Consider the following 72,089-nt stretch of genomic DNA (forward strand, 5'->3'; position numbering starts at 1 on the left):
CGTCTGTGTCACTGTTCGGGTTCAGCACTCCGAACATCGGGTGTTTACCACATCTGCATGGCAGTGCGAGAAACACTGGTGGATTTGACCTTGAGTGAAAAGTTTACCACTGGTCAGAGAGGTGTGGGCTGATGGGAGTGCTACTCCTGACCTGTGGCACCTGCTGCCACTAATAACAGTGAGATCACTCACAAAATATAAAGTTTGATATTGTTTTATTAGACAAAAAATTATTTAAAAACATGAAGCATACAATAAATGATGCATATATGAGTATTCAAAAAGAGAATAAATTAAGTGTAGACAAAGGAGGTTGTGAGTCAGGTTTGGCCCCGGTATACAAATAGTTGTTGTACAATGCCAAATGTATAATGCTAACCAGATTCCCAATATGTATTAAGTCCATTTAAGCAAAATTAAATTCATTGCTTACCCAAGATGAGACCGTAAATGCTGCCACGGAGGTAAACCTTTTACCTCCGGTCACAGCTGTTAGCTCACGCTGTCATCTGACAGCGTGGGAGCAGCAGCTCTCTGACTGGAAGTACTAATATTACAGCTTATCAGAGCCACTGTTTGCTGCGTTGTCATGCAGATGACAGCATGGTGAACAATAGATGTTCAGGCCCCCCATTCATCTGAATGAGTTCCAGGTTCGATTACTGTTCTGGTACCCTAACCAAACTTTTTTAACTGTTCAGCTGAACCCACCGGACACGAACATCCAAGGGTTCACTAGCAGTGACGTCAGTACCTGGTGACTTTGAATAGCACATATACATACAGTTGCCACACAAGTATTTCACATGGACATGCAACCCAGATAACACCGCTACTGTGAAAAGGGCCTAAAGCACAGTAGCCGGTCTGCATCTCCTATGGTACCTAGCTTGGCCTATTGGTCCCTCTCAAGACACGCTATATACAGCACTGGCAAAAACTAAGGGACCACTGCAAAATTTGCAGTTTGTTTAATCTTTCTCTTTATAGGTATATTTTTGAGTAAAATGTAAATAGTTTTTTTTTTCTATAAACTACTGACAACATGTCTCCGAAGTTCCAAGCAATAAATTTTGTATTTTTTTCTGAAAATGAGAAATGGTCAAAATAACAAAAAAATGCATTGCTTGCAGACCTCAAATAATGCAAAAAACAAGTTTGTAATCATTTAGAAACAACAATACTAATGTTTTAACTCAGGAAGTATTCAGATATCAATATTTTGTGGAATAACCATGATTTTTAATCACAGCTTTCATGCGTCTTGGCATACTTTCCACTAGTCTTTCACACTGCTTTTGGGTGACCTTATGCCACTCCTGGTACAAAAATTTAAGCAGTTCTTCTTTGTTTGATGGCTTTTGACTATACATCTTCCTCTTGATTACATTCCAGAGGTTTTCAATTGAGTTCAGGTATGGAGATTGGGCTGGCCATGACAGGGATTTGATGTGGTGGTCCTTCATCCACACCTTAATTGACCTATCTGTGTGGCATGGCACATTGTCCTGCTGGAAAAACCAGTCCTCAGAGTTGGGAAACATTGCTTGAGCAGAAGAAATCAACTGTTTCTCCAGGATAACCTTGTATGCAACTTGATTCATACGTCCTTTGCAAAGAACAACCTGCCCAATTCCAGCCTTGCTGAAGCATCCCCAGATCATCACCGATCCTCCACCAAATTTCACAGTGGGTGCAAGACACTGTGACTTGTATGCCTCTCCAGGTCTCCGTCTGACCATTAGATGACCAGGTGTTGGGCAAAGCTGAAAATTAGGCTCAACAGAGAAGATTACCTTACTCCAGTCCTCTATGGTCCAGTCCTTATGGTCTTTTGCAAACTTCAACCTGGCTCTCCTTTGCTTCTCATTGATAAAAGGCTTTTTTCTAGTTTTACATGACTTGAGTCATGCCTCTAAGAGCCTGTTATGAACTGTTCTTGCCATGCACTTCACCCCAGCTGCCATTTGCCACTTGATGGCATCCTGCAGTTGCTGAGTGACATTCAAATAAGATGATGGTCATCCCGGTGAGTGGAGAGTCATTTTCGCCCTCTGCCAGTCTGTAACTTCGTTGTTCTCAATGTCTGCTGCTTGACCTTGTTGTAATGGACTGCAATCTTAGAAATTTTAAGGATGGAGGCAGCATGATGCTGTGTCCCTCTGTTAGTAAAGCCAGAATTGTGCCCTTATTTTTCTCACTCAAGACTTTTCTTTTCAACTCCTTTGGCATGGTTCAAAGTAATTTTTTATTCCTATTGCTTTTGGGATATTACTAGCACTTGTTTTGCCATCCAGTTTGTCCTATTGCAAGAGGATTGTGAACACCACAGCAGTGTTTTATACTTTCCTTTGTTAAATAATATTTGGTTCAGGTGATCACCTAATCAGAAGCACATTAAGTAGAATGAGGTGTACTCTGGTTGGAATTCAACTGACACTGGAATGGAATGGCTGTCAGATATGTAGAGAATCAGATTTTTGTAAAACTCTGCAGTGGTCTCTAAATTTTTGCCAGAGCTGTATATAGATTTACAGACCTTCATACAGTCAGGATATGGTTACATACATGCTCTAAATGTTAAGTCACTGTATTGTACCACTGTACGTTTTTAATATACAAATATATTTATAAAGGTGTGCTTGATTAATGTGTCTGCATATACCATCAGTGATTTTCTCATTTGCAAAAAAAAAAAATGCAATGCTGCTCCTATACCCATTATAGTCTACGTTTGCTGTCCATGGAAAAAACAGACAGCGTTCGGAACCAAAGCTGTTGAGTTTGATTGTTCAGATTGTTATTTTTTTTTTACACAGACCGAATTAAAAAAACTTGCAGATTGCACTAATTTTGGTCTTGTAAACTTTATTCACTGGTAATGTATAGAAACAGATATCATATGGAAAACAGTAAAAGTGAAAAAGCAATAAGTTACTTACCGGTAACGGCATTTTTTGGAGGCCCATGCCAGCACCACGAGAGAGGGGATCCACCCTTCAGGAACAGGAAACCTACAGATACAAAAAGCACCTCTCCCATGTATCAGTTGTATTTCAGAGCATGAGAGGACTACCGCGGTTAGTGGCACACAGATATACATTATATACAGTTATATACAAAACATCTCGTTTCAATTGTAACTGGTTACCACACGTGAAAAAAACACTTTTTTTATTAGGAAGTGCAACCCCCATGTGAATAGGGAGGGAACTAAGGGTGCTGTCATGGGCCTCCGAAAAATGCCATTACCGGTAAGTAACTTAATGCTTTATTTGGACTCCCATGACAGCACCATGAGAGATTTACAGAGATGTAAGCTACATTAGGGAGGGACTATAGCTTGTAGCACTCTTAACCCGAAGGTGAGGTCAGAGGAGAACCCCAAGTCCAACCGATAGTGCTTAAAAAAGGTGGAAGGGGATGACCATGTGGCCGCCTTACATATTTGTTCGATTGACACTCCAGATCTTTCCGCCCAGCATGATGCCATGGCCCAGGTGGAATGCACCCTCAGATTCTGTGGAGCTGGACCCCCACCTGTAGCATAAGCTAGAGAGATAGCCTCCCTAATCCACTTTGCTAGTGTGCGTTTCAATACTCTAAGCCCTTTCCTAGGACCTTGGAAGGATAAAAATAACGCATTATCTTTCTTCCAAGCATCAGTGACTGAGATATATTCTAGCAGGCATCTTCTAAAGTCTAATGTATGGAGTCTTTCTTCCTTAGGGTTAGAAGGATTAGGGAGAAATGATGGTAGAACTATCTCCTGTGATCTGTGGAAATGGGATGCTACTTTTGGCAAGTAGGCCGGGTCCAGCTTGAGGACTACTCTATCCTGTAAGAACTCTGTATAAGGGGAAAGTCTGGAAAGCGCCCGGATGTCTCCTACTCTACGAGCAGATGTTATTGCTACCAGGAAAGCTGTTTTAAGGGACAACATCTTAATTGAGGCTGAATGTAAGGGTTCAAACGTTTCCTTAGTCAAGGCTGAAAGGAGTAGGTTGAGATCCCATGGTACAGTTTTATTTTTGTGTATGGGTCTAGCTCTACCAGCTCTCTTAATAAACCTCGAAACCCAATAGTTATTGGCTAGCATGACTTTTAGCATACTTGTGGAAAGATTTAACTCCAAACTTTTCTGCAGAAATTCTAAAATCTGGCATATCGGCACCCCTTCATCAATACTAAAATCTGAAGAGGACAGGAACTTTTTCCAGGTTCTATAATAGATTTTGTTGTGATTTGTTTTGTTTTCTACTCTTCAGAAGGGTATCTGGGGAGAAGCCTCTGTCTTTTAGCAATGACCTCTCAAACTCCATGCCATTAAATGGAGTCCCTTCACTTGTGGATGGCTGACCGGTCCCTGGTAGAGCAAGTCCAGAATGTCTGGAAGCACCCAGGGTTCGTCTACCAACATAGTCCTGAGCCAAGCGAACCAGGCCCTCCTGGGCCAGAACGGGGCAATTAGTATGACTCTTGCCTGATCCTCCCTGATCTTTCTCACCACTAGAGGCATCAGGGTCAATGGTGGGAATGCGTAAGCCAAAGAAAAAACTCATTTTATCAGGAAGGCATCCACTGCCAGAGGATTCTCCCTGTGATTTAAGGAACAAAATTTTCTCACTTTTCTGTTGTCTCTGGTGGCAAAGAGGTCCACCTCTGGTTGACCTAATTTGCGGATGTGATTGAAGATGTCTCTGTTCAGAGACCATTCTCCTTGTCTTAAGATATTGCGGCTCAGAAAGTCTGCCTTTACGTTTTCCTTTCCTCTGATATGAAGTGCAGGTAAAGATTGAAAATGCTTTTCTGCTGTTTGGAATAGGCGATCCACCACTTGCATCAGTCTCGGAATGCGTTCCACCTTGGTGATTTACATAAGCCACTGCCACCTGGTTGTCAGAGAGGATCTTGACATGGTGACCCTGTAGATATACGAGGAGTTTTTTAACTGAGAGTTCTATTGCCATTAACTCCCTCTGATTGGAAGAAACTCCTGTTTGGGAATCCCATTGCCCCTGAACCACAATGTCACCCATATGGGCCCCCCACCCTGAGGGATTAGCATCTGTGGTTATTACATGAGTCACTTATGTCACCCAGGGAACACCTGCAGATAAGTTGGCTTTATTTAGCCACCATCTAAGAGATGTAAGGGTTAACGGACTCAATATTATCTGACCCTGCAAGGACAATTGCCAGGCCCTGTCATTAACCAATACCTCTGACTGTAAAGGTCTGGTATGAATTTGAGCCCAACGGACAGCTGGGATATATGAAGTCAGGGATCCTAACAGGGACATAGCCTGTCTAAGGGTCATGGAGGGTCTATCAATTGCCTTAACACCTGTTGTTGAATATGTAATAATTTATCTGGCGGAAGACGACATTGCTGGGCCTCCGAATCTAACAGTAGACCAAGGAATCTCTAAATTTTTAGGGGCTGTAACCGGGATTTCTCATAATTTATTATCCAGCCTAAGTGTTCTAGTCTGGTCCTAGCCGTTCCTACTTGTGATAGGCAATGTTCTGCTGAATTCCCCACTATGAGGAAATCATCTAAATAGGGGATAATAAAAATATTGGATTCTCGTAAGTGCACCATGACCTCAGCAACTATACCCAATCACTATTCGTGATCTCTGACCATGCTGAAAAGAAGGCTGACAATCTCCCTCCCACAGGGATTGCTAGTCATTGGTCAGGCTTCTTACGCTCTCTTGAGGAACGGCGGAACATAAAGCCCGTACCTCTTCTGCATTTATCCTCCCATCTAAAATTGTCTCTAGGGTGTGAAGATACGTGCTTCCTTCCCCGACCAAATCTCTTTCTGTTGAAAGGACGATGGTAGGTCACGGATGATAAATTAGGGAATTTTTTCTTGTCATCCCCTGCTGTCTCCAGCAATTCATCCAAGGTTGGATCGAAGAGATACTCCCCTTTGCATGGGATAGCGCAGAGTTTTGATCATGATTGAATGTCTTCTGACCAGCACTTCAACCACAAGGCTCTACGAGCCGCATTAGAGAGTCCCGCTGCTCTGGCCACCATTTTAACTGAATCGACTGAAGCATCCGATAGGACGGCAGTGGCCTCTTGAATCACTGGTAGAGCATTCAGCATTATATCTCTGGGAGCGCCCTCTTTCAGCTGGGACTCCAACTGATCCTGCCACACCATTAAGGATCTGGCTGCACAATTTGCAGCTACTGCCGTTCTTACAGAACCGGCTGCCATTTCCCAGGTACCCTTAAGGAAGGTTGACCGAATCGGCCAGAGTCTTCTTCTGATGAAGAGGATGAGGGAACTGAATCAAAGGAACCCAATTTTCTTTCTCCTTCTGAAGAATCAGAGTCCAAAGGGGTCTTGTATTTTGAACTTCCCGCTTGGGACAGGGACATTAGGGATTCCCTCACTTCCGCTCTGACCATCTCTTTTAAGCTTGCTGCATTCAGAGACACCCATCCTGTAGACCTCACGTCTGCTGGATACAGGGGGTGCATAATTTTTGGGGACATGAATCTGGCAAGGGGACTCCACAGAGGGCGCATTCCTTATGTTTCGCCTTGCCCACACATTTTTTCCCCTAAAATGACAAAGTATAAGTGGGCTTGTGTCACTGAGTGAACTTTAGATCAATTACCAGTGCCCGCAGAGGAAAAGGTACTGGAATATGAGGGGGTTCTTTCCCAGTCAATGCTCTCGATCCCTGCCTGGAAGAGTTCTTACGACTAGACTGGTCACTCCTGACACGCTGCTTCTCCTTGAGCTTCAGTCGCACTTCATCCAGCAGCTGAGGCTGCTGATCACAATCGCTCTCCATGATGAAAAAGAGGCAAAAGCATGGTTCTGAATCCAGAACCTGCTTAAATCCCCCTAATTCCAGTCAGCAGAATGCCTTGTGCTCTCCCTATTGGCTCTCCTGCTCTGGAATGCAGCTGGGAGGTCAGAGGGCCCACGTTGAACCTGACGTCCAGGATCCGGTGGGCGCCGCCATCTTGGAATTACTGCGCATGCACAGCAACCCGGAAGCGCTCACCGGCTCCGCCCCCGACTTCACCTGGAAATGCTCCAGCTCGTTCTGAGAGCGGAGCAGGACGCCAGGCCCAGCCATCAGCGCTCCGGATGGCACCCACCTCCTGACACTGGCACTCCGCCACCCTGCTGCACCACACACCTGCCGGAACAGCGAGAGAATGGGAATACTTAACTGGCGCTGGCTTCCCTGGAGATAGGAATCCTCTGGACTCTGCTCCTTGCTGTTAACGCCTCTGACGTGCAGCCCAGCCAGGATCACCGTGGCATCTCCAGGAACCCCCACACCGGCCGAGGTAGGAGACCCCCCCCCTCTACCTAATTCGGCCGGCCTGGGATCCATAGGATTCTTCTGTAGGAACAGGAAACCAACTGATACATGGGAGAGGTGCCGCCCTTTTTGTATCTGTAGATTTCCCGTTCCTGAAGGATGGATCCCTTCTCTCGTGGTGCTGTCATGGGAATCTGAATAAATCATCCATTATTTCTGGATTAAAATAGAACAATTTGTTATATGCTTAACTTAGACTCTTAGCGCACAATATAAAAACATAAAATGTTAAAAATAATACACAATAGATCAAGTTTTTGATTTTGTTTTTCTATGTATATTACAATATGAATTAAGTTAAATTCCCATAATGAGTCTTTGGTGAGTTTTGAACACTGAGTATTTTCATGGCTCAAAAAAGTAGCATCCTACAGTTCCAGCAAACTGCATGTGATTTATAGAAATCTCATGCCCTATGTGCTTTATTCAAACAGTGTAAACTGAACTGTGGCAAGTTTTTGGTGCAGATTTTCCCCATAGAACTACATTAGAAGAGGAAAAGCTGCAGGTAAAAATGCTTACACATTTTTAGTACATTTTAGCTGCAGGAACACATAAAAATGAAAGTTTTATCAAAGCCAAATACCGTACTAGAAAGCATTAAAAATAAAGCAGCTTAATTTAAAACATGAGTTACCTAAAAGGGACAAAAACAGCAGCATCAAGAACGCAAAAAATGTGCATGTAAAAAAGAATGCACTAAAAACTCAAAGAAAAAAATGCAAGTTACTTAGTTTACATAATAGGTGCAGAGAATCTGCAACATAAAAAAAACTCACTAAAGACAAAGACATAGCGTGGGAATATAGCCTTAGAATTGTTCCTACATCTGTATGACTAAAATAAACTGCGGCCTTATGAATAAAATATACCGTACATGGAATAATTTGCATATAAAACTTTTTTCGAAGAAAACAATCATGTACAAGGCATGCTGCCCTAGAAAAAAAAAATTATACTCAAAAATATATAGTGCACTGCCCGAAATTGTGGATGAGGTGTGATAAATTCTTTGCTCTGGTATTTTATAAGTAAAACAATGAACCTGGAAGGCCCTGCACAAGCCTTCAATGAGACCATGGATTTTAATGGTCGCCTTACTATTTATGTAAAGCAATAAATAAAAGACACAAACAATATAAAACACATATAATAGAAACTTTAATTCCCAGTGCAGGCGCACAAACCGTAAGCCTAAAACAACTTAGTATAATGAATTAGTAACACATAAGCCCCCAGAGTATCACAATGTAAGCATGGTGCATCTGTTGTCAGCATGTAATATATACAGGCGACAGCGCTGGGAGTGCATTTTATTCTGAGAAATTGAAATTTTGAAGAAGAACGGTTGGAGTTAGGCTCACAGATCATTTATTTACGCAATTTTTTTTTCAGTTTTAAGCTTTTTTTTTTTTTTACAGTAGATTGGTTTTTCAGGCATTTTACAGTTTCTGACATTTTAACCCTTCCAATACCTGACAATTTTTCATTTTTCCTCATTTCTTTTGTTTCTTCCGCTTCTTTTAAGAACTCTAACTTTTATTTTCCGTTGGTACATAATGTACTTAAAATCAGAAATAAAAAAAGTTACAGTAGGGCAAAATTGTGAAAGAAAAATGCCTTTCTGTCATTTTTTTTTCTGTTTTTTTACCACGATCACAATATTGTTTTCCAGGTCAGTACAATAACGACAGTACCAATTGTTTAGGCTATGTGCACACATTCAGGATTCTTTGCAGAATTTTCCTGAACAAAATTGTACTTTTTCTGCAAGAAATCTGCTCGCGTTTTATTCGCGTTTTTTATGCAGATTTTTCCGGAGCTTTCACTACTATATTATGTAGTGGCAAATCCAGAGATTTTCTGCAAAATTAATGAACATGCTATGTTTTTTTCCGCGATGCGTTTTTCTTGCAGAAAAAAATGCAACATGTGCACAAAAATTGCGGATTGCATTCTCATAATAGGATGCTTAATGTAAGCTTTTTTAGCATTTTTGCAGCAGAAAACCGCCGAAAAAACGTGAAACAAACGCGAAAAATCCTGAACATGTGCACATAGCCTTAATGTTGTAAAGCACTTATATGCTTACATATAGAGTTGAGCGACTTTTACTTTTTTAGGATCGAGTCGGGTTTTGCGAAACCCGACTTTGTCAAAAGTCGGGTCGGGTGAAATCGGCCGATTATTTCGAAAAGTCGGGGGCCGACCGAAACACGAAACCCAATGCAAGTCAATGGGGAATCAAAGTCGGCAGTGAGTGGAGGACAGGAAAACACCTACAGTGTCCATTTTAATGCCCAAAACATCAATTCTTATTTCTTAAGCTTGTCAATCTTAATTTACTTTATAATAATAGTTAGGCATTGAAAACAGGGGGTCATTTGGCTAAAGTTGTCGGTGGTAGGGCTGGCTCAAGATTTTCGTGGGCCCAGGAAACACGGAATACGTCACGGCAGTGAAGCAGGGAGAGGTACTGTAAGTATTTCAACTTTGCAAGTGCTGTTATCCTGAGCAAGCAGGGGGGGGCCCACTCATTGGCACTTGGCACTGGCACAGGGCCCCTCATAGTACGGCGGTGTGTTTGATGGCAGGTAGCGCCTCCCACTGCCAGAGACACTTTTACATACTATGAGGGGCACTGTGCCAGTGACGTCGCCAATGAGTATGCGCCCCCCACCTGATGAAGGAACCTGCACTTTCCTCTTTGTCCCCGTGTAAGTTGGTATAGTATGCAAGAAGGGGAACCTGGCTTTCAGCAGGGTCAGATTCTGGCTGTGTAGAGTGCAAGGGGAATGTATGGGTCTGGGTGACTGTACCAGCAGACTCATCTAGCAGTGGCTGGGCAATGGGCAGGATGAGGAGGAAACACAGATATAGGCCCAAATAATAAAGTAGGCTAAATGCAGTTCAAAATTGGTAACAGGACTAAACAGGCGGCATAGCTTTGTTCAGTGGAGGACAACTGTAATGAGTGGCGCAGACACAGTTAGTAGGCCCAAAATAAAAAAAGTAGGCTAAAAGCAGTTCAAAATTGGTAACAGGACTAAACAGGCGGCCTAGCTTTGCTCAGAGGAGGACAACTGTAATGAGTGGCGCAGACACAGTTAGTAGGCCCAAATACAAAATTAGTCTAAATGCAGTTCAAAATTGGTAACAGGACTAAACAGGCGGCATTGCTTTGTTCAGTGGAGGACAACTGTAATGAGTGGAGCAGACACGGTTAGTAGGCCCAAATACAAAAGTAGGCTAAAAGCAGTTCAAAATTGGTAACAGGACTAAACAGGCGGCCTAGCTTTGTTCAGTGAAGGACAACTGTAATGAGTGGCGCAGACACAGTTAGTAGGCCCAAATACAGAAGTAGGCTAAATGCTGTTCAAAATTGGTAACAGGACTAAATAGGCGGCCTAGCTTTGTTCAGTGGAGGACAACTGTAATGAGTGGCGCAGACACAGTTAGTAGGCCCAAATACAAAAGTAGGCTAAATGCTGTTCAAAATTGGTAACAGGACTAAACAGGCGGCATTGCTTTGTTCAGTGGAGGACAACTGTAATGAGTGGCGCAGATACAGTTTGTAGGCCACAATAAAAAAGTAGGCTAAATGCAGTTCAAAATTGGTAACAGGACTAAACAGGCGGCCTAGCTTTGGTCAGTGGAGGACAACTGTAATGAGTGGAGCAGACACGGTTAGTAGGCCCAAATACAAAAGTAGGCTAAAAGCAGTTCAAAATTGGTTACAAGACTAAACAGGTGGCATAGCTAGGTACTGAGGTGGGCTCCTCTGCTGAGTAGCAGACAGTGGTAGTAGGTACAAAGTATTAACTAATCTAAATGGAGGTCAGGGCCCCTGCATATTTTAACTATCATCTATCATTTCAACAAATTTCTGGTGGGCCCATATTCAATAGTGGACCATCACTGTTGTGAATTCTGTGGCTGAGTTCACTTCTGTGGTCACAAGTGGTATTGCAGTAACTGGGCTTCCTCCCTCAGGTGTTTTGGTGAGCTCGTTGGCTGCCTTGCTATTTAGCTCCACCTGAGTCTGTCTTCCTTGCTCCTTGTCAATGTTCCAGTGTTGGATCTGAGCTACTGCATCTTTCCTTGGGCCTGCTGCTCTGCTAGATAAGTGCTTCTAGTTTGTTTTCTGTTTTTTCTGTCCAGCTTGCTATTAACTTTTGCTGGAAGCTCTGAGAAGCAAAGGGGTGCACCGCCGTGCTGTTAGTTCGGCACGGTGGGTCTTTTTGCCCCTTTGCGTGGTTTTCGTTTTAGGGTTTTTTGTAGACTGCATAGTTCTCTTTGCTATCCTCGCTCTGTCTAGAATATCGGGCCTCACTTTGCTGAATCTATTTCATTTCTACGTTTGTCTTTTCATCTTGCTAACAGTCATTATATGTGGGGGGCTGCCTATTCCTTTGGGGTATTTCTCTGAGGCAAGTCAGGCTTGTATTTCTATCTTCAGGCTAGTCAGCTCCTCAGGCAGTGCCGAGTTGCATAGGTAGTGATAGGCGCAATCCACTGCTGCTTATAGTTGTGTGAGGATAGATCAGGTACTGCAGTCTACAGAGATTCCACGTCTCAGAGCTCGTCCTATTGTTTTTGGTTATTGCCAGATCTCTGTATGTGCGCTGATTACTGCACGCTGTGTTGCCTGATTGCCAGCCATAACAGTACAAGGAGCCACACCAATGATTCCCAATAGAGGGAAAAAAGAAATCCTGACATCATTTTTTTTTCTTAGCTCTGTCTTCAGTCTTTTTTTTCCCCTAGACATTAGAGTGCTTCAGGACACAGCTGTGGACATGGATATTCAGGCTCTGTGCTCCTCAATGGATAATCTCGTTGTAAATGTACAAAAGATTCAAGATACTATTGATCAGAAATCGATGCTAGAACCAAGAATTCCGATTCCTGATTTGTTTTTTGGTGACAGAACTAAGTTCCTGAGCTTCAGAAATAATTGTAAGCTATTTTTGGCCTTGAAACCTCATTCTTCTGGTAATCCTATTCAACAGGTTTTGATTATTATTTCTTTTTTGCGCGGCGACCCACAGGACTGGGCGTTTTCTCTTGCACCAGGAGATTCTGCATTGAGTAATGTTGATGCATTTTTCCAGGCGCTGGGATTGCTTTACGATGAGCCTAATTCAGTGGATCAGGCTGAGAAAAATCTGCTGGCTTTATGCCAGGGTCAGGATGATGTAGAAGTATATTGTCAGAAATTTAGGAAGTGGTCAGTACTCACTCTGTGGAATGAATCTGCACTAGCGGCTTTGTTCAGAAAGGGTCTCTCTGAAGCTCTTAAGGATGTAATGGTGGGATTTCCTATGCCTGCTGGTTTGAATGAGTCTATGTCCTTGGCCATTCAGATCGGTCGTCGCTTGCGCGAGCGTAAATCTGTGCACCATCTGGCGGTATTGTCTGAGAGTAAACCTGAGCCTATGCAGTGCGACAGGACTATGACTAAAGTAGAACGGCAAGAACACAGACGTCTGAACAGACTGTGTTTCTATTGTGGTGATTCTACTCATGCTATTTCTAATTGTCCTAAACGCACTAGGCGGTTCGATAGCTCTGCCGTTATTGGTACTGTACAGTCCAAATTCCTTTTGTCCATTACCTTAATGTGCTCTTTGTCATCGTATTCTGTCATGGCGTTTGTGGATTCAGGCGCTGCCCTGAATCTGATGGATTTGGATTATGCTAAGCGTTGTGGATTTTTCTTGGAGCCTTTGCGGTGTCCTATTCCGTTGAGAGGAATTGATGCTACACCTTTGGCCAAGAATAAGCCTCAGTACTGGGCCCAGCTGACCATGTGCATGGCTCCTGCACATCAGGAAGTTATTCGCTTTCTGGTACTGCATAATTTGCATGATGTGGTCGTGTTGGGGTTGCCATGGCTACAAACCCATAATCCTGTATTGGATTGGAACTCTATGTCGGTAACCAGCTGGGGTTGTCAGGGAGTACATGGTGATGTTCCATTTTTGTCTATTTCGTCATCCATTCCTTCTGACATCCCAGAGTTCTTGTCGGACTTTCAGGATGTATTTGAAGAGTCCAAGTCTGATGCCCTACCTCCGCATAGGAATTGTGATTGTGCTATCGATTTGATTCCTGGTAGTAAATTCCCTAAGGGTCGTTTATTTAATTTGTCCGTACCTGAACACACCGCTATGCGCAGTTATGTGAAGGAGTCCCTGGAGAAGGGACATATTCGCCCATCGTCGTCACCATTGGGAGCAGGGTTCTTTTTTGTAGCCAAGAAGGATGGTTCGCTAAGACCGTGTATTGATTACCGCCTTCTTAATAAGATCACTGTTAAGTTTCAGTATCCCTTGCCATTGATTTCTGACTTGTTTGCTCGGATTAAGGGGGCTAGTTGGTTTACTAAGATTGATCTTCGTGGTGCGTATAATCTGGTGAGAATCAGGCAGGGAGATGAATGGAAAACGGCATTTAATACGCCCGAGGGTCATTTTGAGTATCTGGTGATGCCGTTCGGACTTGCCAATGCTCCATCTGTTTTTCAGTCTTTTATGCATGACATTTTCCGTGAGTATCTGGATAAATTCTTGATTGTTTACTTGGATGACATTTTGATCTTCTCAGATGATTGGGAGTCTCATGTGAAGCAAGTCAGAATGGTTTTCCAGGTACTGCGTGCTAATTCCTTGTTCGTGAAGGGATCAAAGTGTCTCTTCGGTGTGCAGAAAGTTTCATTTTTGGGGTTCATCTTTTCCCATTCTACTATCGAGATGGATCCGGTTAAGGTTCAGGCCATCCAGGATTGGACTCAGCCGACATCTCTAAAAAGTCTGCAGAAATTCCTGGGCTTTGCTAATTTTTATCGTCGCTTCATCTGTAATTTTTCTAGCATTGCCAGACCATTGACCGATTTGACCAAGATGGGTGCTGATTTGGTTAATTGGTCTTCTGCTGCCGTGGAAGCTTTTCAGGAGTTGAGGCATCGTTTTTGCTGTGCCCCTGTGTTGTGTCAACCTGATGTTTCTCTTCCGTTCCAGGTCGAGGTTGATGCTTCTGAGATTGGTACAGGGGCGGTTTTGTCACAGAGAGGTTCTGGTTGCTCAGTGTTCAAACCATGTGCTTTCTTTTCCAGGAAATTTTCTGCTGCTGAGCGTAATTATGATGTGGGCAACCGAGAGTTGCTGGCCATGAAGTGGGCATTCGAGGAGTGGCGTCATTGGCTTGAGGGTGCTAAGCATCGCGTGGTGGTTTTGACTGATCATAAGAACCTTACTTATCTTGAGTCTGCCAAGCGCTTGAATCCTAGACAGGCCCGTTGGTCGTTATTTTTTGCTCGTTTTGATTTTGTGATTTCATACCTTCCGGGCTCTAAAAATGTGAAGGCGGATGCTCTGTCTAGGAGTTTTGTGCCCGACTCTCCGGGGTTATCTGAGCCGGCGAGTATCCTCAAGGAAGGAGTCATTGTGTCTGCCATCTCCCCTGATTTGCGGAGAGTGTTGCAGAAATTTCAGGCTAATAAACCTGATCGTTGTCCGGCCGAGAAACTGTTCGTCCCTGATAGGTGGACTAGTAAAGTTATCTCTGAACTTCATTGTTCGGTGCTGGCCGGTCATCCAGGAATCTTTGGTACCAGGGAGTTGGTTGCTAGATCCTTCTGGTGGCCATCTCTGTCACGGGATGTGCGTGCTTTTGTGCAGTCCTGTGGAATTTGTGCTAGGGCTAAGCCCTGCTGTTCACGTGCCAGTGCGTTGCTTTTGCCCTTGCTGGTCCCGAAGAGGCCTTGGACACATATTTCGATGGATTTCATTTCTGACCTTCCCGTTTCTCAAAAAATGTCGGTCATTTGGGTGGTCTGTGATCGCTTTTCTAAGATGGTCCATCTGGTGCCCTTGGTTAAATTGCCTTCCTCCTCTGATTTGGTGCCTTTGTTCTTCCAGCATGTGGTTAGTTTACATGGCATTCCTGAGAATATTGTTTCTGACAGAGGTTCCCAGTTTGTCTCGAGGTTCTGGCGAGCCTTTTGTGGTAGGATGGGCATTGACCTATCTTTCTCCTCGGCCTTCCATCCTCAGACTAATGGCCAGACCGAACGAACCAATCAGACCTTGGAAACATATCTGAGATGTTTTGTTTCCGCTGACCAGGATGATTGGGTGTCATTTTTGCCGTTGGCTGAGTTCGCCCTTAATAATCGGGCCAGCTCGGCTACCTTGGTCTCTCCATTTTTCTGCAATTCTGGGTTCCATCCTCGTTTCTCTTCAGGACAGGTTGAGTCTTCGGACTGTCCTGGTGTGGATTCTGTGGTGGACAGGTTGCAGCAGATCTGGACTCAGGTAGTGGACAATTTGACCTTGTCCCAGGAGAAGGCTCAGCTTTTCGCTAATCGCAGACGCCATGTGGGACCCCGACTTCGTGTTGGGGATCTGGTTTGGTTATCTTCTCGTCATATTCCTATGAAGGTTTCCTCTCCTAAATTTAAACCTCGTTTTATTGGTCCGTATAGGATTTCTGAGATTCTCAATCCGGTGTCTTTTCGTCTGACCCTCCCAGACTCCTTTTCCATACATAATGTATTCCATAGGTCGTTGTTGAGGAGATACGTGGCACCTATGGTTCCATCTGTGGAGCCTCCTGCCCCTGTTTTGGTGGAGGGGGAATTGGAGTATATTGTGGAGAAGATTTTGGATTCTCGTGTCTCTAGACGGAAACTCCAGTATCTGGTCAAATGGAAGGGTTATGCTCAGGAAGATAATTCCTGGGTTTTTGCCTCTGATGTCCATGCCCCAGATCTTGTTCGTGCCTTTCATGTGGCTCATCCTGGTCGGCCTGGGGGTTCTGGTGAGGGTTCGGTGACCCCTCCTCAAGGGGGGGTACTGTTGTGAATTCTGTGGCTGAGTTCACTTCTGTGGTCACAAGTGGTATTGCAGTCTCTGGGCTTCCTCCCTCAGGTGTTTTGGTGAGCTCGTTGGCTGCCTTGCTATTTAGCTCCACCTGAGTCTGTCTTCCTTGCTCCTTGTCAATGTTCCAGTGTTGGATCTGAGCTACTGCATCTTTCCTTGGGCCTGCTGCTCTGCTAGATAAGTGCTTCTAGTTTGTTTTCTGTTTTTTCTGTCCAGCTTGCTATTAACTTTTGCTGGAAGCTCTGAGAAGCAAAGGGGTGCACCGCCGTGCTGTTAGTTCGGCACGGTGGGTCTTTTTGCCCCTTTGCGTGGTTTTCGTTTTAGGGTTTTTTGTAGACTGCATAGTTCTCTTTGCTATCCTCGCTCTGTCTAGAATATCGGGCCTCACTTTGCTGAATCTATTTCATTTCTACGTTTGTCTTTTCATCTTGCTAACAGTCATTATATGTGGGGGGCTGCCTATTCCTTTGGGGTATTTCTCTGAGGCAAGTCAGGCTTGTATTTCTATCTTCAGGCTAGTCAGCTCCTCAGGCAGTGCCGAGTTGCATAGGTAGTGATAGGCGCAATCCACTGCTGCTTATAGTTGTGTGAGGATAGATCAGGTACTGCAGTCTACAGAGATTCCACGTCTCAGAGCTCGTCCTATTGTTTTTGGTTATTGCCAGATCTCTGTATGTGCGCTGATTACTGCACGCTGTGTTGCCTGATTGCCAGCCATAACACATCACACTCTGATATGAGCAGTTCTTGGCAGAAAAAAACTTGAATCACTATGACAAAGGTAACATTTCTCCTTATGGAGAGTGACATACCAGCTCTGGCTTGACAAGGTAAGGAGGCTTATTCGCCATGCAATGCTCCTCTGGGCAATATAATATGCAAATTGCCTCTTCAGAGAAAAAGAGGACTTAAACTCTGTAGCGCCACCTGTTGGAAGATCCTACAAGTCACAATCAACCCTTTAACGAGTCGTGCAATTGCCTTGCGCAGGCGTGTACTACGGAGGACATAGAATTAACTTCAATCCAATATTGTTGCCAGCATGCTGCCAGCGGCTAAGGAAAGGGTGAATCAAACACCCGAAAACTCCGCCCATATGACCGAAAACCGGTCCCGCCAAATTCAGGTGACAGGTTCCCTTTAAGTCCTCTTTTTCTCTGAAGAGGCAATTTACATATGATAAAGGCAGCATCTTATTAGTTTAACAATTTACCCAGTTTATTGTTATATAAATTTGTGATTGAAGATAATGTCACATTTGCATGTATCTGAAAGGTGGGGCCCTGGAGATGGTTACTGGTGGGCCCTTGGCACCCCACTCGAACACTGACTGTAAGATATCAGAAATGGGTCCTGCCTGATTTTATTTTTTCCATTAACATTAAATCAATTTAAACTTACAGATAGATCAAGATCATACATGCAATATCTGAATGTGTCATTACCAACATGGAGTATTGATCTATGCCCCATCTGCTGCTGTCTGCCCTCTCTCCATGCACGGTATGACCCTGAGCAGTGATTCAGCTACTGTGTGTGGACAGTGTTGTGAATTCTGTGGCAGAGCTCCCTCCTGTGGTCACAAGTGGTACTTCGGCTGGTTCTCTCTGTGAGCTTCCGTTGGTGGAGGAAAGTGGTACTGCGGCTTCTGAGTTTCCTTCCTCAGGTGATGTGGTGAAGTTGTTAGGTGCTGCTCTATTTAACTCCACCTAGTGCTTTGATCCTGGCCTCCAGTCAATGTTCTAGTTTTGGACCTGTTTCCTCCTGGATCGTACCTGTGGCCTGCTGCTCTGCATAGCTAAGTTCCTCTTTGCTATTTGTTTGCTGTTTTTTTCTGTCCAGCTTGTCAATTTGTTTTTTACTGCTTGCTGGAAGCTCTGGGACGCAGAGGGTGTACCTCCGTGCCGTTAGTTCGGTACGGAGGGTCTTTTTGCCCCCTTTGCGTGGTTTTTGTAGGGTTTTGTGTTGACCGCAAAGTTACCTTTCCTATCCTCGCTCTGTTCAGAAAGTTGGGCCTCACTTTGCTAAATCTATTTCATCTCTACGTTTGTCTTTTCATCTTAACTCACAGTCATTATATGTGGGGGCTGCCTTTTCCTTTGGGGTATTTCTCTGAGGCAAGGTAGGCTTATTTTCTATCTTCAGGCTAGCTAGTTTCTCAGGCCGTGCCGAGTTGCATAGGGAGCGTTAGGCGCAATCCACGGCTGCCTTTAGTGTGGTTGGAGAGGATTAGGGATTGCGGTCAACAGAGTTCCCACGTCTCAGAGCTCATTATTGTTTTTTGGGTTATTGCCAGGTCACTGTATGTGCGCTGACCTCTATGTCCATTGTGGTACTGAATTACCTTTCATAACAGTACTGGAGGACTCAAAGTACTAATGATTCTCAATAGAGGGAAAAAAGAAGTTCTGAGACCATTTTTTTTTCTTTGCACTGTGTTTTGCCTTTTTTTTCCCCTAGACATTTGGGTGGTTCAGGACACAGGTGTAGCAATGGACATTAAAGGTCTGTCTTCATGTGTGGATCAGCTCACGGCAAGAGTACAAAGTATTCAAGACTTTGTGGTTCAGAATTCTATGTTAGAACCAAGAATTCCTATTCCTGATTTGTTTTTTGGAGATAGATCTAAATTTCTGAGTTTCAAAAATAATTGTAAACTATTTCTGGCTTTGAAACCTCGCTCCTCTGGTGACCCAGTTCAACAAGTTAGGATCATTATTTCTTTTTTGCGTGGCGACCCTCAGGACTGGGCATTTTCTCTTGCGTCAGGAGATCCTGCATTAAGTAATATTGATGCATTTTTCCTGGCGCTCGGATTGCTGTACGATGAGCCTAATTCTGTGGATCAGGCAGAGAAGAATTTGCTGGCTCTGTGTCAGGGTCAGGATGAAATAGAGGTATATTGTCAGAAATTTAGAAAGTGGTCCGTGCTCACTCAGTGGAATGAAGGTGCGCTCGCAGCTATTTTCAGAAAAGGTCTCTCTGAAGCCCTTAAGGATGTCATGGTGGGATTTCCTATGCCTGCTGGTCTGAATGAGTCTATGTCTTTGGCCATTCAGATCGGTCGACGCTTGCGCGAGCGTAAATCTGTGCACCATTTGGCGGTATTACCTGAGCTTGAACCTGAGCCTATGCAGTGCGATAGGACTTTGACCAGAGTTGAACGGCAGGAACACAGACGTCTGAATGGGCTGTGTTTCTACTGTGGTGATTCCACTCATGCTATCTCTGATTGTCCTAAGCGCACTAAGCGGTTCGCTAGGTCTGCCACCATTGGTATGGTACAGTCAAAATTTCTTCTGTCTGTTACCTTGATCTGCTCTTTGTCATCGTATTCTGTCATGGCATTTGTGGACTCAGGCGCTGCTCTGAATTTGATGGACTTGGAGTATGCTAGGCGTTGTGGGTTTTTCTTGGAGCCCTTGCAGTGTCCTATTCCATTGAGAGGAATTGATGCTACGCCTTTGGCCAAGAATAAGCCTCAGTACTGGACCCAGCTGACCATGTGCATGGCTCCTGCACATCAGGAGGTTATTCGCTTTCTGGTGTTGCATAATCTGCATGATGTGGTCGTGTTGGGGTTGCCATGGCTACAAGTCCATAATCCAGTATTAGATTGGAAATCCATGTCTGTGTCCAGCTGGGGTTGTCAGGGGGTACATGGTGATGTCCCATTTCTGACTATTTCGTCATCCACCCCTTCTGAGGTTCCTGAGTTCTTGTCTGATTACCGGGATTTATTTGATGAGCCCAAGTCCGATACCCTACCTCCGCATAGGGATTGTGATTGTGCTATCGATTTGATTCCTGGTAGTAAATTCCCAAAAGGTCGACTGTTTAATTTATCTGTGCCTGAGCACGCCGCTATGCGGAGTTATGTGAAGGAGTCTTTGGAGAAGGGGCATATTCGCCCGTCATCGTCACCATTAGGAGCAGGGTTCTTTTTTGTAGCCAAGAAGGATGGTTCACTGAGACCTTGTATAGATTACCGCCTTCTAAATAAGATCACGGTTAAATTTCAGTACCCCTTGCCATTGTTATCTGATTTGTTTGCTCGGATTAAGGGGGCTAGTTGGTTCACCAAGATAGATCTTCGTGGTACGTATAATCTTGTGCGTATTAAGCGAGGCGATGAGTGGAAAACTGCATTTAATACGCCCGAGGGCCATTTTGAGTATCTAGTAATGCCATTCGGACTTGCCAATGCTCCATAAGTGTTTCAGTCCTTTATGCATGACATCTTCCGAGAGTACCTGGATAAATTCCTGATTGTGTACTTAGATGACATTTTGATCTTCTCGGATGATTGGGAGTCTCATGTGAAGCAGGTCAGAACGGTGTTTCAGGTCCTGCGTGCTAATTCTTTGTTTGTGAAGGGATCAAAGTGTCTCTTTGGTGTTCAGAAGGTTTCATTTTTGGGGTTCATCTTTTCCCCTTCTACTATCGAGATGGACCCTGTTAAGGTCCAAGCCATCCATAATTGGACTCAGCCGACATCTCTGAAAAGTCTGCAAAAGTTCCTGGGCTTTGCTAATTTTTATCGTCGCTTCATCTGCAATTTTTCTAGTATTGCTAAACCATTGACCGATTTGACCAAGAAAGGTGCTGATTTGGTCAATTGGTCTTCTGCTGCGGTGGAAGCTTTTCAAGAGTTCAAGCGTCGTTTTTCTTTTGCCCCTGTGTTGTGTCAACCAGATGTTTCGCTTCCATTCCAGGTCGAGGTTGATGCTTCTGAGATTGGAGCAGGGGCTGTTTTGTCGCAGAGAAGTTCTGATTGCTCGGTGATGAAACCATGCGCCTTCTTTTCCAGGAAGTTTTCGCCTGCTGAGCAAAATTATGATGAGGGCAATCGAGAGTTGCTGGCCATGAAGTGGGCATTCGAGGAGTGGCGTCATTGGCTTGAAGGAGCTAAGCATCGCGTGGTGGTCTTGACTGATCATAAGAACGTGACTTATCTCGAGTCCGCCAAGCGGTTGAATCCTAGACAAGCTCGTTGGTCATTGTTTTTTTGCCCGTTTTGACTTTGTGATTTCATACCTTCCGGGCTCTAAAAATGTGAAGGCGGATGATTTGTCTAGGAGTTTTGTGCCCGACTCTCCGGGTGTATCTGAGCCGGTGGGTATCCTCAAAGAGGGAGTAATTGTGTCTGCCATCTCCCCTGATTTGCGGCGGGTGCTGCAAAAATTTCAGGCTAATAAACCTGATCGTTGCCCAGCGGAAACTGTTTGTCCCTGATAGGTGGACGAATAAAGTTATCTCTGAGGTTCATTGTTCGGTGTTGGCTGGTCATCCTGGAATCTTTGGTACCAGAGAGTTAGTGGCTAGATCCTTTTTGTGGCCATCTCTGTCGCGGGATGTGCGTACTTTTGTGCAGTCCTGTGGGATTTGTGCTCGGGCTAAGCCCTGCTGTTCTCGTGCCAGTGGGTTGCTTTTGCCCTTGCCGGTCCCGAAGAGGCCTTGGACACATATCTCTATGGATTTTATTTCAGATCTTCCCGTCTTTTAAAAGATGTCAGTCATTTGGGTGGTCTGTGATCGCTTCTCTAAGATGGTCCATTTGGTACCCTTGTCTAAATTGCCTTCCTCCTCTGATTTGGTGCCATTGTTTTTCCAGCATGTGGTTCGTTTACATGGCATTCCAGAGAATATCGTTTCTGACAGAGGTTCCCAGTTTGTTTCTAGGTTTTGGCGAGCCTTTTGTGGTAGGATGGGCATTGACTTGTCTTTTTCCTCGGCTTTCCATCCTCAGACTAATGGCCAGACCGAACGAACCAATCAGACCTTGGAAACATATCTGAGATGCTTTGTTTCTGCTGATCAGGATGACTGGGTGTCCTTTTTGCCTTTGGCTGAGTTCGCCCTTAATAATCGGGCCAGCTCGGCTACCTTGGTTTCACCGTTTTTCTGCAACTCTGGATTCCATCCTCGTTTCTCTTCAGGGCAGGTTGAGTCTTCGGACTGTCCTGGTGTGGATACTGTGGTGGACAGGTTGCAGCAGATTTAGACTCATGTAGTGGACAATTTGACTTTGTCCCAGGAGAAGGCTCAACGTTTCGCTAATCGCAGATGCTGTGTGGGTCCCCGACTTCGGGTTGGGGACTTGGTTAGGTTATCTTCTCGTCATATTCCTATGAAGGTTTCCTCTCCTAAGTTTAAACCTCGTTTTATTGGTCCGTATAGGACTTCTGAGGTTCTTAATCCTGTGTCTTTTGGTCTGACCTTTCCAGATTCTTTTTCCATACATAACGTATTCCATAGGTCATTGTTGCGGAGATACGTGGCACCTATGGTTCCATCTGTTGATCCTCCTGCCCCGGTTTTGGTGGAGGGGGAGTTGGAGTATATTGTTGAGAAGATTTTGGATTCTCGTGTTTCAAGGCGGAAACTCCAGTATCTGGTTAAGTGGAAGGGTTATGCTCAGGAAGATAATTCCTGGGTCTTTGCCTCTGATGTCCATGCTCCCGATCTTGTTCGTGCCTTTCATATGGCTCATCCTGGTCGTCCTGGGAGCTCTGGTGAGGGTTCGGTGACCCCTCCTCAGGGGGGGGGTACTGTTGTGAATTCTGTGGCAGAGCTCCCTCCTGTGGTCACAAGTGGTACTTCGGCTGGTTCTCTCTGTGAGCTTCCGTTGGTGGAGGAAAGTGGTACTGCAGCTTCTGAGTTTCCTTCCTCAGGTGATGTGGTGAAGTTGTTAGGTGCTGCTCTATTTAACTCCACCTAGTGGTTTGATCCTGGCCTCCAGTCAATGTTCTAGTTTTGGACCTGTTTCCTCCTGGATCGTTCCTGTGGCCTGCTGCTCTGCATAGCTAAGTTCCTCTTTGCTATTTGTTTGCTGTTTTTTTCTGTCCAGCTTGTCAATTTGTTTTTTACTGCTTGCTGGAAACTCTGGGACGCAGAGGGTGTACCTCCGTGCCGTTAGTTCGGTACGGAGGGTCTTTTTGCCCCCTTTGCGTGGTTTTTGTAGGGTTTTGTGTTACCTTTCCTATCCTCGCTCTGTTCAGAAAGTTGGGCCTCACTTTGCTAAATCTATTTCATCTCTACGTTTGTCTTTTCATCTTAACTCACAGTCATTATATGTGGGGGCTGCCTTTTCCTTTGGGGTATTTCTCTGAGGCAAGGTAGGCTTATTTTCTATCTTCAGGCTAGCTAGTTTCTCAGGCCGTGCCGAGTTGCATAGGGAGCGTTAGGCGCAATCCACGGCTGCCTTTAGTGTGGTTGGAGAGGATTAGGGATTGCGGTCAACAGAGTTCCCACGTCTCAGAGCTCGTTCTTGTTTTTTGGGTTATTGCCAGGTCACTGTATGTGCGTTGACCTCTATGTCCATTGTGGTACTGAATTACCTTTCATAACAGGACAGGCAGGAACAGCTGTCTAGGAATTCACTGATTACTACAATGACACTTTTTCAGGCCAAATAAAAGTAGCTTACTTCCATCTAATGCTCCATGGCTAAACTGTTGATGTAACTAATCTATATGATTAAGCAAACTTGTCACAGTAAAGTGTTTATGCACTGCATACATGAAGTTGACAGGTAAACTGAGTTGTGCCAGGCTCACACTGAGCAGATTGGTCCAATTTTTTCTGATTAATTTAGCCAAAGCCAAAAGTGGATCATAAAGTGAAGAAGAGTATACAGAAAAGACTTTTATTTTTCTCTTTTTTAAAAAAAAATCCATTCTATGGTTGTCTGCACAAATACATAAACTGTGAATCTGGTCTAAAATGGACATTTTTATTAGCCAAAGTGCTAGCATACAAGTGGAATCTGATAGATAGGATTATAAATACCACCTACGGGGGACCTAACCTGAGCGGGATGTGAGCAGACATCTGAGGCAGGAGTCGAGCGCCCGCTAGGACTATGGGGTACTCGGTACCAGGTCCGGTGGTCACAGTGGCAGTGACCCGGTCCGTGGCCCTGGGAGTCCAGTTAAAGGGGATGTATATGAAAGTGGAAATAAAGTCTTTAACAGATGATATGTGACGCCACCTGTGGTGTTCGGCCGGGATGGCCGACGCTGCTTAAAGGGACCTCTGGGGCTGATGTTAATGCAGCTTGGATGGTTCTGCTCTCCACAGGTAGAGCGGGCCACAGGGCTACCTGGTACAGTTGGTAGGGGATGGTAAACGATGGGGTGCAGGACTGAGGGTGCAGGTAATGATTGAGAAACACACGGGTAGCAGTTTCCTTTACATTTTACTGATGAAATACAGGTACAATCCATCGTACAGGTAGCAGGTGGTGTTGTGTTTCGGGCAGCCTGGAAACAGCTTGGGATCCACTTAGCCAGGTGGGTTCAGAGGCCTTCCTTCTGTGCTTTGTACTCTGACACTTGCTGCCTGAAGCTATGCACAAGTCCTCTCAGTGTCTGTACTCCCAACCCATATGGCTGACAGCCTGAGCCTGTCATGGGCACTGCCTTCTCACTAGTAGCCCCAGTCTCCTGACCTGCTGTGTTGCTTCCGGGTGTCAGTTGGGGTCAGGAGACTTGGAATCTCCTGCCCTCTGGTTGCAGTGGCTGGGTATGCAATCCTCTCACCAACACGGACTCCGGTGTCCAGTCTCTTTGCACTTTATCTTGGGGTGATCCCAATCGCAGCTCCAGACCCCAGTCTCCTCTCCTCACTTCCTTCCTTTCCCTTCAGTGTCTCACACTCAACTCTATACCCCACCTCCAGACCAGAACTTATAGGGAAGCTACCCTAAAACTGGGTTTAAAGCTCTGCCTACTGGTCTGGAGTTAGGAAGGTGTTGCATGTTTGTATTACCTGCCGAGTGGATCCCTTTTTACCTCCAGGCATGACATCACCTCTCCCGTGAGGAAAGCAATGCCATTGTGGCAACTGGACTCCTGGGGTGCCACAGGAGCTCCCACTCACCATCAGCTATTATATTTATTGCAGCCATTAAAATTGGGGTCAAATACCTATATCTATCGGGGGAATGCGCAGCTAGTGCGGTGCATACAAAATCTCATACCTGCGGAGCAATGGCAGGTCGAAGGAGCTCTAGAAAGGTGGCGGGGGAACCAGAGAGAAGGATCCAAGATGGTGCCAGCTGGGAAGAAACACTGTCAGCGGAGCTGGAGGAGGTGGGGAGATGCAGCGTCTTATTTGGGCCAAACAGAAGATAAATGGCTCCAGGATATCCATATTTCCTGACTTTTCCATAGAAGTGCAGAAACAAAGGGCCAAATTTGTGAATATTAAGAGAATTCTGAGGGAGCTGGGCATCACCTACTTGATGTTGTACCCGGCCAAATTGAAAGTGGTTGCCGAGGGGGCAGTACAATTTTTTTACAGAGGCTAAGGAGGCACTTAGTTGGCTGGACAGCAATGAGCAATACTTGCGCCAGGCAAGATCAAAGGACTCAGCGGGTTGACGGGGTCGCTCTCCTTTTCTACTGCTGTATTTTTTTGAGTGATCCGTTGGCTCTTTTTTCCTCCTTGGTATTGGTATTTTTATTTTCAGGCTTTTGGGATCGCGTTTATGGATCTCTGTTGGTCATGAGTCTTTATTGGAAGAATTGGAAACTGGTGATTCACCTAGCTGCAATCTACAAGGCATGTGGAAGTCCCAATAGATTGGGATAAGTGGCGGGACTGTTGGAAGGGGTTAACATAACAGTTTTGAATAAAGTGTGCTCTCTCCTCCATGTTAGGAGGAGATGGAAAGATGGGATTGAGTTTTGCTGGGGGAAGTTTTTTGCTGTTTGGAGGGGGGAAAACATTTATACAATGTAAGTCACTCTGATTACTGTTGTGATGGCTTCAGCTGTACTTGGATGAAAAAATGCAGGGCAATATGTTCTGAGGAGGGAAAATGTCTGGAAGAATGAGAGTGCTGAGTTGAATGTCAGGGGCTTGGCATCTGGTGTCAAACAGCAAGCTGTGTTTAAGTTTTTGTTTGATGCCAAGCCATCAGTGATTTGCTTGCAGGAAACTCACATGGTGAAAGAGAGAACACACTTTCTAGCCAAAAGATGGGTAAAGGCAGGATATCTTGCCACATATTCAACATAATCCAGGGGGAGGGGCAGTATTTTCATATGTGCTGAGGTAACTTTTGAGTATCACAAAGTCATTACAGACCAGACGGGTAGATTTGCATGCCTTCTTTGTAAATTGCCTGGATACTTGATGTGACTGGTCTCATTATATATTCCACCACCATATTGTGGGAGACTGCTCTACATAGTTCTGGAGATAATGGAATAAACCCCGGGTACCATTTCTGATTATGGGTGATTTTAATAACATTCCAGATGCACATTGGGACAAGGGTAGACGGGAGTGGTTGAGACCGGGAGGTAATTGTACACCATTTGGAGCGGTCCTGAAGGAAACTGATTGCATGATTTATGGAAGATTTCTCATCCTGGTGTGTATAAGTATTCCTATTTCTCGTCCTCCTTTGAATCTTTGTTGAGTATTGACCTAGCATTGGGCAATACTCAGATGTTGAGACTTGTTGGGGAAGTAAAATATATGGCTAGAATGATATTGGATCATTCCCCATGAGTGTGATACTTGAGGGAGTGGGCTCTGCACCTGCTAGAGGGTGCATGTGGAGGCTGAATCCATTCTGGTTACAACCTATCGACCTGGACGGGCATATGGGGGTGATATTAGCGAATACTTTAGAATTAATGCTGGGACGGAAGCGGTTTTGATGGTTTGGGAAGCTATGAAGACTTATTTCAGAGAGCTCTGCATTAAAGAGATATCCCGGGTAAAGGCAGAAACTGGCAGGAAGGATCAGATGCTGAATTGAAGGAAGCAGAGGAGGCATTAATCAACGATCAGTCTCCGGAGTCACAGGGGAGGTTGAAAGAAGCGCAGACTAAAGTGTGTCAGATGACAATGAAAGTGGCGGAATACAAGAAAATGTTTCAAAATATTAAATATTTTGAAAAGGGGGACAGGGCGGGCCATCTCCTATCAAGGATAGTGGCAGCACAGAGAGATTCTACCCATATAGCTGCTCTCAGGGGAAAGGATGGGCGTCAACATACTGGTAGCAAGGCAGTTTTGGAGGTAATGACGGAGTATTATTCGGATCTTTACAAATCACAGGTGTAGCCAATAAAGGAGGAGATGGATGGCTATTTGATGGAGATACAGCTCCCCAGACTCTTGGTGGATGACCAGTGACTACTTGAGGAACTATTTAATTTGGAGGAACTTAATGCTGCTCTAGCCTCTATGCCTAATGATAAAGCACCAGGGGTGGATGGGATCCCGGGGGAGGTTTATAAAAAATACAAAGAGACGCTTCTTCCTGCTTTGCTGGAGATGTATGGTGTTGGTTTGGTGGAGGGGGATTAATAAGATGATAATGACAATAATACATAGGGATCAATCTGGGTTTATGCCCAATAGTTCTGCAGCACATAACCTCAGGTGAATGTTTCTCAATATGCAGGCAAAAGCGGAAAATGTGGGCTGGAGGGTTGTGGTGCCTCTGGACGCTGCTAAGGCGTTTGATAGTGTGAAGTGGAGGTATTTGTGGGCAGTCCTGAGGGCTATGAGTTTTGGAGAGAAATTTATAAGTTGGGTGCAGCTGTTATAGGCATCTCCAAGAGCTAGGGTACGGGTGAATGGCCTTTTGTTTGGGGATTTCCCTTGTATAGGAGAACTCGGCAGGGGTGCCATTTGTCTCCTCTGCTGTTTGCAATTGCTCTAGAGCCTCTGTCAGCGGCGATAGGATGGGATAGGGGTATAAAGGGATATATATATGGAAGTCATGAAGAGAAGATAGCCCTGTACGCGGACGATGTATTATTGTTTCTGAAAGATGCGCAGGACTCTTTGAGGGTGGCCATGCATAGCATTACTAAATTTGGGGCTCTTTCGAGACTATCTATTAACTGGGACAAGTCTGTGTTGCTGCCCTTGGACATGGCGGCTCCTCTGACAGTGGATCCTGTGATTCCCTTCCGGGTGGTTCGTGAGTTTAAATATTTGGGTTGCAATCTTGGCTGAGAGAGAGGATTATGTGCACCTCAACCTGACTCTGACCTGATTTTTCTTGGGAAATTTCATCAGAAGATTGGGGCCTGGAAGAAGCTATTTCTGTCGGTAGCAGGTAGATTCAATCTGATCAAAATAATACTTATGCCTCAGTTCCTCTATATATTGCATAATGCTCCAGTATGGTTGGCACAGAGAAAATTCTATAGAATTAATACCCTATTTAGGAATTTGATTTGGAAGGGTAAACTGGCACGTATCAAATTAGAGCGTCTGCAGAGATTAAAGGACGAGGGTGGTTTGGCAGTCCCTAACCCATGGATATATTATATAGCATCTCAATGTCAGCATATGGTGGGCTGGGGAGAATCTATCCAAAATACATGAGCTGGGATAATCACTGAATATATAGTGGGAAAGGGACCATTGTTAGCTAGTTTGGAAGCGGGTAGATTTAGAATGAACCCAGAAAAATTCCCAACCATAGTTATGATGGGGAAAGTTTAGCAGAAAATTAAACATTGGAGGGGCTGACACAATTTACATGATATGCGTCAATCTGGTTTGACCCTAGAATGGCAGAGCTCATGAGATTGTGGGGGTTTGGTCAATGGAGGCGTATTGGCATTTGGTTCGTGTCTCAGTTGTATGATGGTGGTGTTATCAAAACATTTGAAATGCTCAGGAATGAGTTTCCTCTGAGCAAGAAGATGTTTTTCAGGTATATGCAGCTGAGAAATGCCCTAAATAAACAAAACAAATTGTCACGTGTGGTTCTGCAGTCAGATAGTTTGTTGAATCTCATAAGACATCAGAGGAATTCGAGGGGGTTCATTACTTTGATGTACAGAAACTGGCTATTGCAAGATTGCTACATGCTGCTACGAAGCTTATTGCGATGCATTGGTTAGATGAAAAGCCACCAGTCAAAAAAGAGTTTGGGAACAAAATAAACTTTATTGTCCTCATGGAAAGGAATGTATACATTAAGAGAGGTCAACATACAAAATTTGAATATGTGTGGGGCGGATGGATGGATTATCCGGGTGTGGCGTCTTTTGAGCTATTGCAGAGTAGGTGGGACGTCGGTAAATTGCTTCTATAGGAATTCTACTTGTACAGCTGAACTTTGTAAAGCTGTGTTTAAATTTATCAAGAGGAGATGTATTAGTTTGATAATAAAGGATATTGGGTTGGGGTTTGGTTGGGGGGTGGGGAGGGATACCTTTTAAGGGTGTTAGTTTATTTTAAAGGAAAATGTATTAATCTGCTTTGAAATTTTTATATCTGTCTGGAGTTTGTGTCAGATTGTGATGCATTTTGGATATATGTCTTAATAATAATTACTTGATTAAAAAAAATACCACCTAGAGGTGCTTCTCACAAAATTAGAATATCATCAAAAAGGTAATTTATTTCAGTTCTTCAATACAAAAAGTGAAACTCATAAACAGTCACTGCAACCAGAGTGATGTATTTCAAGTTTTTATTTCAGTTAATGTTGATGATTATGACTTACAGCCAATGTAAACTCAAAAGTCATTATCTCAGTAAATTAGAATAATTTGGAAAAAACACCTACAAAGGCTTCTTAAGCATCTAAAAAGGTCCCTTAGTCTGTTTCACTAGGCTCCACAATCATGGGGAAGACTGCTGACTTGACAGATGTCCAGAAGGCAGTCATTGACACACTCTGCAAGGAGGGTAAGCCAAAAAAAGGTAATTGCTAAAGAAGCTGGCTTTTCACCGAGTGCTGTATCCAAGCATGTTAATATAAAGTTGAGTGGAAGTAAAAAGTGTGGTAGAAAAAGATGCACAAGCTACCGGGATAACCGCAGCCTTGGAAGGATTGTTAAGAAAAGGCCATTCAAAAATTTGGGGGAGATTCACAATGAGTGGACTGCTGCTGGAGTCATTGCTTCAAGAGCCACCACACAGACGTTTTCAGGACATGGGTTACAAGTGTCACATTCCTTGTGTCAAGCCACTCATGACGAAAAGACAATGCCAGAAGCATCTTATCTGGGCCAAGGAGAAAAAGAACTGAACTGTTGCTCAGTGGTCCAGGGTGTTGCTTTCAGATGAAAGAAAAGTTTGCTATTTGAAATCAAGGTCCCAGAGTCTGGAGGAAGAGTGGAGAGGCACACAATCCAAGCTGCTGGAGGACTAGTGTGAAATTTCCACAATCAGTGATGGTTTGGGTAGCCATGCCATCTGTAGGTCCACTGTGAGTCAGTGCAGTCATCTACCAGGAAATTTTAGAGCACTTCATGCTTCCCTCTGCTGACAAACTTTTCTAGATGAAAATTTAATTCTTCAGCAGGACTTGGCACCTGTCCACAATGCCAAAAGTGCCATACCAGGTTTAAAAACAACAGTATCACTGTGCTTGATTGGCCAGCAAATTCGCCTGACCTTAATCCCATAGAGAATCTATGGGTTATTTTCATGAGGAAGATGAGACATCAGACCCAACAATGCAGATGAGTTGAAGGCTGCTATCAAAGCAACCTGGGCTTCCATAACACCTCAGCAGTGCCACAGGCTGATCGCATCCATGCCACACAGCATTAACAGTAATGCAGTAATTAATGCAGTAATGCAGTAATGCAGTAATTAATGCAAAAGGAGCTCTGACCAAGTATTAAGCGTATTTACAGAACATATGTTTAAGTAGGCTGACATTTCAGATTTTAAAGTCATTTTTCAAGCTGGTGTTATAAAGTATTCTAATTTACTGAGATAATGAATTTTGGGGTTTCATTAGCTGTAAGCCATAATCATCAGCATTAACAGAAATAAACACTTGAAATAGATCACTCTGTTTTTAATGACTCTATATAATATGTGAGTTTCACTTTTTTTATTGAAGTACTGAAATAAATTAACTTTTTGATATTCTAATGTTGTGAGAAACACCTGTATATCTCCTATAAGGGTTTGCACACACGAGCTTATAAATTGGACGAGCGCAATTTTATAAAAAAAGGGGAATGCACGCAGATCAATGTTGTTCAATGAGGCAGTGCAGATCTGTGTATTTGTTCTCAGCTGTATTCGGCATGAAAAAAAATTGCAGAATGCGGTGATTTGACTTCACAATCCAATGGGTGCGAAAAAAAATTGCATGTTATATGTATTACCAGAGGGACATCCTATTCATATATTACAATTCTGTAACCTAGGAAACTGTAACTAGTCCTGTAAATGATTAATTGCTGCTGAGTAAAAAAACGGATTGTACACGGATACCACACGGATGACAAGTTGGAAAAAATCTTCTCACTCTCCTGGAGGAAAATGGGTCCAGTATTTTATATGTTCGTGTGACTCCAGCTTTAAGGGGTTTGTGTTTGGGACCCCACGCCATTTTTTAAAAATTAGCTATTCAAATAATTAAAAGAACAGTGTGGGGACCCCTTTATTCTTGATAACAAGCCTTGCTGAAGCTGACAGCTGAGGGTTGCAGCCCCCAGCTGTGACTTTTGCCTAGCTGGTTATAGAAAACTAGATTGTGGCCCGATTCTAACGCATCGGGTATTCTAGAATATGCATGTTCCCGTAGTATATGGACAATGATGATTTCAGAATTTGCGGCAGACTGTGCCCGTCGCTGATTGGTCGAGGCAACCTTTATGACATCATCGTCGCCATGGCAACCATTATGACATCTACGTCGATACTGTGCCCGTCGACCAATCAGAGACGCGGGATGTCTACGTCCTTTATGACATCATCGTCGCTGTGCCCGTCGCTGATTGGTCGAGGCCTGGTGGCCTCGACCAATCAGAGACGTGGGATTTCTACGTCGATACTGTGCCCGTCGCTGATTGGTCGAGGCCTGGCGGCCTCGACCAATCAGAGACGTGGGATTTCCAGGACAGACAGACAGACAGACAGACAGACGGAAAAACCCTTAGACAATTATATATATAGATAGGGGGAACCCACGCCAGGTTTTCATTAATTTATTTATAGTGCAGGCGGTGGATGATGAATACTCCCATCAGCAGCTCCTGCTGTCACTGTTATTAGCGGCAGCTGGTGTAGGCTGATGGGAGTAATAGTCCCATCAGCCGCTGCCTGCTGTCATTCTTATCAATTGAATATAACTCTCATCCTTCTCCCTTGCTTGCGATGATCACCAGCAGAGCAGGAGAGAATGATGAGAACCGACTTCAGCACCCAGCACAGGGGAACAGTGCTTACTATAGCACTTTTTGCCTGGCACCTGTGTGTCACACGGATGACATTCAAGTATGTCAGCGTGTTTTGCCCACGGAAAAACGGTCCCTAGAAACTTATCACAAACCCATTCACTTGAATGGGTCTATGTGTGTTAGTGTCTCTGGTACGTATGAAAACTGTCACCACATGTACCGGAGACACGGATGTGTGAAAGAGCACTTAGGCTGTGTGCCCATAATAAGTCTTTGATGAGTTTTTGACGCTGTGTATTTTCAATGCATCAAAAATGCAGTATCTTACAGTTCCAGCAAATTGGATGAGCTTTACACAAATCTCATGACCACTTTGTTTTTTGACTGTGTAAACTGACTCATGGCGCAAGTTTGAAAACCACAACATGTCAGTTTCTTTTGTGAGTATGTCTTTTCCCACATCTTTTCTCTTCTCTCTACACTGAGTTTCATATGTGATTTTTTTCCTTAGACTTGCATTATATGCTGAAAACCTGCAGGTAAGAAATCCATATGTGTTTTGTGAGGACCTCGCCATGGACTAAAGACTATTGGACCCATGGACATAGAGCAAAGTCCATGCTCTAAGGGATGCAGACTTTTTCCAGCACAGGCCACTGGTTATGTCAGTCTTATTGTTGTGTTTTATTAGACATTTGCTTGCTCGTCAGCTTAAAGTGCACAAATCAATCCTGGAAGATGTTCAGCCTCAGGAATCAATATTTTCATTCAGTGACAGTAAGCAGAGGAGGACATGTGGGTTGGATCATATGTATACCATAAGGCCAGACACAAGATTGGTAATCAGGAAAGGTAAAGCAATCATTCCATTACGGTCATCAGTGTCTAAGGGTGCCGTCTCACAGTGGCACTTTGGTCGCTACGACAGCACGATCCGTGAAACTCCAGCATCGCTCCAATATCGCTCCAGCGTCGTAGACTGCGGTCACACTTTGCAATGCACGACGCTGGAGCGATAACTTCACAACGTATTTGCGATGTAGAAGCTGTTGGTTGCTATGCGCACATCGTATACAATATCGTGCACACCTTTGTTACACCATGCGATCATGCCGCCACAGCGGGACACTAGACGACGAAAGAAAGTTTCAAACGATCTGCTACGACATACGATTTTCAGCGGGGTCCCTGATCGCAGTAGCGTGTCAGACACAGCGAGATCGTAAGGATATCGCTGGAACGTAACGAATCGTGCCGTCGTAGCGATCAAAATGCCACTGTGTGACGGTACCCTAAGAGGCATCAATTAAGCCATTGTTCACCCAGTCACTAGTCCCAATGTGGGGATAGGGGTAGTTGACCAAGTGGAGCCATCGCCACAGTGGGTCTCAACTGCAATCTTAGGTGAGGAGCTTGGTGGCAAGAAAATACCTCCACCAAAGCATAGTTAGCTTTGGGTAGTGCTTCTCAAAGGCCAGGCTCAATTCCAGGGGGCGGCTTGGAGTATTTAGGACACTGATGAGGAAATGGAATGGTTGTGGCTGGCTGGAGCTGGTTACATGTGCTACAGTCATGGTATCCATCCTCTGGAGGAGCATAGTCTGTGACTGCACAATATACAGCCAGGAGTAGTGTTGAGCATTCCGATACTGCAAATATCGGGTATCAGCCGATATTCGCTGTATCAGAATTCCGATACTGAGTTCTGATATTTTTGCGATATAGGATACCGGAATCGGAAGTTTCAATAGTGCAATGATGCACTACAATGGAGTGTGTGTGGAGACTTCGTGTTTCTGTGCGAGCGGGGTCTGTGCATGACCGTGGGGGCTCTGTGCGGCCTGCTGGGGCTCTGTGCGTGCCTGCCAGAGCTCTGTGCGGCCTGCTGGGGCTATGTGCGGCCTGCCGGGGCTCTGTGCGTGCCTACCGGGGCTCTGTGCGTGCCTGCCGGGGCTCTGTGTGGCCTGCTGGGGCTCTGTGCGTGCCTGCCGGGGCTCTGTGCGGCCTGCTGGGGCTCTGTGCGTGCCTGCCGGGGCTCTGTGTGGGCTTCCGGGGCTCTGTGCGGCCTGCCGCAGCTCTGTGCGGACTTGCCAGGGCTCTGTGCAGGCCTGCTGGGGCTCTGTGCGGCCTGCCTGGGCTCTGTGCGGGCTTGTCGGGGCTCTATGCGGGCTTGCCGGGGCTCTGTGTGGCCTGCTGGGGCTCTGTGCGGCCTGCCTGGGCTCTGTGCGGGCTTCTCGGGGCTCTATGTGGGCTTGCCGGGGCTCTGTGTGGCCTGCCCGGGGTCTGTGCATGCATCGTCCGATGGGACTACAAGTCCCATCGGACGATGCCTGCAACAGTGACAGTGATTGACACATTAGCCAATGATGGGACAGTAGTAGTCCCATCATCTGGCTAATGTGTTGAATGTAAAAAAACAAAAAAAATACTACATACATACTACATGCATACTACATACATGCATACTACAAACATACTACATACTGCATGCATACATACATACTACATATATACTACATACAGTACATACTACATACATTACATTCATATATTACATACAGACATACAGTACATATAACATAAATTACATACTCACCATTACTTGTCACTTTGTTCCCCGAAATGTTTTTTTGCCCGTCACGTCGGCCATTTTCTACCGCGCATGCGCTGCCAAATCTCCACCCCCTCCTCTCTGGACTTTAGAATGGGTAGTGGATGCGTTGAAAAACTGCATCCACTGCCCACGTCATGCACAAATTTCGCAACGTGCGTCGGTACGTCAGCCCGACTAATAGCGACGGACCTGTACCGACGCAAGTGTGAAAAAGGCCTTAATGAGCGTTGAATTTAAAAAAAAAAAAAAAACGGAAAAAATCAGCATGTGCTCCCACGCAATTTTCTGCACCAGAGGGGGAAAGTCGAGTGCCGGGGGCCAATATTTGTAGCCTGCTATGAATATCTGCATGCAGCTGTCTGCGTAGCCTTTACTGGCTATTAAAATAGGGGGACCCCCAAAAAATGACATGGGGTCCCCCTATATTTTATAGCCATACGTCAGCGCCTGCAAAAAATGTAAAATAATAAACCGTAAACTACCTGTCCGCTGTAGTCCCACGACAATCTCCCCTATAGAACAGTGACATCGGGTGACGTCACTGCTCTATAGGACCCTCAGTGACACACTGACAGGAGACAATGGCTCCTGCAGTGCATCACTGAGAGGTTACCATAGGACAAAGTCTCACTTTATGGCAATTGCTGCGTGGGAAAATTTCTCACACAGCAATGCCAAAAGTGAGACTAGGGACTATTTTTTTGTACCGCGGTGGAGGAATACACTGCGGAAGGATACCTTCCTCCCGTCATTGTGTTCCTGAAGCCCCTGGAGAGCGGTCGCATCAGCTGATGCTGCCGTTCTCCACAGGAGATCGTCGTGGGACACTCGTGGATTTCTGCGGACAGGGAGTATATTGGTTGTTTGTTATTTTAATCTTTTCTACAGGTGACACTGGCTTTGGGGATCAAAATGATAAGTGATGGTGAGTATGTACTCTATGTTATATGTTCTGTATGTCTGTATGTATGTATTGTATGTAATGTATGAATGTAATGTATGTAGTATGTTGTATGTATGTTTTGTTTTTTTTTACTTTCAACACATTAGCCAGATGATGGGACTACTACTGTCCCATCATTGGTTAATGTGTCAATCACTGTCACTGTTCAAGGCATCGTCTGATGGGACTTGTAGTCCCTTCGGACGATGCCTGAACAGACCCCCTGCAGCCCGCACAGAGCTCCGACAGGCCGCACAGAGCCCCGGTAAGCCTGCACAGAGCCCCGGCAAACCCGCACAGAGCCCCGGCAAGCCCCCACAGAGGCCCGGCAAGCCCGCACAGAGCCCAAGCAAGCCCGCACAGAGCCCCGGCAGCCCACACAGACCCACGGCAGCCCGCACAGAGTCCCGGCAGACTGCACAGAGCTCTGGCAAGCTCACACAGAGCCCCAGCAAGCCCACACAGAGCCCCGGCAGCCAGCACAGAGCCCCGCCAGCCCGCACAGACCCCCGCAGCACACACAGAGCCGCGGCAAGCCTGCACAGAGTCCAGGCAGGCTGCACAGAGCTCTGGCAAGCTCGCACAGAGCCCCAGCAGCCCGCACAGAGCCCCAGCAAGCCCACACAGGGCCCCAGCAGCCCGCACAGAGCCCCGGCAGCCCTCACAGAGCCCCGGCAAGCCTGCACAGAGCCCCGGCAGGCTGTACAGAGCCCCAGCAAGCCCGCACAGAGCCCCGGCAGGCCGCACAGAGCCCCGGCAGCCCGCACAGAGCCCCGGCAAGCCCGCACAGAGCCCCGGCAGGCCACACAGAGCCCGGGCAGGCATGCACAGAGCCCCAGCAGGCACACACAGAGCCCTGGCAGGCCGCACAGAGCTCCAGCAGGCCGCACAGACCCCCGAGATGCCCGTACAGATCCCCGGCAGGCCCGCACAGACCCCGCCCGCACACACAGACACGCACAGTGTCCGCCCATGCACCGCCCACACTCTTCCCCCCTCCAGAACAGGATGTAGAAGGTCAGGAAGGGCTTATTTACATTCCGATATTTGTGTCCCATTGACTTGCATTGGTATCGGGTATTGGCATCGGCGATATCCGATATTTTTTGGTTATCAGCCGATCCAATCCGATACCGATGCTTCTTGATATCGGAAGGTATCGCTCAACACTAGCCAGGAGATACAAAAGCTGGCTGCCAAACAAAGGTTTGAAGACAGTGGGTATCACCTAGTACGGGGGCAGTGAAACTACCGATCCTGGGTTGGGATCTTGTGGACTGGGGTCATCTCATTGTGGCCATGTACTTGAAGTTGCTGTAGCTGTGTAGCTGTATGACCGTGGATGAAAGAAATAAAACTAATTGCATTGTTAACAAGCCTGGGTGATTAATACAACCCACAACCTCAGATCTTCACAGATTTTTAGTGCATTTCTGCAGGTAAATGCATCAACTGTGCATGTAATTCACACATGACTGTATCAAAGACATATACCAGGAAGTATCAGAACAAAATAGCTTTGTTTAAAAAAAGGCAAGCCAACAAGAGACAAAAATTGCAGTATCAAAAACGCAAGTAACCTAATTTACTTAATAAGTGCAGAAATGGTGCAGAAAATCTGCAAAATCAACAACTGACCAAAAGCTCATCATGGGAACATAGGTTGAAACAAGATCAGTATGGAAACACCCAACAGCCTTAAGGTACCTTCACACTGAACAACATTACAATGATAACGATAGCGATCCGTGATGTTGCAGCGTCCTGGATAGCGATATCGTTGTGTTTGACACACAGCAGCGATCAGGATCCTGCTGTGACATCGCTGGTCGGAGCTAGAAGTCCAGAACTTTATTTTGTCGCTGGATCACCCGCTGACATCGCTGAATCGGCATGTGTGACGCCGATCCAGTGATGTGTTCACTTGTAACCAGGGTAAACATCGGGTTACTAAGCGCAGGGCCACGCTTAGTAACACGATGTTTACCCTGGTTACCATTGTAATTGTAAAAAAAAAAATCACATACTCACATTCCGGTGCCTGCCACATCCCCGGCATCCGCTTCCCTGCATTCCTCCTGCATCCTGTGTCAGCGCCGGCCGGCCGTAAAGCAGAGCACAGCGGTGACATCACCACTCTGCTTTACGGCCGGCGCTTACACAGGATGCAGGAGGAGTGCAGGGAAGCGGACGCCGGGGACGTGACAGGCACCGGAATGTAAGTATGTAGTGGGTTTTTTTTTTTTTACATTTACAATGGTAACCAGGGTAAACATCGGGTTACTAAGCGCGGCCCTGCGCTTAGTAACCCGATGTTTACCCTGGTTACCTGGGGACTTCGGCATCGTTGGTCGCTGGAGAGCTGTCTGTGTGACAGCTCTCCAGCGACCACACAAGGACTTTCCAACGATCACGGCCAGGTCGTATCGCTGGTCGTGATCGTTGGAAAGTTGCTGAGTGTGACGGTACCTTTATGCTATTGGAGTTCTTGGCATCAATACTCCCGAATAGAAATGACACAGTACAGTAATGATAAGAGGTTTATATAGGCTTTATGTTTATAGTGTACACACTCTTTACAGTGTTAGGAAATGAAGTAGGAAAGTAACAATGCCATATGTTTTTAATGTTTTTGCTAAAAAGATGAGATGATGAATAAAATGACATTTTTTCATCCTTCAGTTGTGACATGCTCAGTACTAATACAAATGTCAGTACTAATTTCTGTAAGTAGAGACAGACATGACATTTATCAGTTTACCTCAGGCAAGGTGGCTCATCATTGCTGGTGAATGTGCACTCACCTTTGTTCTAATGCAATTATGTAAACCAGTCCATTATCATATAGATGACTGTGTGAATGATGCAGTTTTTGCTCCTGAGAGTTGTGGGGAGGATAAGTCTCATTTCAATTCCACTTCTTTTGTATAGGGCAACATTTATTGGAGCATATTTTCCATACATTGCCAAGCCAATAATTTATTGAATAAAAAGGAATAAAAGTAAGGACTCCTTTTCACAGATAAGCAGGGATCGACAATTTACTTGATTGTTTTAATTCTTTTTGTACAATGTCCATGGTTGAACGTGGGTCATGTAAGCCCATTCATCTGTTTGGTGATCTTACTTAAAGAAGACCCATCTTAAGGTACCTTCACACATAACGATATTGTTAACGATATCGTTGCTTTTTGTGACGTAGCAACGATATCGTTAATGAAATCGTTATGTGTGACAGCGACCAACGATCAGGCCCCTGCTAGGAGATCGTTGGTCGCTGAATAAAGTCCAGAACTTTATTTCGTCGCTGGACTCCTGCTGACATCGCTGGATCGGCGTGTGTGACACCGATCCAGCGATGTCTTCACTGGTAACCAGGGTAAACATCGGGTAACTAAGCGCAGGGCCGCGCTTAGTAACCCGATGTTTACCCTGGTTACCATCCTAAAAGTAAAAAAAACCAAACACTACATACTTACCTACAGCTGTCTGTCCTCCAGCGCTGTGCTCTGCACTCCTCCTGTACTGGCTGTGAGCGTCGGTCAGCCAGAAAGCAGAGCGGTGAAGTCACCGCTCTGCTTTCTGGCCGCTGTGCTCACACAGACAGTACAGGAGGAGTGCAGAGCACAGCGCTGGAGGACAGACAGCATTAGGTAAGTATGTAGTGTTTGTTTTTTTTTACCTTTAGGATGGTAACCAGGGTAAACATCGGGTTACTAAGCGCGGCCCTGCGCTTAGTTACCCGATGTTTACCCTGGTTACCGGCATCGTTGGTCGCTGGAGAGCTGTCTGTGTGACAGCTCTCCAGCGACCAAACAGCGACGCTGCAGCGATCCGGATCGTTGTCGGTATCGCTGCAGCGTCGCTTAATGTGAAGGGGCCTTTAGAGATAAATGAAATATGCCCATTGTGCAAACACTTTTCAACACCCATAATACGCTATTTTTTATTGCGGGACCTAGCACAAACGTTCCAGGTAAGTTTCAAATTGAAAAATGTACATTTTCTTTCCTCCACCAGGGTGCACTACAGTAGACCATGGAATGTACAGACTATGTCATAAAGACATTTTTTTTCTGTCCTTTTAATAGAGACGAGCAGGGGCGAATATTTTGCTGGTACAGCAGGTGAAGCTGTATCGGGGCCTCGTAGCTGGAGGAGGCCCACTGGCCCCATGTGTTCTCTGACGCACATTCAGCTGAAATTTAATACATTGTGGTGCAGGGGACCCAACAGCTCCCTGAGCTTTAATACATCAGCATGCACGTGACTCGGGTGCATGACAGTGACATAATGCACCATTTTGCGAACACCGTCTTCAGCTGCAAACTCCTGCGCCAGGTAAAGAAGAGGACACCATGTGGTGTGGGAGCCTCGGGGAGGTGAGTAGAATCATTTTTTTTATATGAACAGGGCGCAGTACCCCAAGAAGGGGTCCAGGATGAGATACACTACCCCAGGATGAGGCACACTACTCCAGGAAGGAGCCAAGGATGAGGCACATTTTCTACAGTAAGCAACCCAGGATGAGGCACACTACCCCAGGAATGGGCATACTGCCCCAGAAAGAGCACACTACCCTACTCTAGGGCAAATTACTCCACAAAGGGGGCCAGGATAAGCCACATTTTCTTCATGAAGGAGCATGTTACCCCAGAAAGGGGTTCGGGAGTAAGCACAATGCCCAAGGAAGGAGCTCAGGATGAGACACACTACCCCAGGAAGGGGAATATTACCACAGGAATGGGCTCAGGATGGATTACATTACTCCACAAAGTGGCACAATACCTCAGGAATGGGCATACAACCCCAGGAGGGGGCACATTATACCACAACGGAACCCAGGATGAGACACATTATCCCCAAAAAGGAGCACACTACCCCACGAAGGGACACATTAACCCAGCAAGGGACCCAGGATCAAGCACATTATCCCAGAATGTGCACACTTAACCAGAAAGGAGCACATTATCCCAGGAAGGGGTCCAGAATGGGGCACATTATCCCCAGGAAGGGACACACTACTCCAGGAAAGGACTCAGGAGGGGGATCATTACCCCAGGATGGGGGACATTAATAACAGGATGGGGAACATTACTCAAGGAAAGGGACCAGGATGAGAAACATTATACCAGAATTGGGACCAGGATGGGGCATATTATACCAGGATGGGCACATTACCCCTAGAAGGGGTACCAGTATGTGACATATAACCCCAGGAAGGTGCCCAAGATGGGGCACATTATGCCAGGGAGAAGACCAGGACGGGGCACATTACCCAAGGAAGGGGACCAGGATAGGACTCATTATACCAGAAAGATGCACATTATCCCATGAAGGGACATAGGATGAGGCAAATTATACCCAGAAGGAGGCCTGGTTAGGATACATTATCCCAGGAAGGGGCCCAGTATGGGGACACTGTTACTGAAAGACTGATTATTACCTGATGGCATTGTGTCTCACCCCTATTTAAATATAAGACCCTGATAACATCTTTTCAAACCCCCTAAGAAGGAACATATTGTACTGTGATGCCCGAATGCCATTTTGGTAGTAATATCCTCCCAACAGAGTGATGTTAATAAATGATAACAAATTATATGATATGTATGAAAATGCAGTGAGGAATTTAACAATATGATATTTACTGCCACCTTTTAGCCACTCCTGCCACACATTACTGATGCTGCTATGACCTCACTTTGCCTCTGATTTGCCACACATCTCCTGCCTGCCCATTGTGTTTTATAGTGGAATATTACACTGCTTACCATACTACTGTTGATGGGCTACTGTTGCTGAGGCTACACTGTCATACATCTCCTTACTTGCCATATCATATTTTTCTATCATGCAGATTCTGCCAATGCCACTAGACCCATACACACATCTCCTGTCCATGTCTAGTGTGTTGTTTTGCTATATTGAACTGCTGCTGAAAGAGTGTGTACAAACATGAAACAACTCCCAAAATATAGTTGATTTTTTCAAAGCCTTGTTGACAAGCAATTGTTTCTTCAGTTTGAAAACAGCTAGCCAATTCCTGCTCCTTAATCAAAAATATATTTTTTGGACATCTTGATAAAAAGCATTTGTAACTATTCACTAATTCTGAGGACAGCAAACCTTGTGGAATCAAAAATTTGGTTTTTTTTTCTACTCCTATTTAAGAAAGTATTGCTTCTTTACTTTCAAAACAGCTAACCTAATCTTGCCCCTTAAAAAAGGGTTAATTTTTTGATGGCATGTGGAAATCTATCTCTTCCTTTTTTTTTAGCAAATTGCAAAACTCTTGATTCTTTCCATAAAAGGACAATTATTGCACCATGTGCCACTTCTTCAGTTTCTACTGCTTGTATACAAACACCAAGAAAAGCACACATCTGTCTTATTAAGGGATAATTTTTGGACGGTTTATACAATTTAAGTAACCTAAAAATTCTGATCCTGCAGTGTGTTGCTAAAAAGGCTGTTGGTTGTCACCAGTTAGCATCTTTTTTTCTGTAGCCAGAAAGGTCAATAATTGTCACTGAGTCTGTATAAAGAGCTCAAAAAGGTTTCAATACAGTACTACAAGATCTCAGAGTGTTATACCTAATCAATTAGAGGCTTTGAAGTGTTTACATTTGCAAAAAAATATTCTATGTGAATAAAATTTTGGGAGGAAATACTGCAAAGTTGATGAGATGGAATTTCAGAAGACGCACTTATCTCTATCTATGATCCTTTATTATTGCTTTGCACCTTAAAAGAGAAAATGTCTCTATACCAAGCAATAGCTCTCAGGTATTTCTGTGCCTGGATTTTCCATTATATTCCAGAACAAATTTATGACTCTAATGGTCTCCAAAAGCCTATATATACAACTTAAAAGCCATAAGTGTAACACAAGTGATAACTAAGTAAAATACTTGTAACTAATAAAATAATGGTTACCTGTGGCCATGGTTTGAGGGAAGGGATGCTGTACACCTCGGCGCGCGTTTCACCGCTTAACTGCAGTTTTGTCAGTTTAATTGCGCGGTTGATTGTAAATTGCTTACCGTGTGTGGCGGCACGTAACCATGTTACTATTTTACTGTTACTATGTTGCCATGTCATCGAGGGTCCGACTGTCAGTATAGCGGGCACGTGACAGGTCAGTTGCCCTAGTGATGCATCACACAGAATGAGCACCGCTCCACAACAACAAGGCAGTGCATGCTTGATGTCGCTCCTGGATGGCAATATACATGTAGGAAAAATAAGGGGTAATTGGTGGTTAAATTAATTGATACTATGATAAATATATATGGAGTGTAACGTTACAGACATACATCAATTCAGCAAATATTATCAAACTGTAGCGGAAACTACCTTCTTCAAATATATAAAGACATATGTATGTACTGAATGAATATTCATATTCTAATGGCAGTAAAACTCCTTGTTCAAAGACATACTAAATTTTAGATAGAGGCGTGCACTACAATAGTAAACCAATTTGTTACAAATAAAGTGCTACAAACTTTAAATATGACCCTAATACAGAACAAATATACCGTGTTCATAGATAGGAAAAGTGAAGAGCACAATTAAATAGAAGCCACAGTTAAGCTATAGATCTAATATCCATCAACGTGACCCAAATGGATAACAAAAAAGGAATACCAAAAAAAGTGAAAAATATTATAAGAAAAAGGGTGTAGGAATGTTGCATCATCGGTGATGCATTGCCAACACACTACCATAACAGCTCCCAGTAAGATAAAAGTGTATTAAAATGATAGGCACAGTACAGACCAAAAGTTTGGACACACCTTCTCATTCAAAGATTTTTCTGTAGTTTCATGACTAAGAAAATTGTACATTCACACTGAAGGCATCAAAACTATGAATTAACACATGTGGAATTATATACTTAACAAAAAAGTGTGAAACAACTGAAAATATGTCTTATATTCTAGGATCTTCAAAGTAGCCACCTTTTTTGCTTTGATTACTGCTTTGCACACTCTTGGCATTCTCTTGATGAGCTTCAAAAGGTAGTCACCAGAAATGGTTTTCATTTCTCAGATGTGCCCTGTCAGGTTTAATAAGTGTGATTTCTTGCCTTATAAATGGGGTTGGGACCATCAGTTGTGTTGTGCAGAAGTCTGGTGGATACACAGCTGATAGTCCTACTGAATAGACTGTTATAATTTGAGAAAAAAGCAGCTAAGTACAGAAATACGAGTGGCCATCATTATTTTAAGAAATGAAGGTCAGTCAGTTCGAAAAATTGGGAAAACTTTGAAAGTGTCCCCAAGTGCAGTTGCAAAAACCATCTGTTAGGAGTCGGGTTCCCGCCGCTGCACAGGGGGAATCTCAAACCATGTCTGCTGCGGTCTCCCATTCTGCATCGGCCGCAGTGGAGCCTGCTCAGCGGAGACGTCGGTCCCAGCGTCTCACTGAATCTGATACTGTGCAAAGGGTTACTGCTGCCTCTCCAGGCTCTACTATTGTATCCTGCACTGGTCTGCGGCGAACAGGCTTTTCTGGGACTAAGTCGTCCTTTGCACACACTGAGCATGCCCATGGTAAGATCTCTCAGTGGAGATCAAGGGTCACATGCTCAGGTACTGCAGCAACTTCTATTGGTCCTCCAGGAAGGTCCTGTACCTGATCAAGTTCTGTGGCAGCCTTCCATTGGTCCTTCTTGGAAGGTCCTGTAGGTGCTACAGCTATAAAAGGTTCTCATGACCGCACAGCCATGCGCTAGTATCAAATATGTACGAGCTCAGCGCCAGTGTGGTCGTGTGTGTGGTCAGGGACCCGGCTGAAATAAGCCCCTAGAATGCTGGCACCTCCGACGAGGAGTTTTGTGTATGCAGTCAGGGACCTGGCTGAAATAAGCCCCTAGAATGCTCGCAACTCCGGAGAGGAGTTTATGTCTGAATTCAGGGCTGGCTAATAGCCATTAGAATTCCGGCTCCACCGGCGAGGAGCTGCTTTTTGGTTGGACTGCATGACCACTGTCAGCTCTACACAGTAGCTGTGTCCCCTGTGAGCTAAACAGGGCACAGCGTTCTCTTTACTACAGGCTCTGTGAAGTAACAGATTTTGTTTGTACTAATTTGCTTCGCCGCCTTGCTTAGCAGCAGGTTCTTTCCTGCACGGTGGATCCCGGGTTGCGAACGTACCTATCTCAAATATATTCGGTGAGTTCCACCAACCCTAACAGTATACTTGCGCCAGGATCTGGCTAAGTAATGGTGGATGAACAGCGATTGCAGGGGTACATCCAGCTGCTGGAGGGCCGGTTGGCGTCTCTTGAGCGTGCAACCTCGGTGGTGGATGTTACCGTAATAGCTGTTCAGGCTGCTAGCGTGGCTGCAGCAGCTTTACCCACTGCCACCTCTGTTACGACTTTATCTCACCTCCCATTGCCTGAGAAATACTCTGGGGACAGTAAGTCCTGTAGGGGTTTCATGAGCCAGTGTGGTATACACCTCGAGCTCCTGGCTGCACGTTTTCCCACAGAGCAGGCAAAGGTGGGATTCATAATCTCTCTCCTGTCAGACAGAGCTTTGGAGTGGGCTATGCCGCTGTGGGAGTGCAACGATCATGTGGTGCGGAGTGTTCCTCGGTTTCTGGACACTCTGAAACAGGTCTTTGTAGGACCTCAAGTCACCCATGATACCGCGCTCCAACAGCTGGCTTTGACTCAGGGTTCAACCATGGTCAGCCATTTTGCCATCCACTTCCGGACATTAGCGTCTGAGTTGGAATGGCCAGATAAAACCCTCATTCCTGTATTTTAGAGGGGGCTGGCTGACCATGTGAAGGACGCATTGGCCACTAGGGAGATTCGCGCCACACTGGAGGAGCTCATAGCTGTATCAACTCGCATAGACCTTCGTTTTCATGAGTGAAGGTTGGAGCGAGCCCAGTGTAGGCAGAGGTTTCGGCTGGCTCCCACCTTTGCCAGACCTTTGTAATCTCCAGTCCAGGCGTCCGAGTCACATGAAACCATAGAGGTGACACGAGCGGGATCCAAGCCCCAGTCCGCTCATGCACTTAAGGTCTGTCATGTTTGTCATCAGTCAGGACATCTTGCCTCCAAGTGTCCTCAGCAGTCAGGGAAACGTCAGCGTCTAGTGGCAGTTGGAGGAGGTACACTAGACACGGCGACGTTTGCTTCTAAGTTGTCCTTCAAGGGGACAATTACCATAGGCCCATCCACTCTTATGGTAGAGCTATGTGTGGACTCTGGGGCAGAGGGTAATTTTAAGTCATCCGCTTTTGCCCAGCGTCATGCAATGCCCCTGGTGATGCTCGCCAAACCAGTAACCGTTCGAGTGGTAAATGGGTCGACACTACCCTCACAGATTACCCACCAAACCATTCCTTTCACTCTTTCTGTGTCTCCATCACTTCAGGGGATTATCTCTCTATTAATCATTCCTGAGGGAATTGATGAGGTTCTGTTGGGGATACCATGGCTACGCTATCATTCTCCTCATATAGAGTGGTCCTCAGGGAGAATTTTGGGATGGAGTAAATCCTGTGAGGGTAGATGTCAGAGGGAGTGCGGTCAGGTTGCTACAACAGAGGTACCCACAGATCTTTCCTCTCTCCCCAAGCACTATTGGCCCTATGCGGATGTGTTCTCCAAAAGGGCTACGGAGACCCTTCCACCTCACCACCCCTATGACTGTCCTATTGACCTCTTGCCTGGTGCTGAGCCTCCCCGGGGTCGAGTCTATCCGTTATCTCTCCCGGAGATGGAGGCAATGTCTCAGTACATTCAAGAGAATCTGGCAAGAGGATTCATTAGGAAGTCAGTATCACCTGCAGGGGCTGGGTTCTTCTTCATGCAGAAGAAGAGTGGAGACTTACGTCCATGCATAGACTACAGGGGTCTTAACGCCATCACCGTTAAGAACAAGTACCCACTACCCCTGATATCTGAGCTTTTTGATAGGCTACGGGGAGCAAGGGTATTTACTAAATTAGATCTGCGTGGTGCTTACAACCTGATTCGCATCTGTGAGGGGGACGAATGGAAGATGGCTTTTAACACCAGGGATGGGCTCTATGAATATCTGGTGATGCCCTTCGGGCTCTGTAATGCCCCAGCCGTTTTCCAAGACTTTGGGAATGATATCTTCCGGGCTACGCTCACCACCTCGGTCGTAGTCTATCTGGATGATATTCTCATCTACTTTCCAGATATTGACTCCCATCAGAGAGATGTTGGCAAAGTCTTCGACCTCTTACGGGCAAACTCCCTCTGCGCCAAGTTGAAGAAGTGTGTGTTTGAGCAGGAGTTCTTGCCTTTCCTTGGTTATATCATCTCTGCCCAGGGTTTGGCTATGGATCCTGCCAAGCTACAGGCTGTGATGGACTGGCAGAAACCCCATTCACTTAAAGCGGTGCAGCGCTTTATGGGGTTCATTAATTACTATCGTCAGTTCATCCCACACTTCTCAACTTTGGTAGTTCCCTTGGTTGCCCTCACCAAGAAGGGAGTAAATCCCAAGTTGTGGTTGGAGGATATCTCCAAGGCCTTCCTCTCGGTTAAGTCACTTCGCTAGTGCTCCAATTCTACATCGCCCCGATGTAGATAAGCCATTTATCATGGAGGTGGATGCCTCATTCGTTGGTGCTGGAGCAGTCCTTTTCCAAAAGGATGCTCAAGGTCGGAAGCATCCTTGCTTCTTTTTCTACAAGACCTTCACACCAGCGGAGAGGAATTATTCCATCGGGGATAGGGAGTTGCTAGCCATGAAGTTGGCTTTCTCAGAGTGGAGACACGTCTTGGAGGGAGCTCGCTTTCCCTTCCAGGTTTTCACTGACCATAAGAAATTGGTATATCTACAGACGGCCCAGCGGCTGAATTCTCGCCATGCTAGATTGTCCCTGTTCTTCTCCCGGCTTCATTTTACTCTTCATTTTCTCTCCGGGGAGAAGAACATTCGTGCCGACGCTCTCTCCTGCTCCGCAGTGTCATCTGAGGAGGAGGAACCTCGGCTTATTGTCCCTTCTGAGAGCCTGAGAACTGTAGCTCTGGTTTCGCTAGAGTCTGTGCCCCCAGGCAAGACTTCCGTGCCAGCGAATCTGTGACTGGAGGTTCTTGCTTGGGCTCACTCGTCCAGAGTGGGTGGGCATTTTGGGACCAAAAGGACATCTTAGCTTTTGACGAGAACGTACTGGTGGCCGCATATGGCCCATGATGTCGGGGACTATATTCGGGTGAGCGTTTCCTGCGCCCAGAATCGGTCTCCTCAATGACCTGCTGGGTTGCTTTACCCCCTACCGGTGGCAGACAGGCCCTGGGAAATGGTCGGGATGGCCTTTGTGGTGGGCTTACCCAAGTCTCGTAGCTGCACCATTATCTGGGTTGTCACCGATCATTTCTCTAAAATGGTGCACTTGGTGCCGCTTCCACGGTTACCTTCTGCATGGGACTTGGCGGCGTTGTTCATAAAGCATAATTTCCGTTTACATGGAATGCCTGATAAAATTGTCAGTGACCGGGGTCCCCAGTTCGTGTCTCGGTTTTGGAGAGAGCTCTGCCGTTTACTCAGCATAGAGTTGAATCTCTCCTCTGCATACCATCCCGAGACGAATGGGTTGGTAGAGAGGACCAACCAGACTCTGGTGACATACTTGCGACATTTTGTCTCTGCTAGGCAGGATGACTGGGCATCTTTGCTACCTTCGGCGGAATTTGCCTTGAACAACACCGTAGCCGATTCCACTGGGCAGACTCCTTTTCTCCTTAATTACGGCCAGCATCCGCGTGTCCCTGCGCCCATGCCCATGTCATCCACCGATTCTAGGGCACTCTCCTCCTCCTCCTCCTCCTACACCGCCCAGCAGACTGGGCGGTGGAGGCACGTGACATTTGGGACCACACACAGGATGCCATCCGGGCCTCCAAGGAGAGAATGAGGGTTTCTGCTGATACACACCGGCACCCCGCTCCGACCTTTGCTCCTGGCGACTTAGTGCCGCTCTCTGCCCGTAACATCAGGCTGCGAGTTGAGTCCATTAAGTTTGCGTCTCGCTACATTGGCCCATTCAAGGTTCTAGAACAGGTCAACCCTGTGGTCTACCGTTTGGCTATTCCTCCACGCCTTGGTATCACCGACACTTTTCACGCTTCCTTCTTAAAGCCCGTTCATTTTTCCCGTTTTCTGAGTCATCTGCCGGGACATCGGATTCATCCATGGATAAGTTTGAGGTGAATGCTATCGTGGGTGGCGAGAAATTTTATCTGGTGGACTGGAAGGGTCACGGTCCAGAAGATAGAGCCTGGGAACCTATGGAGCACATTTGGGCTCCGCTGCTCATTGCAGCTTTTGAGCATAGCGAGGCTCAAGGAGGGGGGCCGTAGGAGGGGGGTATTGTTAGGAGTCGAGTTCCCGCCGCTGCACAGGGGGAATCTCGAACCATGTCTGCTGCGGTCTCCCATTCTGCATTGGCCGCAGTGGAGCCTGCTCAGCGGAGACGTCGGTCCCAGCGTCTCACTGAATCTGATAGCTGTGTCCCCTGTGAGCTAAACAGGGCACATCGTTCTCATTACTACTGGCTCTGTGAAGTAACAGAGTTCGTTTGTACTAATTTGCTTTGCCGCCTTGCTTAGCAGCAGGTTCTTTCCTGCACGGTGGATCCTGGGTTGCGAACGCACCTACCTCATCTAATAAATATATTCTGTGTGTTCCACCAACCCTAACACCATCAAGCGCTTCAAAGAATCTGGCTCACATGAGGACCGCCCCAGGAAAGGAAGACCAAGAGTCACCTCTGCTTCTGAGGATAAGTATATCCGAGTCACCAGCCTCAGAAATCGCAGGTTAACAGCAGCTCAGGTTAGAGACCAGGTCAATGCCACACAGAGTTCTAGCAGCAGACACATCTCTACAACAACTGTCAAGAGGAGACTTTGTGCAGCAGGCCTTCATGGTAAAATAGCTGCTAGGAAACCACTGCTAAGAACAGGCAACAAGCAGAAGAGACTTGTTGGGCTGAAGAACAAAAGGAATAGACATTAGACCAGTGGAAATCTGTGCTTTGGTCTGATGGGTCCAAATTTGAGATCTTTGGTTCCAACCACCGTGTCTTTGTGCGATGCAGAAAAGGTGAACGGATGGACTCTACATGCCTGGTTCCCACCGTGAAGCATGGAGGAGGAGGTGTGATGGTGTGGGGGTGCTTTGCTGGTGACACTGTTGGGGATTTATTCAAAATTGAAGGCATACTGAACCAGCATGGCTACCACAGCATCTTGCAGTGGCATGCTATTCCATCCGGTTTGCGTTTAGTTGGACCATCATTTATTTTTCAACAGGACAATGACCAAAAAAAACCTCCAGGTTGTGTAAGGGCTATTTGACCAAGAAGGAGAGTGATGGGTTCACAGTCACCAGACTTGAACCCAATCGAGATGGTTTGGGGTGAGCTGGACCGCAGAGTGAAGGCAAAAGGGCCAACAAGTGCTAAGCATCTCTGGGAACTCCTTCAAGACTGTTGGAAGACCATTTCCGGAGGCTACCTCTTGAAACTCAACAAGAGAATGCCTAGAGTGTGCAAAGCAGTAATCAAATCAAATGGTGGCTACTTTGAAGAACCCAGAATATAAGACATATTTTCAGTTGTTTCACAATTTTTTGTTAAGTATATAATTCCACATGTGTTAATTCATAGTTTTGATGCCTTCAGTGTGAATGTACAATTTTCATAATCATGAAAATACAGAAAAATCTTTGAATCAGAAGGTGTGTCCAAACTTTTGGTCTGTACTGTATACTCCCCAAATAATATATTACCCAATACTGTACATGACAGTCATAGATAAATATTAACCCCTTCTCGACCTCCACTGTACTATCTCTTTGATGTGGGCTCCAGCAGTGAGCCCGCATCAAAGCCAGGAAATATCAGCTGTTTTGTACAGCTAACATGTGCCTTCTATTAACTAGTTAATTGCCGCTGTCAAACTCAGACAGCAGCAACTAACTAGCGCTTCCGGCCTTCTGGCCGGAAATGCGTGTACCGGTGACCCCGTCACATGATCGGGGGTCATCGGAGCGTTGGCATAACAACCAAAATTCACCTGAAGATCTCTTTTGTTGTTGATGCCAGATTGCTGTGAGAGCCACCATGTGGTCGGCACTCATAGCAATGCAGTAATTCAGCTACATAGGAGCAATCTATGTATCACTCCTATGTATCAGAGCCGATATGAAAAAAATAAAAAAAATATAAAAGTTTAAATCACCCCCTTTCGCCCTATTCAAAATGAAACAATTAAAAAAAATCAAACCTACACATATTTGGTATCGCTGCATTATCTATCAATAACAAAAGGATTAACCTGATTGCTAAATGGCGTAGCGAGAAAAAAATTCAAAACGTTAGAATTATGTCTTTTTAGGCACTACGACATTGCATTAAAATGCAAAAATGGGCGATCAAAAGAATATATCTGCACCAATATGGTATCATTAAAAATATCAGCTCTGCATGCCAGACATAAGCTCTATCCCGACCCCAGATCATGAAAAATGGAGTCGCTACGGTTAACGGAAAACTGCACAATTTTCTTTTTTTTAGCAAAGTTTGGAATTTTTTTTCACCACTTAGATAAAAAAGAACCTAGACATGTTTGTGTTTATGAACTTGAACTTGTTATGACCTGGAGAATCATAATGGCAGGTCAGTTTTAGCACTTAGTGAACCTAGGAAAAGAGCCAAACAAATTTCAAGTGTTGGATTGCACTTTTTTTTCAATTCCACTGCACTTGGAATTTTTTTCCCATTTTCTAATACATGACATGGTAAAACCAATGGTGTCACTCAAAAGTACAACTCGTTCTGCAAAAAACAAGCCCTCAAATGGCCATATTGATGGAAAAATAAAAAAAGATATGGTTCTGGGAAGAAGGGGAATGAAAAACAAAAACGTAAAACTAAAAAAAGCTGGGGTCATGAAGGGATTAATATTATCACTGAGTATATACAATACAGTCACATAATAAACAATATTCCTTATTATATATAGTGTGCGTAGTTGGAACATATCATAGATGTTTTTCATTTCCAAGACGCTATGGTATTAAAAGAAAAAACAAGTTCATCTGACCAACAACAGATTCCGGTGCCACCTTCACTGCAAGAGAAAACCACTAAGAAAACAAGACATGGGTAAGTACAGTTTATAAAAAAGGGTACAAGGTGACAAAATAGTAATGAAGAGTACATAACACTACAAGACAAAACAGGAAAAGAAAGAAAACTAATAGAATAAAATTTGCACTGTAAATAAAAGATTTGCAGCTCAATGTATCATTAGGACCACCCGTCGTAATAGTGCCAAGAGAAGAAATACATTTGTATTTTTCAAAAGCTCATTTTTATACTTACCTCCCTTTATGCCTAGATGAACTTGGTCTATCCCCTTCACTTTGAAATATTTGAGATTGCTGTTAGGATGAGTTTTAAATTGCCTGGAAATGGTTTTGAGACTCTTCAGACTCAAAGCTGTTGATGCATTGTGGATATCAGGTACGTGTTCCAAAATGGGAACTCATAGCTATTGAGTCATCATTCCAATAAGTCTATTGGCACAGTATGCATAATATACAATCATCTCTGATTTACAGGTAATATGGTGTTTTGGTAAATGTTTTACTCCCATTACTAGAGATGGGCGAACAGTAAAGGTTGGCATCTGTACTGAACACTTACTGTTCGGGATTGGCCCTTGAACACCGTGTGTTTGTCATGCATGACAGCTCAGCAAACACCATTTCTGATCGGTGATAAAATCATCACCACTGTTCAGACAACCGTGGTTCCCACACAGTCAGAGCACAGCATGAGCCTGCAGCTATGATCAGAGGTATAAAGTTTACCTCCGGTCACTGGTTTCAGCTGATGAGACTGCTGTTCCCATCAGCTGATGCTTGTTGCCGCTAATAACAGAGAGCAGGAGCAGCTGATGGGAGTATTCATCAGCCGGCACCTGCTTTGTAAATAAAAAATTTCTTTTAAAAACGTGGGTTCTGATAGCAAGCCAGGCAATACTCACAGCTGGTGTCTGCAACCCTCAGCTTTCAGCTTCAGCAAGGCTCGTTATCAAGAGTAGAGTTCACCGCAGTGAAATTCTCCCAGTGAACTGCGGTGAACTCCCCTCTGCACCATGAGACTTTCACACGGTGCTAGCAGGGATCTCACCGAGATCACTGCAGTTCAGCCTGACTGGGAACACTGCCTCAGTGACCAGCAATAACCTCGATAACGTCACTGTTGGTCACTGATGCAACGCTCGCAGCAACTCGTTCACCAGTGGTTCTTAGCCTGGACTGTCGCATCTTGGCACCGTCCAGGTTGAAAACTATTAATCGCCGGACACGATTTAGATTTAGGTGAGGAATATTATTGTTTTCTATTCTTGTTTTATTACAGAAGACGAGGGATTCAGTGGAATTAGGTGTTAGGTGAGTATAATTGTGTTTGTTATTTTTACATAAAAATGTTAAAATGTTTGTTTTATTTCAAATAAAATACTTTATTCTGGCTGTGCATTTATTTACAATGAAACTATAGGATTAGTAATGGATAGGTGTCTTATAGATGCCTCTCTATTAGTAATCCGTGGGCTTGATGTCACTTGACAATACAAAGGTGACATCAACCCCACAAATATGAACTCCAACTTGCCATGGCTACAGGGCAAGTGTGAAGAGCCGTGCAAAGCAACCGAATTGACACATGTAATAGATCAGCCTTTTCTGGGTGGCTGGGGGCTGCTATTTTTAGGCTAAGGGTCCAATATCCGTGGCTCCTTACCAATCTGAGAATTCCAGCCCCCAGCTGTCTGCTTTAGCAAGGTTGGTTGTCAATATGGGGGGATGCCATTTTCAAAATTATTTATTTAAATAATTAAAAACTACGACATGGGGATCCCTTTATTCTTGATAACCAGCCTTGCTGAAGCTGACAGCTGAGGGTTGAAGCCCCCAGCTGTGAGTTTTGACTGGCTTCTTATCAAAAATATGGGGGAACCCACAACACTTTTTAAAAAAATTTATTTTTTTACAGTGTATGCAGCGGCTGATGAAAACTCCCATCAGCTGCTCCTGCTTTTACTGTTATTTGCAGCAGCAGGCATTGGCTGATGGAAGCAGAAGTCCCATGAGTTGACACCAGTAACTGGAGGTAATCTTTATGCCTCCTATCACAGCTGAGTGCTCATACTGTCTTTTGACAGCATAGGAACTGCGGCTGTCTGACTGACGGTGATGATTTTACTGCCGATCAGAAGTGGTGTTAGCCACAATGTCATACACATGACAGCATGGCAAACATTGCATGGTCGGCCCCCTCATTCAAGTGAACATCTAGGTGTCCGCCAATCTCTACCCATCACTATTCATAAACGTATCAGATCTTTCCACATACCTGCAAGGTGAGCAATCACCACATTGCTTCTTCAGAAAAGGGGAATTTTTTTGTGGGGGTCACATAATAACTCCTAGTATTCAAGTCTTTAAGATTCCTTGATATGCGTGCAACGGGGGCCATGGTGGTAGCCGTACCGAGGGATTGCTGCTGCTTCCTCATCACACCCTGACACCCTGCTACAGAAATATCATGTCCATTTTGTGGTGTGCTGTGTGTGTCAAGTAGTTCACCCACTTGTGAGTCAGAATCCTTCACAGCATACAGGGCTCAAATCTGTCACAGACACACACAAATGTTATCAAAGTCCCGATTCATTTTCACTAAAACTTTACTTAACTCGTGCATCTTCATAGCAGATTTAATCAAACAATCTTCAAAAGACATAAGAACTTCTCCTCCTGCACTGTCCCTGTTTTTTCCTTCAGCTTATCTTCTAGCACCGTGGCTTCCAGACCCGCAGTCCCCTGGGAATTCCAGCTTTCTGATGCTAGGTGCACCCCATCCACTTTCCGCATCCTGGGTGAAAAATCAGGTTGCCTCTGCAGATCCTGTTCAGACCGTAAACCCGGGATGTCACGGGAGGTAACCCACAGACAAGTCACCAACCCTTCCAGACTGCCTCGCTTCCCACGTGCTTCAAGATCTAACATCTCCAGACCGGCTTCCCTCAGTGCTTCTTCTGTCTCTTTCAACTGTAACTCACCACACAACTACTACCACTCCTCCAAGAACAATTCCTCTCACCCTCACTCTGCTCTAGCTCCTCCCACTACCTGAAAATTACCTCAGAAAGGCACTCTCCCTGTCACTACACTGGCTCCGCCCCCTTTCTCAACTGTCACTACTCTGACTGAAACCAGTTCTCAACACTAATCTCCCACTCTACACTGTGTTCCAAATTATTATGCAAATTGGATTTAAGTTTCATAAAGATTTAATTTTTTTGTTTTTCAAATAAACTCATGGATGTTATTGTGTGTCAGAACTCAATGGATCACTGAAATCAATCTTAAACACATGTGATAATTAGTTTTCCAGGTGATTCTAATTAAAGGAAAACTACTTAAAAATGATGTTCCACATTATTAACAGGCCACAGGTTTTAAGTAACATGGGAAAGAAAAAGGATCTCTCTGCTGCTGAAAAGCATGAACTAGTGCAATGCCTTGGTCAAGGGATGAAAAAATGAGATATTTCCTGAAAACTTAAGCGTGATCATTGTACTATTAAGAGATTTGTGGCTGAACCTAAGCACAGACATGTTTGTGCTGATAAAGGCAGAATGAGGAAGGTTTCTGTTATGATGTGGTGGCCTTGGAGCAGCATGAGACGTACTCTGGAGAAGGTGGAACCTGTACTGACCGCAAACCCTGAACTTAACAGCGCAACTAGAAGCAGCCGTGGGTGGTACCTAACAATCCCTAGACCCCTCGACACAGCCTAAGAGCTAACTACCCCTAAAGACAGAAACAGGAAACCTATCTTGCCTCAGAGAAAATCCCCAAAGGATAGACAGCCCCCCACAAATATTGACTGTGAGAGGAGAGGGAAATAACATACGCAGAAATGAAATCAGGATTTAGCATAGGAGGCCATACTAGCTAAAAAGAAAGAATAGAACAGAGTACTATGCGGTCAGTATTAAAACACTAGAAAATATCCACCACAGAAAATACAAAACACCACATCTGACTAAAGACATGGAGGGTATATCTGCATCTCCAGAGAAATCGCTAGGCTGCAAAAAATCCTTCACAGACTAAGCTGGACAAGACAAAAACATGAAAATGCACAGAACTATAAGGTCCACAGCAGGTGGACAGCAAAAACAAAGCCAGGACTTATCTTTGAAGAAAAGCACAGCAAACAGGAGAGACCAGAAGGGATGTGAATCCTCCAAAAACAATGGACAACTGGCACTGACTAAAGGATCAAGCAAGGCTATATAGCCCAGCCCAAATTGCAAAAAATAGATACACCTGATTGATAAATGCTGCGATCCAACTACCACAGCACTACCACTCATAACCACCGGAGGGAGCCCAAGAGCAGAATTCACAACAGGTTTCTGCCAGGCAAATTCATCAGATTAAGAGACCAGTTGCTAAAAAGCCATTACAAACCAGCAAACAGATATTTGAAGCTGCTGGTGCCTCTAAAGTCCCTCAAATCTCAAGGTGTAGGATCCTTCAAAGGCTTGCTTTGGTTTATAAACCTACTATTCGGCCACCCCTGAACAGTGTTCACAAGCCGAAGCGGTTGCAGTGGGCCCAGACATACATGACGACTAATTTTTGAACAGTCTTGTTTACTGATGAGTGTCGAGCAACCCTGGATGGTCCAGATGGATGGAGTAGTGGATGGTTGGTGGAGGCCACAATGTCCCAACAAGGCTGTGACGTCAGCAAGGAGGTGGAGGAGTCATGATTTTGGGCCAGTATCATGGGGAAACAGCTGGTAGGGCTCTTTAAGGTTCCTGAAGGTGTGAAAATGACCTCTGCAAAGTTTGTAGAGTTTCTGACTGACAACTTTCTTCCATGGTCTAAAAAGCAGAAATGTGCCTTCAGGAGCAAAATCATCTTCATGCTGACAATGCACCATCTCATGCTGCAAAGAATACCTCCGAGTCATTGGCTGAGATAAACTCATGGTGTGGCCACCTGTTATGACCTGGTGGTTAGGAGCACCCGGAATGACCTGATAGTTAAACCTCATACAGGACAAGCTCTGGGATGTGGGAACTCTGCTGACCGCAAGCCCTAATCCTATCACACACACTAGAAATAGCCGTGGAGCGCTCCTGACCAGACCTAGGCGCCTCGTCACAGCCTAAGAACTATCTAGCCCTAGAGAAGGAAAATAAAGCCTACCTTGCCTCAGAGAAATTTCCCAAAGGTAAAGGAAGCCCCCCACATATATTGACTGTGAGTAAAGATGAAGTCACAAACGCAGAAATGAAACAGGTTTTAGCAAAGCGAGGCCAGACTTACTAAATAGACAGAGGATAGGAAAGGTAACTTTGCGATCAGCACAAAAACCTACAAAAGACCTCGCAGAGTATGCAAAAAAGACCTCTGCACCGACTCACGGTGCGGAGGGGCCTCTCTGCATCCCAGAGCTTCCAGCTAGCAAGACAAAATCATGAAAACCAGCTGGACAAGAAAACAATGAACAAATAATGACTATCAGGAACTTAGCTTCTGCAGGAGAAGGCAGGTCACCAGAGAGATCCAGGAGCGAACTGAACAAATGCAAAAACATTGACAGCTGGCATGGAGTAACGATCTGAGAGGGGTTAAATAGAGCAGCCAACCAAAGGATAAATCACGTCACCTGTGTAAGGAACCTCAGAAGCCGCAGCTTCACTCATAGCCACCAGAGGGAGCCCATAGACAGAACTCGCCGAAGTACCATTCACGACCACAGGAGGGAGCTCGACAACAGAATTCACAACAGCCACCATCTTCACCTGACCTCAACTGTACAGAGAACCTTTGGAGTATCATCAAGCAAAAGATCTATGAGGGTGGGAGGCAGTTCACATCAAAACCAAAGAAATACAAGCAGAAACTCTCCAAAAACTCACAAGTTCAATGGATGCAAGAATTTTGAAGGTGATATCAAAGAAGGGGTCCTATGTTAACATGTAACAAAACATGTAAATAACTGTTTTGTTCAGTGAATGTGACCTCCTAATGCTGCAAATTTCACAAATGAGCATTTTCAGTTCTTTAAAACATCAAATGTTTAGAAATTCTACTGTGCCTAATAATTTGGAACAGTGCATTTTGAGTTTTTATTTATTTTGGAGATTATACTGTTATCATTGGGAGGTTTCTTCAATAAAATTCGATGTATAATCGGTGATGACTTTTATTAGACTGACTCATTTGCACCAACCGTTTAGGAAAATCCGAGAAAAATATCATTTGCATAATAATTTGGAACACAGTGTACAGTGCCCCCATTAACACTAACCTACAAGTACACTGCCATAACCCTTACAAATGCTGACCTACCACTGTCACTGACACAGATATCAGAACAGTGTCAGCCACCATATTAAACAGTGTCAACTATCATAAACTACACAGGGCACACAGCAAACACAAAACATACCCAGTTTCATAGGCATGCACAGGAATGCAGGGCTCAAAGCAGCCGGCTGCACACCCCCTTACATGCGCCATGTAACTGACAGATAGAAAGATACTTGGCGAAATCGTCATCTGTCTGTAATATCGACCAATTTTTTTATGACATCAATGACTTCAATCCATCTGGAATTGAAGGTGTAATAAATCTAACCAGGGTACATTTCACCCTCGTATAACCGTCTAGTATTGATCTGCAATTCTCGTTGATGTAAATTGTAACAAAGGATATTTGTTTGCTGTTCAAATTTAATATCATCTGAGCATATTATTTTCATCTGAAGAAATTGACTGACAGGTATAGCTTTATAAATCTGAGGATAATGTGCTTAAGTGGTATGTAGGAGCGTTTTGGTTGCAGATGACTTGTGATATACATCAGTTGTAACGAGACCATCCTGATTTTTCTCAATTTAAACATCTAGAAACTCTACTCTCTCTTTGCTGTACTTACAGGTGAGTCTGAAGTTACATTCATTGTCATTTAATCTATTGAGAAAGGTTTAAAGCTGTTTTGGAACTTTGTCAAATAAACAACATGTCGTCTATATACCTGAACCATGACATTACGGCATTAACGTCCTCCATCTTTTGGACCACTTCTCTCTCCAAAAGCCCCAATAAGTTAGCATATGAGGACACATAAGTTGCCTCCATTGTTGTTCCCTGGAGCTTCAAGAAAAATTCATCCTTAAAATAAAAAAAAGTTAAAGAGAAGTGTAACAATTCTTTGAGTTGAGCCAAGTCATAATCCAAATTTGGCATATTAACAAAGGACATTGATTCCACGATCCGATGGTCATGCTGGAAATTTATCCTACATGAATCAAATTTGGGGGGGAAATACTGCAAAGTTGATGAGTTTGAATTTCATAAGATGCACTTATCTCTATTTATGATCCTTAAATATTGTTTTGTACCTTTAAAATAGTAAATGGCACTGTACCAAGCAATAGAACTCATGTATTTCTTTATCTGAATTTTTCAATTGTAATCAAGAAATAGAGAAGGTCATAGACAATTAAGATAATGTGTCTTAAAATCTCAATTTTTACAGGTCTTTACAGTAGTAAAAGGAAAACTGTAGACAGAGGTTTTCATATTCAGAATATGACAGATTAGAAAAGTCCAAATAGGTAATTAAAAAAATTGTCTATATTGTAGCCTTCAATCATATAAGGCGTGCTGAGATAGAGATTAGCTAAAATAATTTTCGCTAGTCCAGTTGTACATTTTTACACTTTTGCTCATCTGTCTATATGTGTGGGCTGACCTCTTACTAATATGAAACTATGCTAAGAGAACTCACTATCTTTACTCTAACATTAAATGTCCCATTGCCTAAATGCAGAAAGCTTTAAAAGTTAGTTTTTTTCTGCTTAACGTATTTTTGGGTTATAGATTACATTGTTTGTTGAATATCAAACATGGCAGGAGACTTGGAACATGTTAGTTAAGTGTCTAGCATAGTATTTTCAGGACACATTTACATGGCAAATGCATTTTCTACATGTTTTTCTCACAGGGCACAGACCTATTAGTACACATCTCTTTGTTGTTCATAGTTAGGGATAACATCCGATTCACTGTCTGGAATAACTTAGTCTAAATGATGGATTTACATCTCTTAACAAATGTGTTGGGAAATTTGATCTAACCATTGGTTTCATCCAACTGAAAACCCTCTTTACCATGTGCAGCATTTTTGAATGCACAATGAACAATATAAAAACGAAACCCAGAAAAGAATCTAGCAACTGCTTTTTTTTTCATTTCATCACACTTAGGATTTTTTTTCCTGTTTTCCAGTTCATTGTATGGTAAAATGAATTGTATCATTCAAAAGTACAACTTGACCTGCAAAAAACCCCTCATATAGCTATTGTGACAGTAACATAAGTTCTGATTGTTTGAAGAAGGGTGCATATGCAAAAAATCACTATGGCAATGAGGGGTTAGGCAGCCTACCTATTACTAACTTTACTAGTGCCCTTGTGACAAACTAGCTAGAGCACTAGATTAGTACACCTTTCAGTGGATTTCCTTATCAAGTTGCTGCAAAGTTAATTGCTTCACATGTAATTGGTTTGTAAAAAAATATCTCAATATATTTTATACTGGAAGCTAAAGCCCGGCATGTACTTTAGGCATCGTAGTCATTAAGCTGTTTGGCAAAATATTACATTTTAACAGCTGCTGTGTAGCATGTGTAGAATCATTTTTCTTTTGGAAGTCCCCTCCAAACACTTCCATACAATAGTTAAATAAGGGAAATGGGGCATGTTAGAAATAGAAAAGGTGATGGCATATTCTATGTATTAGTTAGGTATTTTTGTCCTAGAATGTGCAGCCAGTATGCAGATAATATAGTTTCTGTGAAGGATTTATTGGAAATCAATGGAACTTATTTTTTGTTTTGAAAATTAGCATCTGTAACTTGTATCTTACCAAGTTTGGAAAGTTTAATTAAAGGAAATTGTTAGGGTGGTAGAGGAAAGATATATATATTTTGGTGATAGAAAAATATTTCCCCAATTCACATCAGGACTATAAGATCCCAGGTTCTTTCAGCTGCATTACATCTAATGTGGTGTACCTAATTATTTGTACTAAATGTCCAACTGGGGTCTGTATGTAGGGGAGACAGGGCAAAAACTGAGAACAAAGATGAACTCTCATTGCCACACAATAAGAGAAAAAAGAATAGATCTACCTGTGGCAAAATATGTTTGTCTCCCTGATCACAGCATAATGGACATGAGATTATTTGTATTAAAGGGTAATTTCAGAGAGACAGAAAGGTCTGAATGAATGTGTCACATGGATTTATGTCTTTCTACATCAAATAAGGAATTTGCTCCTCAGACCTTGTGGGGACATCACAACACAGAGCCAGACCCCAATCAGAGGACAATAAAACATTCACACTCCTTATCTATGAACTGTTCCAATATTTATCGACACAACTGTTTATCACTCTCCCATAATGATAGGTCTGCTTCACCTCACTTGTCTTATCCATTGCATTATCTTTCTGCTGTGTTGTGTATAAATATGTGATTCTTCTGAATTTGTATCAGTCTATGCCTGATGAAGAGGCCTAAATAGTCTCGAAAGCTTGCAATTTGTTACCATCTTTTCAGTTAGCCATTAAATGGTATCAACCACTGAGGACTCTCAATTCTAAATTTTTTTTAGGGTCAAAGTGAATTCAAGTTTCCAACATATATATCTTTGATATATACCAAAATATAGTTAACCAGACACCTTTCCATTAATAAATAATTTTCAAATCATTGTCTACAGATTATTCTGTTTCATAATCTTTACAGGGAAACACTCCCTAAGGGTATGTGCCCACATTGCTGATTTGCCTTTGTAAAAATCTGTGCATGTTTTGCCTTTCTTGGCAGCAAATGCAGATGGAAATCCATGCAGTTTTGATGCAGTTTTGATGAGGATTTGATGCGGATTTTCTTGCAGTTTTCCCTGTGGATTTGTCTGCGGATTTGCAAGCTAAATAAAGATATATTATTTAACAAAAAAAGAAGTGTGACGTCATTTCCTTGTCCAACCTCTTCTTTTACATTCTTCATTTCCATATTCAAATATAATGTTTACACACAAAACAAGTATAAGCGAATATATATATATATATATATATATATATATATATATATATATATATATATATATATATATACAGTGGGGAAAAAAGTATTTTGTCAGCCACCAATTGTGCAAGTTCTCTAACTTAAAAAGATGACAGAGGCATGTAGTTGACATCATAGGTAGACCACAACTATGAGAGTCAAAATGGATAAAACAAATCCAGAAAATCACCTTGTCTGGTTTGGCGAGATTTTTTTTTTTCCATTCCTATTACTTTTAGCATATTACTAGCACTTGTTTTGCCATTCAGCTTGTCCTATTGCAAGAGGATTGTGAACACCACAGCAAGGTTTTTTATACTTTCCTTCGTTAAATAAGATCTGGTTCAGGTGATCACCTGATCAGAAGCACATTAAGTAGAATGAGGTGTACTCTGGTTGGAATTCAACTGACACTGGAATGGAATGGCTGTCAGACATGGAAAAAAGCTAATTTTTATAAAACTGTGCAGAGGTGTCTTAATTTTTGCCAGAGCTGTAAGAATTAAATAAAAGACACACACAAACGAAATTTGTGTGAGCAGCAGAGGGAAAACAGACAGCTGAGGGCTGATGTAAATATTCTAGGAAGGAGCCAAATAGCCATAAATTTCCCAGGCTATTAATATCAGCTCGCAGATGTTTGCTCAGCCTTTACTGGCAAGTTTACAGGTGAATCCCAGAAAAAAAATGACATGGGGTCCCCCTATAAAATCGAACCAGCAAAGCCTGGGAAGGGGCCATGTATACTGGCACCCCCCAGGCTAAAAACATCAGCTCTCAGCTGCCCCAGAAATGGCACATCTTAAAGATTCACCTATTCTGGCCCATAGTCTTGCTCTTTCCACTTGCCCTGTAGCGGTGGCATGTGGGGTAATATTTGAGGGGTTGATGTCACCTGTGTATTGTCCGGTGACATAAAGCCCACGGCTTAGTAATGGAGAAGCATCTATAAGACACCTATCCATTACTAATCCTATAGTTACATGGTATATAAAGACATAGCCAGAATAAAATCCTTTATTTGATATAATCACACAGACTCCTTTCTTGAATTTTAATTAAATCATATTTACTACATCACCTAATCCCCAAATCCCTTGATCTCCTGCAAAAAAAATAAGATAATAAACCAACACAAATACTCCTTGTCCACCATAGTCCAATACCGAGTGTCCCATGATGATCTCACATGTGGAACAGTCATATCTGAAGATGTAGAACAACAAATGGCGGTTTGTGGAAGGAGCGCTAGCGGCCGTCCCAATGAGGATGAAATAAGTGCGCAGGACCCCGCAGCTCCAGCCGGATACCCTACAAATGGGGAGAAAGACTTGCAACAGGAATAGAATAGCCGGTCTCAGGAGCGCAGAAGGAGAACACAGACACCAGTTTAGGGTTTTACCCTAGTTTAGGGTTAGGGTTTTACCCTAAACTGGTGTCTGTGTTCTCCTTCTGCGCTCCTGAGACCGGCTATTCTGTTCCTGTTACATCGGGAGATGTGACTGCGCTACATGGCCTCTAGTGATACACTGGGAGTTCATCGGAGTTCATACGCTCACTTATGGCACTACCACTGTGTGAAGATGAATAAACTTGGCACTCAATGTGAATCAAAAAGCTTCTTATTTATTTGTGCATCCAGACAAAAAAAACAAAAAAAAAACTGCTAAACGTTTTCGGTCCAACACCGGACCTTCGTCAGAGCATTTCTTTAACATGAACTGGATGTAGAAGCAGGGAGGACGCTGCTGCACGGCGCATTGCTCCTTAGGATCTCCAGCATGGTACTCCTTGCATGGCCTTGCTCCTTATCGTGGCGCTTTCTCTACATGCAGTGTCCTCCAATCCTTCAGCTTATACCTGCCACAACATTTCCTCTTCCTTCTGATGCTTATTTATGCATTTTACCTGCTTCTGCATCCAGTTCATGTTAAAGAATTGCTCTGACGAAGGTCCGGTGTTGGACCAAAAACGGTTAGCAGTTTTTTGTCTGGATGCACCAATAAATAAGAAGCTTTTTGATTCACATTGAGTGCCAAGTTTATTCATCTTTATTCTACGGGTTGGACACCCTACTTGAGCACCACCAACACTTATTTCTATAGAGTGCCATGTTCTCCGATACAACCACTGTGTGAACATTTTCTCACGCAGCGGTGCTGCAAGTAACAGCATGAACTATGGTGATCGCTGATGTTGGTGCAGTGATACACTGCAGGAGGATACCTCCTGTCACTGCATCACCGGGAGTCGGGTAGAGCGGTCACATCTCCTGATGTGACTGTTCTACATATGAGATTATTGTGGGACACTCATTATTAAATGGACACAGCAGAAAGGTAAGTTTATGTTGGTTTATTATTTTATTTTTATTAAAGGAGATGTAGGGCATTGGGGAATTACGCTTCATACGCTCACTTATGGCACTACCACTGTGTGAAGATGAATAAACTTGGCACTCAATGTGAATCAAAAAGCTTCTTATTTATTGGTGCATCCAGACAAGAAAAACAAAAAAAAAACTGCTAAACGTTTTCGGTCCAACACCGGACCTTCGTCAGAGCATTTCTTTAACATGAACTGGATGTAGAAGCAGGGAGGACGCTGCTGCACGGCGCATTGCTCCTTAGGATCTCCAGCATGGTACTCCTTGCATGGCCTTGCTCCTTATCGTGGCGCTTTTTCTACATGCAGTGTCCTCCAATCCTTCAGCTTATACCTGCCACAACATTTCCTCTTCCTTCTGATGCTTATTTATGCATTTTACCTGCTTCTGCATCCAGTTCATGTTAAAGAATTGCTCTGACGAAGGTCCGGTGTTGGACCAAAAACGGTTAGCAGTTTTTTGTCTGGATGCACCAATAAATAAGAAGCTTTTTGATTCACATTGAGTGCCAAGTTTATTCATCTTTATTCTACGGGTTGGACACCCTACTTGAGCACCACCAACACTTATTTCTATAGAGTGCCATGTTCTCCGATACAACCACTGTGTGAACATTTTCTCACGCAGCGGTGCTGCAAGTGACAGCATGAACTATGGTGATCGCTGATGTTGGTGCAGTGATACACTGCAGGAGGATACCTCCTGTCACTGCATCACCGGGAGTCGGGTAGAGCGGTCACATCTCCTGATGTGACTGTTCTACATATGAGATTATTGTGGGACACTCATTATTAAATGGACACAGCAGAAAGGTAAGTTTATGTTGGTTTATTATTTTATTTTTATTAAAGGAGATGTAGGGCATTGGGGAATTAGGTGTTTGGTGAGTATGAATGTGGTTTTTTGTTTTACAATTGAACACAGTCGCCGGATGATGGGACTATTACTGTCCCATTATCTGCTCATGCTGTCAATGTTATGTGGCACCAAACATAGCAGGATATAAGTGGTAGTCCCATCAGACAATGCCTGGCTACACACACAGACACCTGCAGACAGACACACACAGACAGACACAGACACCCACACACACAGACACCCACAGACAGACACATGCATACAGACACCCGCATACAGCTGCAGAAATACACACCCGCAGACAGACACAGACACCCGCAGACAGATACACACACACTGACACAGACACCCGCATACACACGCAGACACCCGCACAAACACAGACATCCACACACAGCTGCAGATGTTAGGAGTCGAGTTTCCTCTGCTGCACAGGGGGAATCTCGATCCGTGTCTGCTGCGGTCTCCCATTCTGCTTCGGCCGCAGTGGGCTCTGCTCAGCGGAGGCGTCACTCCCAGCGTCTTGCTGGGACTGATTCTGTGCAGGGGGTTACTGCTGGCTTTTCGTTGTACCCTGCACTGATCTGCGGCGAGCGGGCTTCTCTGGGACTAAGCCCTTATTTGCACACACTGAGCATGACCAGGGCAAGATCTCCCGTTGGAGATCGAGGGTCACATGCTCAGGCACTGCAGCACATCCCATTGGTCCTCTTGGCAGGTCCTGAAAGGGCAAAACTTCTGTAGTTGCTTCCTGTGCTGCAACTATATAAACTGCGCATGACCGCACGGCCATGCGCTAGTATTGTCTTGTTGTAATGTGTGTGTGTAGATGGATGTATGTCGATGGATGAAAGCTCCTAAGTATCCCTCCCTAGTGTTGTTGACTGCTCGCGGATGATGGTAGCTATCTAGCGCCCGACTAGCCATCTGCACGTAACACACATCACAGCGTCCAGTTGCTGTGTCTGCTAGTACGGCACCGTGCGCTTCCTCTGCGCTTTCCTTACCCAAGCCTGGGTGGTTAGTGGCGTCCGTCAGTGCGGCACCGCATGCACTCTCGTGCCTCTATACACTATTTAATAGTTTCCTTACACACCCAGTTGCGGTGTTGTGCCAGCAAGTGGTCTAATCGGACTTCAATCCTGAGTTGGGGTTGTGTTCGCTCACTTCTTGCTCGCGCTCTATGTGCGGTACCGCGGTCCTGTGATGCAACAGGATCGCTTCCTTCATGCACGGTGAAGTTAACCCATGCGTGTATACTTATAGTACCGCCATATAGTCCGTCTTACTAGCAGCAGGGTTTATACCTGCACGGTGGACCTCGGACTGCGAACGCACCTAGTTTCATATCATCTATACTTGGTGCGTTCCGCCAGTCCCTAACAGCAGACAGACACAGACACCCACTGACAGACACAGACACCCACAGACACACAGACAGACCCACACATTTTCTCTGCTCACACATAGTCTCCGCCCACATGCATATTCTCCACACACATCTCTTCCTCTTTCATTTCTGCAGCGTTTTTGGCATGCAAATCCGCAGCTAAGCTGCAGACCATTTAACATGTGTGATTTAACTGTGGATTTGACTGACTCAGTGTTAGTCAATAAGACTCCCTATGCTACGATCGGCAGAAGTAAGATGGCGGTCAGCATGCACGCCCCTTTATAGCCCCTGTGATGTCGCAGAAAGCAAGCCAATCACTGTCATGCCCTTCTCTAAGATGGTGGGGACCGAGACTTATGTCATCACGCTGCCCACACTCTGCGTCCTCCTTCATTGGCTGAAAAATGGCAATTAATGCGTCATACGAAACGTGACTTTGGTGCGAAGATCGCCAACCTCATGGCCAATCCCACACTAGGATCGGGTCGGGTTTCATGAAATCCAAGTTTGCCGATTGTCAGTGATTTTTTAATTTGTCTGATCCGTTTCGCTCAACCCTAGTTCTGTGCTAATAGCCTGCTAATTTTCTTGGCAGCCAAGATGCTGCTTATGCAGGACAATGTGGTGGTGAAAATTATAATAATTTAGGCAAATAACATGATAATTTCAGAAGATGAGCAGTCTGTTGATGATCCGAGCATGTTTAAACTGCCTGGAATTTGGGAAACAAGTTTTGTTATGAAAGCTCTTTCACAAGGAACAAGCAGTATAAATGCACTTTGAATGGAACCTATCAAGCAATTCATGCTGTCCAGACCAAGGGCCGCATGATTTCAGCAAAGTAGGTATATTACGTTTTGAAGATCCAGCCTCAGGTAATAGATAGAGATTTGACACCGCGAGACCAGCCACCAATAAGGCTGCATACACACTCTTTCTCGTCATAAGAATCAGCGTTGTACTCTGGGCATTACCGGCAGCATGTATAGCCACTAGCACCCATCTCCTATCCCAATATATGTTACTGACGAAGGTCCTTTGTGTGACCGAAACGTTTTTCTTGGGATACAATAAATTATCCATTTCTTCTCACCACAAAGTTGAGTGCTGGGTTTTGTATTTACTTGTTATAAGGTTTGGGAACCTACCCATGCACCCTCTTAGGTTGTGCACACGTTGATTTATCACACATGAACGGGCAGGCAGTTGGATGGCAGACATGAAGTTGTCTGGTGTGCAGTGGTCGAAGCTACAAGACCTCTGTCAAGTCCTTCAGTGTTTTGAGGAATGCACACGGCTGGTAAGTGCAGACAAAACCATCATAAGCATGAGCATCCCACTAATGCGTCTGCTGATGCAAAGTTTGACGCACATTAAGGAGCTGGTGTCTGCAGCCGAGGAGGAGGGAAGCCTTGATGACAGTCAGCCATTGTCTGCTCAGGGAACTCTCCTGGATGAGGTGGTGGACAAAGAGGAGGAGGAGGAGGATGATGGGGATGAATATTTATGGGAGGAGGATGCTTCACAGGGGGCGATAGAAACTGGTGGCGTTGCAAGGTCAGGTACAGAGTTTTTGTGAAACACAAGTGATGTTGATTTGCAAGAAAGTGCTCCTCAACTCAGCACAAGCAGTGAATTGACACCTGGAACATTGGCCCACATGGCTGAGTATGCCTTGCGTATCCTAAAAAGGGACCCCCACATTATCAAAATGATGACCGATGACGATTACTGGTTGGCCTGCCTCCTGGATCCACGATATAAAGGAAAATTACAAAATATCATGCCACATGAGAACCTTGAGCAAATATTGGCTACCAAACAAGCAACTCTTGTAGACCGTTTGATTCAGGCATTCCCAGCACACAGCGGCAGTGATGGTTCTCACACGAGCCATAGGGGGCAATATGGCAGAGGTGTTAGAGGTGCACAAATCCGAAGTGGCGTTGGACAGAGGGGTTTTATGACCAAGTTGTGGAGTGATTTTGCAATGACCGCTGACACAACAGGTACTGCTGCATCGATTCAAAGTGACAGGAAACAGCATTTGTCCAGTATGGTTACAAACTACTTTTCCTCCCTTATTGATGTTCTCCCTCACAGGTCATTCCCCTTTGATTACTGGGCATCTAAAATAGACACCTGGCCTGAATTTGCAGAACATGCATTACAGGAGCTCCCTTGCCCTGCTTCTAGTGTGCTATTAGAAAGAGTCTTCAGTGCTGCTGGTTCATAGTACAATGAAGTGTCTCTGATGGTGGTGGTGCACCACTAACGCCAGATACACCGCCGTAATATGAGGGGCCCTGTGCCAGTACTGCTGCCCACGAGAGAGTGTTCCCCCCAGCTCGAACAGTGCTCTACCACTTGCAATACTTACCTCTCCCTGCTCCTCCACTGTGTAGTCTGTGCTATTAAATCCTTCAATGGCACTGTCAATACAAATTTGTTGAAATGATAGATTATAGTTAAAATATACAGGGACCCTGGCCTCCATTTAGACCAGTTAATACTTTGCGCCTACTACCACTGTCTACTATTCAGCAAAGGAGCCCACCCCAGTACCTAGCTATGCTGCCTGTTTAGTCCTATTACCAATTTTGAACTGCATTTAGCCTACCTTATTATTTGGGCCTACTAACTGTGTCTGCGCCACTCATTACAGTTGTCCTCCACTGAACAAAGCAATGCCACCTTTTTAGTCCTGTTACCAATTTTGAACTGCATTTAGCCTACTTTTTTATTGTGGGCCTACAAACTGTGTCTGCGCCACTCATTACAGTCGTCCTCCACTGAACAAAGCTATGCCACCTGTTTAGTCCTGTTACCAATTTTGAACTGCATTTAGCCTACTTTTGTATTTGGGCCTACTAACTGTGTCTGCGCCACTCATTACAGTTGTCCTCCACTGAACAAAGCTAGGCCAACTGTTTAGTCCTGTTACCAATTTTGAACTGCATTTAGCCTACCTTTTTATTGTGGGCCTACAAACTGTGTCTGCGCCACTCATTACAGTTGTCCTCCACTGAACAAAGCTATGCCGCCTGTTTAGTCCTGTTACCAATTTTGAACTGCATTTAGCCTTCTTTTGTTTTTGGGCCTACTAACTGTGTCTGTGCAACACATTACAGTTGTTCTCCACTGAACAAAGCTAGGCCGCCTATTTAGTCCTGTTACCAATTTTGAACTGCATTTAGCCTATTTTTTATTTTGGGCCTACTAACTGTGTCTGCGCCACTCACTACAGTTGTCCTCTACTGAACAAAGCTATGCTGCCTGTTTAGTCCTGTTACCAATTTTGAACTGCATTTAGCCTACTTTATTATTTGGGCCTATATCTGTGTTTTTTCCTCATCCTGCCCATTGCCCAGCCACTGCTAGATGAGTCTACATTCCCCTTGCACTATACACAGCCAGAATCTGACCCTGCTGAAAGTCAGGTTCCCCTTCCCGCATACTATACCACCTTTCACGGAACAAAGAGGAAGGTGTAGATGAAAGTGCAGGTTCCTTCATCAGGTGGGGGGCATACTCATTGGCGACGTCACTGGCACAGGGCCCCTCATAGTACGCAAAAGTGTCTCTGGCAGTGGGAGGCACCACCCGCTGTCAAGCACACCGCCGCACTATGAGGGGCCCTGTGCCAGTGCCAAGTGCCAATGAGTGGGCCCCCCTACTTGCTCAGGATCACAGCACTTGCAAAGTTGAAATACCTCTCCCTGCTCCACTGTCGTGACGTATTCCGCATTTCCTGGGCCCACGAAAATCTTCAGCTAGCCCTACCCCCCCACAACTTTAGCCAAATGACCCCCTGTTTTCAATGCCTAACTATTATTATAAAGTAAATTAAGATTGACAAGCTTAGAAATAAGAATTGATGTTTTTGGCATTAAAATGAACACTGTAGGTAACATAACATAGTAACATAGAAACATAGTTAGTAAGGCCGAAAAAAGACATTTGTCCATCCAGTTCAGCCTATATTCCATCATAATAAATCCCCAGATCTACGTCCTTCTACAGAACCTAATAATTGTATGATACAATATTGTTCTGCTCCAGGAAGACATCCAGGCCTCTCTTGAACCCCTCGACTGAGTTCGCCATCACCACCTCCTCAAGCAAGCAATTCCAGATTCTCACTGCCCTAACAGTAAAGAATCCTCTTCTATGTTGGTGGAAAAACCTTCTCTCCTCCAGACGCAAAGAATGCCCCCTTGTGCCAGTCACCTTCCTTGGTATAAACAGATCCTCAGCGAGATATTTGTATTGTCCCCTTATATACTTGTCCCCTTACTTGTTTTCCTGTCCTCCATTCATTGTCGACTTTGATTCCCCATTGACTTGCATTGGGTTTCGTATTTAGGTCGGCCACCGACTTTTTGCAATAATTGGCCGATTTCACCCGACCGGACTTTTGACAAAGTCGGGTTTCGCGAAAACCGACTCAATCCTAAAAAAGTAAAAGTCGCTCAACTCTACACAGAACCATCTATCATGGTTCATTCTGTGCGCATATTAAAAACAGTGCCCTGCAAAAGTATTCGGCCCCCTGGAACTGTTCAACCTTTTCCCACGTATCCTGCTTCAAACATAAAGATGCCAAATGTACATTTTTGATGAAGAATCAACAACAAGTGGAACACAGTTGTGAAGTTGAACAAAATGTATTGGTTATTTTAAAATTTCTGTATGCAAGGCTGTGTATAGCATACAGATATACATATGGTATACAAACAGGATATTAACAAACCTTCAATCGGCAAACATGTACCGAATGGTTGTTGTTTAACACAACAAGTCAGGTAGTGCAAGCACACCTTTACTCAGCTATATGAGCAAATACCAGCTGTCTACATACGTTTGTACTTTGCAACGACTATATAAGTCTTTGTTGATTTTGTTCTTAACCTCTTAAAGTGTTTTTTGGCTTTGGAAAAGCCCACTCTTTATTACAAAAAACATAATGTGCTTTTCTCACTATTCCTGGATCCAGCGCTGAGTCTCCGCCATTCCTTCTATTGATTATCTTAATTGTCCCATTGTTCTAAATCAGCCACGGATCGTGTGAGTGAATTATTTGTAATTTTTTAATCTATCGTTGACATCACAGTTTGAATCTCTGTGGCATCTGGACACATCATTAGCAATGATGTCTGCTGTCTCGGCTGGGATTTCCTTCTTTCAACTGATCATGTGTAGAAAAAGCCATTCCTTTATAGTCATTTGGAGAGGAGAGCCCAGGTCAGATTTCTGACTTCAT

The sequence above is a fragment of the Ranitomeya imitator genome, chromosome 5, assembly GCF_032444005.1.
Source record: "Ranitomeya imitator isolate aRanImi1 chromosome 5, aRanImi1.pri, whole genome shotgun sequence".
In the NCBI taxonomy this organism is placed as follows: domain Eukaryota; kingdom Metazoa; phylum Chordata; class Amphibia; order Anura; family Dendrobatidae; genus Ranitomeya; species Ranitomeya imitator.